The sequence below is a fragment of the Camelus dromedarius genome, chromosome X (genome assembly GCF_036321535.1).
Source record: "Camelus dromedarius isolate mCamDro1 chromosome X, mCamDro1.pat, whole genome shotgun sequence".
Classification (NCBI taxonomy): Eukaryota; Metazoa; Chordata; class Mammalia; order Artiodactyla; family Camelidae; genus Camelus; species Camelus dromedarius.
Genome location: NC_087472.1, coordinates 59,289,715 through 59,344,479, shown reverse-complemented (window position 1 = coordinate 59,344,479; position 54,765 = coordinate 59,289,715). Strand labels below are relative to the sequence as shown.

General features: G+C 41.9%; 2 protein-coding genes across 2 annotated transcripts; one reads left to right on the top strand and one right to left on the bottom strand.

The window, feature by feature from the left end:
- Window positions 1-13,750: 13,750 nt before the first annotated feature.
- Window positions 13,751-23,197, top strand: PIN4 (peptidylprolyl cis/trans isomerase, NIMA-interacting 4). The gene is made up of 4 exons (XM_010991287.3): window positions 13,751-13,907; window positions 16,791-16,855; window positions 21,750-21,869; window positions 22,268-23,197. Exons 1-4 carry the CDS (start codon window positions 13,865-13,867, stop codon window positions 22,424-22,426), a joined length of 387 nt encoding a protein of 128 aa, XP_010989589.1. The 5' UTR covers window positions 13,751-13,864; the 3' UTR covers window positions 22,427-23,197.
- Window positions 23,198-26,322: 3,125 nt separating this feature from the next.
- ERCC6L (ERCC excision repair 6 like, spindle assembly checkpoint helicase) lies at window positions 26,323-47,958 on the bottom strand. Its single transcript, XM_031446407.2, has 2 exons — window positions 47,832-47,958; window positions 26,323-30,401 (listed from the first exon to the last, which is right to left on the bottom strand). Exons 1-2 carry the CDS (start codon window positions 47,897-47,899, stop codon window positions 26,726-26,728), a joined length of 3,744 nt encoding a protein of 1,247 aa, XP_031302267.1. The 5' UTR covers window positions 47,900-47,958; the 3' UTR covers window positions 26,323-26,725.
- Window positions 47,959-54,765: the final 6,807 nt, after the last annotated feature.

The following is a 54,765-nucleotide window of genomic DNA, read 5'->3' as shown; positions in this document are numbered from 1 at the left end:
TGTGTAATGAAAGCCAAAATGGAAGGTTTTATAAAAAGGGAAGGAGTGACCAGCTGCATCAAGTGCTGCTGAGAGATCAAATAATATGAGGGCTGAGAAGTGACCACTGGATTTGTAGGATGGATGATAAGAGCAGTTTCAGGAGAGCTGTAAAACAGAACCTCAGTTGGAGTCAGTTGAAGAGAGGGCACGAGGAGAATGACTACAGACAAGCCTTTCAAGAGATTTGCTGTGAAGGAGAGCCAAGACATAGGAGCATTAACTGGTGGGGGAAACAGGTGAGGGAGTATTTTTAGGATGGGAGACATGGGTGCTCATTTGTATCCAGCTGGAAAGGGCCTGGTAGTGAAGGAATGTTGATGAAGCAGAAGCCCTTGAAAAGGTGAGAGTGAATAATTACCCTGAACACAGGAGGAAGGGTTGGTGGGCTTTTTACTGGAGTGAGGACAGCTCTCCCATAGAAGCAGGACAAAAGGCAGAGTATTTGGGCACAGGCATGGGCTATATGGACTGGTGTGGGTGTAGGAGCCTGAGGAAGTTCATTTCCAGCTGCTTCTGATTTCTCAGTGAAATAGGAAGCAAGGTCATCAGCTGAAATGGTGTGGCCTTCTTGGGGGAGGGGTCCCTCTCTCTGGAAATAATAAGACAATGTGGAGGTCCCCACGGTGACCTGGGCTTCCCTTCTCCTAACTCCTTCTGGTGGGAAAGAAACACAGCCACATCTCTCATCCTAAAAATAACTCTTCCTGGACCTTACATTGTGTTCCAGCTACCATCTTGTGCCTTATGTCCTTCCATTAAAATTAACATCATGATACAAATGATACTTATTTACAAAACAGAAAAAGACTCACAGGCATAGAAAACAAACTTGTGGTTAGCAAAGGGGGAAGGAGGTGGCGGGATAAATTTGGAATTTGAGATTAACAGATACACACCACCATATATAAAATAGATAAATAAGGTCCTACTGTATAGCACAGGAAACTATATTCAGTATCTTGTAATAACCTATAAGAAAAAGAATCTGAGAAAGAATATATGTATCTAAATCACTCTGCTATATACCTGAAACTAACACAACATTGTAAGTCAGCTATACTTCAATTTTTTAAAAAAAAAAAATCAGTTAAGATAGGATAATCTTTAACATTAACTACATTTATGGCTAATTTGTTTCTTTTGAGGGTTGATAATGAAAACAAATTTGGATTTTGATCCTTCATGAATAAAACATCTCACCTGTGCACTGCTGTGTAAAAGAGTATTTCGTGAACACTTACAACTTAGAAGTCATGTTATTTACACATGTAAAAACTCAAATACCTCAGCCAAATTTTCCTAAGGAAAGTTATCTATTCTCCGATTGTGCTTAATCTCAAAACAAGAAATATAAAACCAATCGATACTGAACAAGGAAAAAAATTAACATCATGAAAGAACTGTCGGCACTGACCAGCTCTGTTCCCTGTGTGCTGCCTGCTCACAACTCTATCTGCTCTGCTCTGACTTCCGCTCCCCTCCCTTTACCAAGTCCACCTGCTGTCCTGAGGACCACTCAGGACCTCCATGTCAAAAAAATCCAGTGATGCTTTCAGTCCTATCTTTTACCTTGAAGCACTTGGTACTTACTGTTGGCCACCACTTCCTTCTCAGAAAGCTTCTTCCTTTGGCCTCCTAAACACTGCACTCTCTTGGTTTCCCCACTCACCTATCTGATCATGCCTTCACAATTTCCTTTGCTTCTCCCTCCACTCTGCCTTTAAGTGTTGGAGTCCTCAGCCATGGGTTCCAGGCTTTCTCCACCTTCTCCTTTACAAGGTTTCCCTGTGTTGTCCTCAGCCACATCTACTGCCTCCTCCCTACGGTTCCTCCCTCAGTGAATTGTATCACCATCCACTCATCTGCACAAACTAGAGGCCCAGCCATCTTCCTAGATATTTCTTCTTTTCTCCTACATCCAATAAGCTTTGCTGAGTCTTCCACATAAATATCTCTTGTATCTCTTTATTCTTCATTTTCTTTGTGGCCATAGGGGCTCAATAAATACTGAGATGCCTATCATTCTATTTTCTTTAATTCACTTGATAAAAAATGAGCCTCACATCATACTAAGAAATCAGTTCCAGGTAGGTAAACACCTAAACATGAACAGCAAGAATACAAAGCTGATGGAAGATAATACACGAAAATATCTTCATGACCTCAGAGTTGAGAAGGAGTTCTTAAATAAGACACAAAAGCACTGACTATGAAGGAAAATTGATAAAACTCACCCAGTTTAAAATTAGGATACCATTTAAAGAGTGAAAAGGCAGGCCATGAAAAGGAAGAGATATTTGCAACACATAAAGCCAACAAAAGACTAGCGTTCAGAATACACAAAGAACTCCTACAAATTAGTAATAAAAAGAAAACTCAATAGAAAAAGGGGCAAGGGAATTGTATGGGCTCATGATAAAAGAACTCCATTCAACTAAAAAGTAAAGAAATGAAAATAAGTAAATAAATAAACCTAATTATCCCCCTGAAAATGTTCAAAAAAAAAAAAAAAAGAACTCCAAATATCCAATAGCATGAAAGGATGCTTAACCTCATCTATCATCAGAGAAGTGAAGAGTGAGGGAGGGTGGATCACCTCAAAGGGCAGGGAACCAGGGGTGATGGGTGTGTTCATTAGAATGATTGTGGTTCTAGTTTCACAGATGTTTATTCATCAAATTGTCACTTTAAATATATGCAGTTTAAAACCCCTAGAAGAGAACATAGGCAAAACATTCTCTGATATAAATCGTACCAATGTTTTCTTAGGTCAGTCTCCCAAGGCAATAGACATAAAAGCAAAAGTAAACAAATGGGACATAATCAAACTTATAAGCTTTTGCACAGCAAACGAAACCATTAACAAAATGAAAAGACAACTTATGGACTGGGAGAAAATATTTGCAAACAATATGACTGACAAGGGCTTAACTTCCACAATATACAAACAGCTCATACAACTCAGTAACAAAAAAACAAACAACTCAATCAAAAAGTGGGCAGAAGACCTGAACAGACATTTCTCCAAAGAAGACATACAGATGGCAAGTAGACACATGAAAAAATGCTCAAGATCGCTAATTATCAGAGAAATACAAATAAAAAGCACAGTGAGGTACCAACTTACACCAGTCAGAATGTCCATCATTTAAAAGTCTACAAGTAATAAATGCAGGAGAGGGTGTGGAGAAAAGGAAACCCTCCCACGCTGTTGGTGGGAATGTAAATTAGTGCAGCCACTATGGAAAACAGTATGGAGGTTCCCTAAAAACTAAAAATAGAGTGACCATATAACCCAGCAATACCACTCTTGGGCATATATCCAGAGAAAACTATACTTTGAAAAGATACATGCACCCCAATGTTCACAACAGCACCATGTACAATAGGCCAAGACATGGAAACAACCTAAATGTCCATCGACAGATGACTGGATAAAGAAGATGTGGTACATTTATACAATGGAATACTACTCAGCCATAAAAAGAATAAAATAATGCCATTTGCAGCAGCATGGATGGACCTGGAGATTGTCATTCTAAGTGAAGTAAGCCAGACAGAGAAAGAAAAATACCATATGATATCACTTATATGTGGAATCTAAAATATGACACAAATGAACTTATTTACAAAACGGAAAGAGATTCACAGACATAGAAAACAAACTTACAGTTACCAAAGGGGAAGGGGGGGGTAGATAAATTAGGAGTTCAGAATTAACAGATACAAACTACTACATATGAAACAGATAAACTATAAGGTCCTATTGTATAGCACAGGGAACTATATTCAATATCCTGTAATAAACCATAATGGAAAAGAATATGAAAAAGAATAGGTATATATATATATATGTGTGTGTGTGTGTGTGTGTGTAACTGAATCACTTTGGTGTACAGCAGAAACTAGCACAACATTGTAAACCAACTATATTTCAATAAATAAATAGATAAATATGTACAGTTTGGCATACGTCAACTATACGTCAACAAAGCTGTAAAACACACAAACACACACACAAACACACACACACACATCATTTCACATCCACCAGACTGGCAAAATATTTTTAGGTCCAACAGTAACTAGTGTTGAGGAAGATGTAGAGGAATAGAGACTCTGATACACTGCTGGTGGGGAATCTAAACTGGTTCAACCACTTTGGAAAACAGTTTGTCTTTATCTATTCAAGTTGAAGGTACACAGCCCCCAGGACTTAGCAATTCCACTCCTAGCTATATATCCTAGAGAAACGTGTACCTGTCTTTCCCAAAAGATATACAGAAGATTCACAGCAGCATCGCACAGAACAGCCCAAACTGGAAACTACCTAACAAGTCCATCCAGAGGACAATGAATAGAGGGGAGGGTATAGCTCAGAGGTAGAGCGCATGCTTAGCATGCATGAGGTCCTGGGTTCAATCCCCAGTACCTCCATTAAACAAATAAATAAGTAAATCTAATTATCCCCCCAAACAAAAAATAAATAAATTTTTTTTAAAGTTAAGAGTGTGGCTCCTTGTAAGAGAAGGGCTAAATTGTAATCGGTGAGGACACAGGGGAGGCTTCTAGGGCGCTGGCAAAGTTCTATTTGGGGATCTGGGTGACGGTCACACTAGTGTTCACTTGTAAATATTTTTACAAGTGTACAAAGTGTATATTTGTTTTAAGCACTTCCTGTATGCATTGTGTGTGTTATATTTGACAATAAGAACATTTTTGAAAGACCCAGGATACAATTCTGAGTTCCACCAAATTTAAGGAAAGGGCTGCAGGAAAAGGAGTTTAGGAAAGACGGCAGATTGGCAAACCAGGAGAGAATAAGCTGCCGAATTTCCAAAGAGAGTAGACTACAGTGCTCTGCAGGACACATCAGAGCAGAGCTGAGAGCCACTAGCCTGGGCCCTTGCAGCCGTGACAGGAATACGCTTGCACAAGAGGAAAATGACCGAAGGCACAAACAGAAGAGAATACTATTAGGAGGCAAACATATGTTGAAATGTCTACTCTTCCTTAATGAGCAAAGACATACAAAATTTAAAAAACTGAATGGCCATTTTTTGCCTATTATAGTAGCAAAAATTGAGGGGAGGCGGAAGAAATCACAATATGTCAGGCTGGAAAGAGTACCAAATTGCTGCCTGGAGTTACTGGCTGCTAACGCTAGGAATAAACACCATCCCTTTAAAATAAAATCTGGCAGGATGCACCAGGAAATTGTAAATGCTCATACCATTTCACTCAGTATCCTACTTCTGGAAATCTATTCTAGGAAAATTATGCAAAGGGAGGAAAAGGTTATATGAACGAGTCTGGAAGTGACTCAAGTATCCCTCAACAGAGAAACCATGGAATAAACTTTGTTAAGCACTACTAAGTAAAAATCATTATTACGATAATGGGGAAGGAAGGAAACTAACATTTATTTAGTGATACTTTTTAACATGTACTATACTAAGTGCATTACTTTATCTAGTTTAATGCAGCCACCTCCAAAGTCTTTTATTGTTACTTCCATTTAAATATGTGCAAACTGGGGGTGGGGTGCTCATAGCTCAGTGGTAGAGTGCATGCTTAGCATGGTCCTACATTCAATCCCCAGTGCCTAAATAAACCTAATTACCTGCCCCCCCCAAATAAATACATAAATAAATAAATACAGAGAAACTGAAGCTCAGAGAAGCAAATTAACTTGTCAAAGATCACACAGCTAGTGAGGGACAGAACTCACATTTCAGTACATATCTGTCTGAATATGAAACCTCCTTTATTTTCACTCCATTACACTGCAACATAAAAAATACTTATGCTAGCATTTCTCCAAGTATTTTTTCCCAAAACACATAGGACATTACTAACAGGTCTTTTTAATACCAGATTTAATAACGCCATTTGTAGCAACATGGATGGACCCAGAGATTATCATACTAAGTGCAATAAGTTAGAGAAAGACAAGTATCACATGATACCACTTATATGTGGAATTTTAAAACAATGATACAAAAAAACTAATTTACAAAACAGAAAAGAGACTCACAGACATACGAAACAAACTTACAGTTACCAAAGGGGAAAGGGAGAGGGGGAGGGACAAACTAGGAGTATGGAATTAACTGATACTGACTACTATATATAAAATAGATAAACAACAAAGTCCTACTGTACAGCACGGGGAACTACATTCAATATCTTGTAATCACTCATAATGAAAAAGAATATATATATATATATATATATATATATATATATATACACATATATATATATAGCTGAATCACTATGCTGTACACCAGAAACTAACACAACATTGTAAATCAACTATACTTCAATAAAAATTAAAAAATAAATTTAAAAAATTAAAGAATAACTTAGGTTTGGGGTTTTAGCAGCTGCATGGATGGTGGTGCCATTTACTAGGATGGCAAAGATTTGAGAAAGCGCAGGTTTGGGAGGGGCAGAGGAACAAGTGGTTATGCTTTATATATATTAAGTCTGAGTTGCCTATTAGACATCCAGGTGGTGATGCCAGGAGGACCACTGGATATACAGATCAGCAGTTCAGGGCAGTGGTCAGGGCTGCAGAGAAATTTGAGAGTCCTTGGAACATTGATCGTTTAAAGCCTTGAGACTGGATGACTTTACTTAGGAGCAAAAGTAAACAGAGAAGAGGGGCCCAGGATGAGTCCTGGGGCCGTCCAATGTTTAGGTACCTGATAGAGAAGGAACAACCAAGAAAGGAAATTCAGTTGTGAAATGCTGAGAGAAGGCTCTAAATTGCAGTGTTCCCAAGCCCTTGGAGAAGCTTTCTTTCCTGGAGTAGCTTGTGCTCAGCAAAACACATGAGGGAAATACCGGCTTATGCTACAGTAAGTGGAGAGGCAGGCAACCAAATGGTATGCAAATTCTGATCGCAACCACGTACAACCATGTATGGAACATGCCTGGCACGTGTGCTCGGTAAACATTTGTTGAACGAATTAATGAATGAAAAGTAATATACATATGGACAACCACCACATCACCACCACTACAAGGGAATAAACAAAAATGACAGTAGTTGTTAGTAGTGAGATATGATTAGAAATAGTTTTTCCAAATTTTCTGCAATGTTTTGTGGTCTATTTTTTTCTCACAGAGTTTTGCCAATTCCATGCACCCATCTGTCTCTACAGCATTCAGGGACACTGTTCCCAGACACTCTGTAGGAATCCACTCTGCCTGTTCTCTCCTGCTTGCTTCAGAATCCTTGACACCGTTTCTGGTCTGCTTAATTTTAATTCTATTCAGTGCCATCAATAAATATTTACTGAATCATCTTCAGCCTTGAGAGATGATTAATACATGGGGCCCCTGCTCTCACGTTGCTCACAGTCTAAAGGGAGATAGATGGGTAAACCCTACTCAAAATTCACCTCCCCTCTAGCCCCTCTTATTCAGTCTCCCCCTGAACTTTGACCCACTGTTTGTTTACACTTCATGCTTCTAGTCAATTCCTTCCAGCTTCCAGCTGTGGCCCCAGCCCTGCCCCACCAAATAGCCCATTCAGCTATCTAATTAAAATAAACACTGGCAAATATCTGGATAAAAGTTTACAGTGAAATTTCTACCATGGAGGTGATTTCTGAGTCCCTGCATGAACTGTCTTTAAGGACATTCATAAAGATTCATTGCTGCTAAGTGTATCTCTCTCTGTGTGACTTGTTTCTCTTTGTTTTTGGAATAACTCCTAAGGGTTTTTATAGGTTTTGCTAGGAGAAGGCACCTTACACAGTAAAACATCTCAACGTCCACCAGGATATCATCTCAAAGAGCTTTGATTATGTTAATTGACACATTTTGCCAAGAAAGAAAAAATACTGGCTGATGCAAATGTAATAGTTGTTTATGTTTGTTGAGGGTGTACCATGTGTTAAGCATCATTTTAAATGCTTTATTAAAATTAATTCTTTTAATCCTCCCAATGTCCGATGAGGAAGATACTAGTTTTACTGTTTTGCAGATGAGGCCAGAAATGGTAAGTAATTTACCTGTGATGTTAGAGCTAGTACCCTCACTATATTCAGTATAAACCTACTCACATATACAGATACATCATATATCATTTTTTGTATTGTTTTGAGTCAATTAACATTTATCACTACCTGGTTCATAGTAACCTCTTATGGCAGACCTAGCATACTTTCACATCATTACATTAGAAGGGGGATATGGTATTTTTCTTTCTCTTTCTGACTTACTTCACTTAGTTTGACAATCTCCAGGTCCATCCATGATATGGCTTATATGTGGAATCCAAAAAAAGGATGCAAATGAGCTTATTTCCAAAACAGAGACAGACTCACAGACATAGAAAACAAACTTATGGTTACCAGGGTGGGAAGGGGATGGGGAGGGATAAATTGGGAGTTCAGGTTTTGCAGATATTAACTACTATATATAAAATAGATAAATAACAAGGTCCTACTGTATAGCACAGGGAACTATATTCAATACCTTGTATAGCCTATAATAAAAAAGAATATAAAAATAATATATATACATTTGTATAACTGAATCACTATGCTGTACACCAGAAATTAATACAACATTGCAAACTGACTATATTTCAATTTTTAAATAAATAAATAAAATCATAAATATAAAAGTTAGAAGGGGCAAAACTTTGAGACACCAAAATGACCCACTAGACCATGTGAACTTCATTTCCTTTTTAGAGAAAGCATTTAGTTGAGGTTACAAAAGAGTACCTTGTCTAACTTGACTAAAAACAGTTACTATCTTGAAGTGTTTTAGGTGTAATCCTAGTCCCAAAGGAGCTAAGCCCTCAAAGGCCTGTAATTAATTTACTTTGCTTAAGAAATGTCGTTTCAGCAGAGCAAAGACTACCACGTTGGATCCTTGCCCCGGCACTGTTTCCCATAAAGCCAGTTTAGTACTAGGCCAGAGGGCTTGGATGGGATCCAGAGGGGGTTTATTTCTGAAGTAATCAGAGACCCTTGCTAGATGGTGACTTCCCTTCCTGAGGCAATACTGTGGCCTGAACATGGAGAAAAAGTTTCTTAGGATGATCTTGTTAAACTATTAGCTAACGAAGTTAGTGGAGAAACAGGCACCCTTACAATGGTCAGTGGGAATGCTGGCTGGTCTTATCTCTTTTGAGGAAAGTTTGGCAATTACTATCTAAGTTCAAAACACACAACAAAGCTCTACTGTATAGCACAGGGAACTATATTCAATTTCTTGTAACGAGCTGTAATGGGAAAAAAATCTGAAAAAAAATATGTATGTACATGTGTAACTGAATTGCTTTGCAGTACACCTGAAACTAACATTGTAAATCAATTACACTGGAATAAAAAATAAGAATTATTTAAAAAAAAACCAAAACGCACATATCTTTTGACCCATGTGTCGGAATCTATCCTAAAGACATCTCACATCTGTGCAAAATCTATGTTCAAATGTTCATTGCAGCACTGTTTGTCATAGTAAGAGACCAGAAATTATCTCTAAATGCAAATCAATAGGAAACCAGTTAGATAAATTATGATACATCCATACAATGGAATTCTACGCAGCCATTAAAGAAGAAGAAAATATTCATACAGTGGAACACCACCAGCAATTTAAAAAAGAACTGCTGCTACTCACAAAAAAAAAAAAAGCCAGATACAGAGGAAGACCTCCTATATGGTTCCATTTACATGAAGTTCAGAAATTCTCTTTCTGGCCAAGATGGAGTAACAGGCACCAGATTTATTCTTCTGTCTGAAACAAGAAAAAATAGACTATGTTAAACTATGGATTATGGTTTTCAAGACACTGGACATCAGAAAATGAAGGACATTGATCCCTGAGAGATAGCAAACAAACTAGGTAAGCTCTACAATCACCCAAGCTACTACTATGTGAGAGTTTCCAGGCTCTGGTGCAGGGAGGGGGAACCCAGTTAGAACCCAGTGGACTTTCTGAGTTGAGTCAATGGAGCTGAGAGCCCACGGAGACCAAGGCAGCTAGAGTCAACAGGACAGTATTCCGGATAGGAGGACACCGCATAGAAAGAGAGAATCTCAGAGACCTGCAGAGGGTATTCCTCAAGTGTTCAGGTGGGGACGGATCTGTTTGGAGGAAACTGCCTGAAACTTGCTGGAGCTCACATAGAACTATAAGTAGTTCATGTTCCCACCAAGGTTCTACTGTCTAGCACAGGGAACTATATTCAATATCTCGTAGTAACCTATAATGGAAAAGAATATGAAAAGGAACATATGTATGTATCTATATGACTGAAACATTATGCTGTGCACCAGAAACTGACACATTGTAAACTGACTATTCTAATTAAAAAACAAACAAACAAATAAATAAATATAATGAAAAAGAACATGAAAAGGAAAAAAATGCTGGTGAGTAGGTGAAGAAACTGGATCACCTATACATGGCTGGTAGCAATGTGAAATGGTACAGTCCCTCTGGAAAAGAGCATGGCAGTTTTTTACAACATTAAAACACAATCACCATACAACTCAATAATTACTCTTTTGGAAATCATCCGAGAGAAATGAAAACTCACATTTACACAAAAACTTGTACACAAACGTTTATAGCTACTTCATCTGTAATAGCCCTCAAACTGCAAAAAAGCCAGATGGTTTTCAATGAGTGAATGGTTAAACAAACTATGGTCCACTTCTGTCACAGACTACTACTCCAAAACATCCAAATGGTAGACATAAGCATAGAATGCTTTGGGAGCATAGAGGAGTGCCTAACCCAGCCTGGGAGAAGGTGGAGAAGAGGGTCAGGGAAGGCTTCCAGGAGAAAGTTAACACTTGATCTTGGTCTTGAAAGGTACATAAGACTTAGCTAGATACAAAATGGAGGAATGGCATTCCAGGCAGAGGGAACAGTATATGCAAAGGCATAGTGTCTTAAGAGAGCATTATATACTGTAGACGGTAACCTGACATGGTTGGACTAGTTAGAACCCAGTGGTGACCAGACAGAAAGTTTTTCGGCCACTGACTGTGCTCAGGAGACATCCATCCTGTCAGCCATCTACCTGCATCTATTTGCCTTGACAGGTGGCTACTTTTGCAGATGGCTGTTCTCATCCACCAGGTACTGATTTTTCCTGGTTTCAGTTTCCAAAGGTGACCTTTTTCTACCCTCATCCCTAGCTAGAGTCTGGAGCCCAGAGCTCCCCATATACTGACCACCTTTGAATGGGATTAACTAGATCTCTGTGTTTTGTCCCTTCAAGGTCCCCTTTCAGAATAAGCTCTGCTGGGATCTCAGATGGGAAAGAAACTGAAGCCCTCTGGTTGGGGAGCTGGTGGAGTGGGCCAGTGAACCCGGGTCAAGGTTTGTGAACCTCTGTCCTGGGAAGAGGGCTGCCAGCCCTTCCTGATTTTCCTCGTTGAAGAAATGTGTGGAAGGCTCTGTCTGAGAAGATAATTAATAGAAAATCTAACTGGCAGCCATTCCTGGCTCTGACTCATAGGTGCACACTCCTGCAGTCGTTACCATGGTTACAAGGCTGAAGTTTTCTCCTCTCTGCCCCCACTGCCCGCTCTTCTGTTCATTCGTCACTCTGCTCCCACAGACTCCTCCACAGTCAGCCCCCACAGACCGGTACAGACTTAACCCTGTATAGAGGCTAGCTTTTTGGTTGTTTGTTTTACAAATAATATTCATTGCCTTTTTTTTCTTGAATTAAAAAAAGACGTGCTGATCCACATAAACAGAATATAGTTCCAACAGAAAAAAATGAAAGCCAGAAACTCACATGCCACAATCAACACTTAAGATTTTTGTGACGCATACTTCATAGTTGAGATGGTACATGATTTTATCAGTCTTAAAGTGCTTTTGACCTCCAAACATCTGGACCTATGCCCATCGGTTTCTCCTTTGAACTACTGGCCTTTAGGCATTGCTTTGGGCAAATTCAGCCACTTACCCACGCTCACTTATTGTTGTTGCTGTTATCAGCTGGAATGCGCAGAGCTCTCACTATGTTCCAGGCACTAAGCATTTGCCAGGGACATCAGCCATTTAGGGCTGGTTCTTGACAGGGGGTCTGAAATTTGCTTCATTCCCACTCCAAGGGTGCCACAGCCCACGGTTGCAGGAAAGGCTGCCCCCTACCAAAAACCAGAAATAAAGGTGCCTTCTGGCTGTGGATGAACTGATGAACATGAGGCCATACTGTCATTGTCAACCCGCCCCATCTCCCAGCTGGACTTTGAAAGTCAGTGGGCTCACAGGTGGGCTCACCTCAGAAGTGGGGGAGCAGTGACCCCCTCAGTGCTGGATGTGTTGTTCCTCACAGTTGATCACTCCCAATCCAGAACAAGGAGTGCCTAAGATGTGCTCTGTTCAGAAAAGACAGCAGTACAGCTTGAGGGGGCTGCTTGCAGTGTATGAGTTGAGGGGTGGCACAGTCTCAGAGATACCTGATCCCCGGGTCTGGGCGGGAAGCATCCCATGTCCCACAAGACTGCACCCCAAACTCTGAGCTGGAAGACCTGTATATTCTGGCTATCTCCTGGAGACAGCCATCTCCTGGAGTGGAGGAAAATCTCTGAACTTATATACAAATTGGGGGGAAAAGGGTCGTGCGTAAGAGGAGAAAATTTGGGGGCACAAATTCAAAACTCATTCCCCTTAAATTAACACTCCACAGGTTAGTCATTGTTTTATGTGCTTTACAAATATGAACTTGTTTAACTCTCTCAACACCCTATAAGTAGGTATTATTATCATCAACTCCATTTTACAGATGATGAAACTGAGCCAAAAAAGAGGTGAGGTAACTCCATCAGGTCACAGAGCTAGTAGCCAGATGGTGGAGCAGGGATTTGAAGCCAGACGGTCTGGCTCCAGAATCCATGCTTTTAACTACTATATTATGCTGCACCATTAAAGATATTTCGGAAAATACTCAGAAAGATGCACAATAACCTGCACTACCACCACTGGTCACATTTTGCTGGATAGCCTTCTTGTCTTCTGTATGAACATATTATACAGTACCCTACATAATTTTTCTAAAGAAGAATCATATTCTATAGCTTGGTCTGTACCTTCCTTAAGGCCATTTCTCGTGTCTATACCGACAGCTTTACACTCATTATTTTAAACGGAGCACATCCTTTTGTGTGGTGAAAACATTATTTAAGCAATACCTTACTAAAAGGCATTTAGATTGCTTCCGATTTTTCTCCATCACAGAGTTCTGCAGTAGGCAGAGGGTTTTTAAAAACTACCTTTTGAATCCAATCAGTTACAAGCTGCAAAATACACTTTAAAAACAAAAACTCGCAAGGGAGAGTGGGCCCATGTGTAGGAGGGCGCAGGAGGCGGAGGCGGTAGTTGCTGCTCTTCCGGCTTTGTCTTTGTCTGGTGGCCCCGAGGGATTGGCTGGAGCCAGCGCGGAGGGACTGCAGAGGCCCGCGGCTTCCACTGCGCACGCGTAGACGAGGCGGGTTGGGGAGCGGGGAGCAGGAGAGCGCGCGCAAATAAGGGTGTCAGAAAGAGGTAGCAAAAAGCGCAGAGGCGGGGCTTCCCGCCCCCGCCCAATCTTTGGCTCCGCCCCTCTACCCGGCCTGAGGTTCTTATTGGTCAGACATCTTCGGTCCCATTGGCCCGAGAGCCAAAAGACCGGGTCTGCCCCCAGGTACGCCTGCTTCCTGAGCCGCAGTAAGAATGGCCAATTGCGATGCCGCTTTCAGGCGTATGTGTAGGACATACCCGTGGGGCCTGAAGGGGCTTTATGCGGCAACCGAAGCGGTTGGGCGTTGGACGGTAACTTTCAGAGATGCCGCCAAAAGGAAAAAGCGGTTCTGGAAAAGGGGGGAAAGGTAGAGCAGCCAGAGCAACCAAGGAGAACGGGGTCGGGTGAGGGGCGAGGGGAGGGAGCTGACCGGCGATCCCTGGGGTCTGGGATGGAGGCAGCCGGTGGCCGGTGACTAGAGGGCTGACCGGGAAAAAATAAGTTGGAGACTGGCAATGTGGACTTCTCTGGAAAGTTTTGGCTGAAAAACATGGGGAGCTGGTGCTGAAGCTGAAAACCCTTGATTATGTCCTTGCGCTGGGACGGTGCCAGTGGCAACTGTCACTCAATGGGACAGAGAGACTGTACTGTGACGTGTTATTCAATGTTGTGCCTTTCTCCTGCTGCTCTAACCTTAGACCCTCTACTTTTTCATCCTCTGCAAAAAAAAAAAAAAAGAGCATGGGGATTAGATGGTAGATAGCAGAGGACAAAGGATTAAGTGAAAGTTTGATTTTGTTTGTTTCTTCAGAACAGGCAAAACTTGGGAGTGAGGCTGACATGAAGGATCCAGTAAAGTTACAGAGGTAAAGGTACAGAGGATTGAGGTTTGAGATAAAAGAGGTGGAGCAGTTGACCTTTGAATAGGAGGGGCACCTTATGCTTGAGGTCACAGGGAAGGAGACCAGGATGGATGTGGTTGTAAAAATTGGGGCCGGGGGGAGGGTGGGTGGATTTTGTAGAAGGTCAGGTTTAATGGCCTCGATTTTTCGATAATGTGGAAGACAAAGGTAGTTTTTAAGGCTGAGGGGCAGGGAATGAGTAGGGGTATTGAGGAGAGTGGTAAAAGGTTTGGAATAGCCGTTGGGGTGATAGGAGAGGGGATGAAACACTAATAAAAGGATTGCTGTCAGGGCTGAGAGCCTGACTAAGACTGAAGGCCATGAACTTGTAGAGGACACGATCTGCACAGTCATGATTTACCTAGTACAATACAACTGGCACAATGCAGGATTGAAAAGACCTCGGTGTAGCCTTGAGCCAAGGTTGAGGTTTTGTTGGACAATGATAATAGAAGGAAAGCAATAGAAGGGAATTAAGGGGCCAGGGAATGCAGTTCAGATGATCAAGCATGGGATCCAGACTAGGAAGGGAGGGGGAGGGTGGAGCTCACTGGTAGAATGTGCTCAGCATGCACGAGGTCCGGGGTTCAATCCCCCATACTTCCATTAAATAAGTAAATAAACCTAATTACCGCCCCCCCAAACTAAAACAAAACTGACTGGGAAGGGAAGGAGAAGTCTGATAGTCTAGGGGAACATAGCAAGGTAAAGGGACTGAATGGAGGGGGTGTGGTTTCTGTGATATTAAAGAGCCCATGTTGGAATGAGGCAGGAGAAAGCTGGAAAAACAAAGTTGTAGCCAGAGACTGAGTTCTGAGTGGCACAGTTCCATCATGTGCCCGTGGGAACAGGTGGCCTGGAGTAGAAGGCCTGGGCATTGAGGAGGGAGGTCCAGAAGTGAGGTTAGGCTGTTGGATGATTCCTCTGCATAGATGGTGATGTCATCCAAGATGATGGCAGGAGTGAGGGTGGAAAGGCAGCCTGAAGCTGCTAGAGTCCTCAGTCAATCAGAGGGAGTGAGGTGGCAGTCAGAAGATGACAGTGTCCAGCAGGGGAGAGGATGGGAAAACTGGAAGACATTGTTCTACAGTGAATATACTGCAAGCCCACTTAAGAGTTTGGTGTTGTAAAACTCCTTTGGCAGTAACATTTTCTTAGGCGTTTGGTGGTCAGTATTTTGGATTTTCGCTTGGTTGAACATTTATTGAACAACTGTTGTATGCTAGGCATTGGAGATCCTAAGACAAGTAAGATGAAGTCTCCTGATTAAAACTTTCCAGTGGCTCCCTATTCTAGGATAAATTCCAAATTCCTTAATAGGGCCCAAAGGCCCTCATGCCCTAACCCTCAGCCACCTTCCCTGGACTCATGTCACAGCACTCCCACCTCACATCTGGCTTCATCTAGAGTTTCCTACACATCCCATGCTGTTCCCCCACCCCAAAGTGTCTCCTCCTCTTTGTCCTTTCTTTGCCTAGTCAGCTCCTACTCATCGAGGAAACCTTCCCTGACTGGCTAAAATGTCCCTCTGTGTTTCCATAGCCCCCTGTCTGTAGAGCATAGCTCATTCTCCTGAAATGATCTGTTTGACCTGTTTACATAACCATCTTTCCCAGCAGCATGTATGCTCCCTGAGGGAGGTACCATGGCTTGTTCATCTTTGTATCCTCAGTGCCTAGAACTTAGTTACTTAGGAAATGTTTATTGAACTGAGCACGTAATCTAACAGTAGTTCTTAGGAATATCAGCCTCTTACAGTGAGTATGCTGCCATCAACACAGAAATTGGCACATTAGCAAAATGACACAGTAATAAGATGTCAGATGCTGCCAGCAGTTGTTAATCTGAATATCAATAACTTTTCTTGGGAAGTGTCAATAGGCAATGTAGTAGACTCCAGGAGTTTGGACATGATTGTATTCTTTAGCCAAATAAGGGTGGTGGGAAGTTTGATCTTTACTTAAAGTATATTCTTGGAGATTTTACTTATTGAAATTGTGAGTATTCAAATACATAGTTGCAGTGCTTATTAGAAATCTCACAAGAGTTCAGGGGTTTGGCCTTAAAAGGCAGAAGTTCACCTTGGGTCCAGTTGGCTATTGGTGCTCTCATTCAACTATCAGCATACTCACTTGGGTATCCATTTTCTGTGAAGAGTTTATGAAGGGCACAAATTTCCTGTTTTAAGAGAGGTGAGTCACAGATTAATTTAGCTTGATGTTGTAAAGTGTCTACAGAGTTCCCTTTTGAAGCTTGGTGTTATGATGGAAGTACCAACTCCCACTGTGTTGAACTTTTCTGTAAATAACAAGGTGGAGTTAAATGAATACCTGTCATTTTCTTCTCAGCCTCTGGGAGTGACAGTTCTGACAAGAAGGCTCAGGGTCCCAAAGGTGGTGGAAATGCAGTAAAGGTAAGTTAACTAGTTATTTTTTTAAAGTTAAATATAAATAACATGGGCAGCTGTCATTTTAGTACACACAAAAGGAAAAGACAGTATGCTTGACTCATTCTAAGAGGCTAACCTAATACTTTGATGTAAGATCAAAGTAACACAAAAATGGAAAATATCAATCACTCTCACTTATGAAATGTAATTCTTTTTAAATTTCTTTTTTTGTTTTTTTTCGGGGGAGGAGTTGATTAGGTTGGTTGGTTGGTTGGTTGATTTATTTATTTATTTATTTATTAAATGGAGGTACTGGGGATTGAACCCAGGATCTCATGCATGCTAAGCACATGCTCTACCACTGAGCTATACCCTCTTCTGCCCCTGTAATTCCTTTTAAATATTTTCTCAAATGCTTTCTCAGACATCCAGAATTTCTTCATAATTTAGTATTTTTCCTTAAAAAGTATTGAGTTAGATCTTCCCAAGTAAGTGAATGAATGATTTCTCAGAATGAAATAGTGTTTGATAAGACCAAGAGCTTAGATAAACAGGCAAAGGCACAGGTGAGCTACGAGCTGGAGCCCTGACCATGAAAATGAGGGTGGGGGAAATTGCAACTAACTATTCAAAGTATTTGACCTAATGTCAGTGGGGTGTCTGCCCAAGGAAACTAATCTGCAAACACAGTTACACTGCTTAGTGGTATGTAACAAGGCAGTTTCCCTGTTTCAATCAGGATATGGGATTCCATACTTTGATTCATTCATTCAGTAAGGATTTAGTGACATCTTCCCTGGGCCGGGCAGTGTACTGAATTCTGGGTATTAGACTCTTATCACAGTCTAATTGGGAGCAGTTAGGTAAAGACAGAAATTTCGTTGCTGTATGATGTGGCTTCCGTAGTGGAATTGCATCATATAAAGGCAACCATACACATGGAGCCAAAAGAAGGAGAGAGAATGTAGTGTGCCCGCTTTTCTATGCAATGAACCTATGCCCCAAAGAGACAGTGAGATGGGAGACATGAATTTGCTTTTCCACAGTCGACCACCATTCTTGTATGAGCATCCAACCTGTGAAGTGGGATTCTGGTATCCAAAGATAAACTGTCATAAAACAGGATGCCTAAATACAAGCCAGCTACTTCATTCTGGTGTCCAGCTGAAGAAGTGGTGGTTGTTACAGCACAAGCTGGGGAGACAGGCTGTGTGAGGCTCACAGAGGGCTGATGTGCTGGTCTCCAGTGTGGCATCTTCGGAAGGGATGTTATCGGGTAATTTTGACTGTGTGCAGTTTTCACCATACGTGCTGACTTTCACAAGCACCTAACCTAAGAGACTCCTCCACTGCATATGCCCTTTTTTGGTGGGGGGGGCGGTTTGCAGGGGGTAATTAGCTTGCTTGCTTGCTTGCTTGCTTGCTTGCTTGCTTTATTTATTTATTTATTTATTTATTTATTTATTTATTTATTTATTTATTTATTTATTTATTTATTATTTTTTAATGGAGGTACTGGGGATTGAACCCAGGACCTCGTGCATGCTAAGCAGGCACTCTACCACTGAGCTGTACCCTCCCCTTCATATGGCTTTAAAGAGGCATCTTGCCTTTTCTGGGGAAAAAATACGTTCAGTGTGGCTATACTTGAGATTATAGAAAGGAGTGGTATGTAATTAGGTAGGAAAGTCATGGAGGGTTAAGCTATTTTGTTCAGCTTTTCCTCTTTAGATAATTTGAGACTCACATTCAGTTGTAAGATACATATACATGTACCTCTTATTCTGTTTCCCCAATGGTAACATCCTACAAAACTCTAGTACCATAGCACAACCAGGAGATTGACAATGATGCAGTCAACATCCAGAACATTTCCTTCACCCCAGGGATCCTTCCTGTTGCCCTTTTATAGCTACACCTACTTCCCTCCCGCCCCTACTTCTGCCCCCTCCTTGACTCCATGGCAGCAACTAATCTGTTCTCCATTTCTGTAACTTTATGATTTCAAGAATGTTACATGAATGGGATGATACAGTATGTAACCTTTTGGGATTGACTTTCTTCGCTCAGCATAATTCTCTGGAGATTGCATTCCAGTTGTCGCATGTATCCAGTCTTTTCCTTTGAGCTACTGGGTAGTGCTCCATGGATCGGAAGTGCCATAGTTTGTTTAACTGTTCACCTGCTGGAGCACAGCTGGGTTGTCTCCAGTGTTTGCAGAGGCCCCAACAGGGGAGGGACCTCAAACCCTCCAGCCTTTTTGGGACTAGGCTCTTTCCCCATCCTGCCATTCTGTTTTAAACCCCACTTCTGAACCCACCCCCACCCTGTGTCACTAGAGCTACCCAGATTCTGAAACCCACCTGCCAACCACAGCTTCTCTCCTTCCCCTTCACTTCCCACTGTCCCCAGTCCTGTTGTGTTTTTCTCCACACACAGACCTGCAGGCCCTCAAACCTCCCCTGTTCTCCCCACTTTCTCCCAGACTTCGTGTCTGTTCTCTGAGCCCTGGTTGTGCCTTAAGCCAGCCACCACCCAGCTCCAGTCAGTCAGGAGGTATCTGCATCCATTGGTTCTCAACCCTGGTGTATATCCGATTCACCTGGAGAGCTTCTAAAACTCTCAGCGCAAGGGCCCACCCCAGTCCAGCTGCCTCAGAATCTCTTGGGGGGGGGGCACTGGACCTTGATATATTCTTAGAAGCTCCAGGGGTGATTCTGATGTGTGCCAGGGTTGAGAAACACTGATCCAGTCTCAGGGTTAGTGTAAGGATTTCACATAAAGACCTTCGCACATTGTCTGGCAGGTACTAAGTACTCAATAACTTAAATACTGTTATAATTGTCACAGGAAAATGGAAACCACACCTGTGACGTAGGAACTCATTGGCTTCCCAGCCCCCTACCAACCATGTTCTCTCCACCCACACCTCCCCTTTCTCTCTCTCCTCACCTTCTTCCTTCAAGGCTCACTCGTTTGTCCAGCAGTGCTCTGAACGCCGGTCCTTGCACCTTCATTTATCTCCTCCCTCTTGCTTGACTGTGTCTTCAACCTTTCCCTCTTTACTGCATCATTCCCTTCATTCTGACAATGTGCCCAGGGATCTTTAAAATATATCCATGCCTGTGACCCTTTCCCTCTGACCAGAGCCCTTTCTCCTTTTTTTCTAACTCAGTTCATTGGGGGAGCTCCTCCCGCCCGCATTACTGCCCCAGTCTGCCCGCTGCCACCTGGCTTCTGCACTTACCACCCTTCTGAAACGGCTTTTGTGAAGGTCCTCAGTCAATCATGGCTAATGTGATTGTCCTTCTAACCTGATCACTCTGTAGCATTTAATCCTGTCGACCATTTCCTCCTTGCAGCTTTCTCTTGCCTTGTTTTCTGCTAACACACCTTTCTCCCTCTCTGGCCCTCCCTTTTCATATGCTTATTGAGCTGCTTTCTTTGTTTCTTAAATACTGATATTCTTCAAGGATGTCTTTAGCTGGCTTTCCCCCTCTTCTCATTCTGGGTAGCCTCCCGGGATGATCCATCACTTCCCAGAGCATCAGCTCCTGCCTCCGTGCCCATCACCCCCAAATTCTCTCTGAGCCTGCCTGTCTTCTAAGACGCTGGTCTCACACAGTTGCCAGTTGGTCAGTCATACTCGCATACCCACAGGCGCTACAGACTCGATATGTCCAACCTCTCAAACTGTCTAAGCCAGAATACTTGTTTATTCATATATAAAGTGGTAGATGGGTCCCCTTTCAGTGATCATGAATGCTGTGTGCACTTTCCCAGGAACTGAACCAGAAGGTTGCTTTGTGAGCACAGAAGCAGGAAGAGGGAGGCAGTCAACAAGCTGCTTTAGCCAGGCTGAGCTCAGCTCTGATGAACCATCCTTGTCCCCCAACATGTATCTCTCTAGTGTCCAGATTGTTCATTCCTGTCTCCCCTGGACAGTGCTGGACACATTCTGTAGAAGTTGCCTTGCTGAGGCCTGCTTTTTGACACATTCTTTCCTTTGCTGTGTCTCTATATCCTGTGTAGCTCCTCCAGTCAGGAAGTTACTCCTGTGGGCCCGGGATCCTCTCGCCCCCAATGTCAGTGTTGAACCCTGAGGACAACCTTGGTTGGTTTGTCTCCACATTTATAAGGGAGACGCCTTTAGCCCCCACCCTAGTATATCACTTACAATAAGAAATGAATAACAGATTCTATTTGAATGAGAAATCTTACAAAACATATCTTGACAAAAATCATTTTTAAGGATATAGTGTTTTTTTTTTCAAAACATGGCTTTATGTAAACATAGGTAGGTTACATTTGAATACTTCTCTAGGGTTGAGTATTCTTAATCTTCAGCATGTGATCCTTTTTCAAAGTGTTAACTTGTGGGGAGGCTTTATACATTGAGCCTCTTGGTAAAAAGTACTTCCTGCTGGGGTTGTTTTTTTTTTTCATATCATCCCCACTCTGAGGATAATAGCTAACTTTTATTGAATGCTAGCTGCATTATCTCAATCTTCACAACCCCATGAGAACTCATAGGTACTGTGCACAAATGGGGAAACATTTAGAGGTTTAAAAACATGTCCAAGATCATACAGGAGAGTTGGGAATTTGACTCCAGGACCCAAGCTCTCAACCATTATCGTTTCCTTTCCCTGTCACCATTGAGGAACATGGTAAAAGATGGTAGCTTCCCCCAGCCAGGTGCCCATTTTCCATGTAAATCTGGGTTCTGAGATATTGTCTGGATACAGGAAATGGGTTATGGCCATTGCCCAACTGGGCAGACTTCCTGGATTTTCCATTGCCAGGAGCGAATGTGTTTTTTCACTGGTGGGGGTAAATCCAGACATGACTGCTGTACTGTAAGGAAAGGAATCATTTGGGTCTCCAGGTATTACATGAACATGCCTTTTTCTTATAGGTCAGACACATTCTGTGTGAAAAACATGGAAAGATCTTGGAAGCCATGGAAAAGTTAAAGTCTGGAATGAAATTCAATGAAGTGGCCGCACAGTATAGTGAAGATAAAGCCAGGCAAGGGGTATGGTGCTCTTATTATTTAAAATGCCCCCTCTGGAGGACACCCAGCAATAGGGATTATTTTTATGTTCTGCCATTAATTTTAGCCATATCTTGGCTCAAAGATCTTAAAAGCAGAAATGTTCAACTTGTGAACTGTGGAATACAGGTCACCTTTGTCTAAACCTAGGCATGACCAAACTTGCACAGCTAACAGACACCAGCTGCCTAGTGAGTGCTTATGTGTTCAGTCTAGGGTTGGACCTCTTCCACCTGTTTGTCCTTGTCGAGGCTGCTTCTTTCCAGCTCAGATAAATAAACCTAGAAACCTTAGCATTCGTGCTGGGAAATTCTCAAGCTGCAGTAGAACTGTTCCCTCTTCAGGGTCACTTAACGTCACATATCTTTTGCATTTTTTAGGGCGACTTGGGTTGGATGACCAGAGGGTCCATGGTGGGACCATTTCAAGAAGCAGCATTTGCCTTGCCTATAAGTGTGCTGGATAAGCCTGTGTTTACTGACCCTCCAGTTAAGACAAAATTTGGGTATCACATTATAATGGTCGAAGGGAGAAAATAAAATTGTATGAAAGGCTGCATGCTTTATACATTGTTTATTTCTTTAAAAGGTGTTTTCTGATCCTTGTATTTTACGAACGCTGTCATTGTGGGTTTGTGGGGGTAGAATCAGGTGGGTTAGGTTGGTGTGCACTGCAGTAGGTATTTAGTCGGTAGTTCTCAAAAGATAAGTCAAGCAGTCTCCTGTTAACCTGTAGTCCCTTTCCTCCCAGGACTACTTTATCTGATTCTCAGTATATACCATAAGTTAATTTAGAAACCATCTCTAGAGGAGCCAGATACCAGCTCATACTATTCACACATTGAACTGGACATCAAATAGATGGATCAGCGTATGAAGAGCGTAAGTTAAGTTCCTAGACCAACACATGTTCTATAAGCTAGCCAATGCTGATCTGCCAAGACAGTTGTTATTAGCTCCACTGTCATAACATAGTACATGACACATAATGGCCATTCAGTGTTAACTCTTTTCTTTTTATATAAATGTTTATTGGAAGAAAAAAGGCACTCAGTTCTTCCACTGGTTGTTTGTACTAGACTAAGCAGCAGCCAGTCATCAAGTGCTGGTTTAATTAAAAGGAGAAATGTCAGCATAAAAACATTCCCTCTTCCTCAGATGTATGGGCTATATTATGACAGTCCCTTCCAAGGCCAATGTTTTGTGTATCTACAATTTTTAATGTATAATGCCATAAATACACCATACAAAAAAGTGTAAAGAATATTATAAATACCATACTGCTTCAAAAATAAAACTTTGCCAACGCAACTGTGTGATTCTTAAGAGTGATTCTTTTAACAGACTGTGTTCTCTCTCAGCTGCATTTGACCTGCCCACATTATGCCTCATAGTGGCAATTTCACCTTAGAGAGTTAAGTTTCCCATTTGAGAAAAAGTTTCCGAGCACCCCAGCAGTTCATGACTCTGAGACTTTCCCCACTGAGCAGACTGAAGGTGGCCCATTCCCTGATATAGATATGGTCATAGGATCCAGAGAGATGTTCAGAACAGTAGGTATCAGATGAAACTCCTTTAAAAACTCCATTCAAAACAATGTCTCTAAATAAAGAGCTACAAATTCTGAAAATCTTATAGAAAATTCTGAAAAGAATGTTGATTTTAAATGAATAAAATCCATAGGATTACAAAGGACACCAATTGTGCTGAAATAGAGTAGTCAAAATAGTTTTTCAATTGCTTTCTATGTACCTCTTTATTAATAGATTGAGATCTAGTGGTAGGTCTGAAAATCAATGATTTTGTAGTGATAAATTTCATTGTTATTTTGAGATAGCTGTAGTAACTATGGAATCACTGTGATTTCTGTTGGTGAGAAAGTCGCAGGTGCTGCTCATATTTCTGCAGTTTGTCGCCTACATTCATCCTGAAAGGAAACATTAAATTCCAGATACAGGGTAGTTGGAAGGAAAGATGTAACTTTTTTTTTCCCATCCAGATTCAGACATCTGAATCCGCTCCATGAACTTCAGTTTAAAAATTCCTGCCTTAGATATTGTTTGAATATTTTACCACGTGCATGTACTTTTCCCCCCAAATTGTCATTATATACATTCGGGAAGCTTTTTTTTCAGTGAGAAATACACCTAGGATTTAAGCCTCACTGTTCAGATCAAATGGATACAGTTTCCTAACGCCTCCTGGCAGGCAAATAAATCATGTGCGGCCTTTCTTTTGGTCATATCAGGGAAGAGGAATTTATCAGTTGTATTTCCACAATTTGTATGCTTGATGGAAGGGACTGAAAAAGATGCAGGGCACAGCCAGTGACATATGTGCATGAGGACAGCCATTCAGTGCACGTAGGTAAACAATGAGCTGGAGTCAGATGCAGACTAGAAATTGATGAATCACAGTGTTTTCACCAGGGTTTTTTTCAATAATGATACATATTCAGTCACATTACCCTCCCTAAAATATGAGTACAGTTAGCCCTCCGTATCCACGGTTCTGCATCCACAGATTTAACCAACTGCAGACCAAAAATATATTTGTTTTACATTCCAGAAAGTCCCCAAAAGCAAAACTTGAATTTACAATGCACTGGCAACTATTTATACAGTATATTCTATTTGCAACTATCCACAATGTACATTTACATTGTAAAAGGTGTTACAAGTAGTCTAGAGATGATTCAAAGTACATGTGAGAATGTGTGTAGATTATTTGTAACTACTACACCATTTTATACAAGGAACATGAACATCTGTGGACGCTGGTATCTGCAGGGGGTTCTGGAAGCAATCCCACTCGGATACCGAGGGATGATTATCGTAATTTCTTTCTGTAAGAGCAAAATTTTGTACTATCAATAAATAACCTATTATTTAAACTTCAGCTCATCTCTTTCAAGGTTCAATCCATGTATTTTGTAATATACATATGAGAATAGTAGCGTGTGTATATTCATATAATTTACAAGTAGCTTTTTTTGGTTGTTTTTAAATGGAGGTACTGGGGTTGAACCCAGGACTTAGTGTATGCTAAGCATACGCTCTACCACTGAGCTATACCCTCCCCGACAAGTAGCTTTTACTATGTGTGTGTGTGTCTGTGTGATATAATAAAAAATAAATATCTAGTCCCTGTCCCTGGTTACTGGCACACAACTCCCTTGGAATCTCTGGAGTGACTGAGTCTTTTACATGCTAACAAGATGACTGGTGGCTGGGGACCCCCGGATAGCTTCAGGATGTTGGCTCATCACCAGAAAGATGGAGACTTAGCTACAGGGTTAGAACTCTTGGCCACACCCCCTGGCTGCTAGAGAGGAGAGGGGCTGGAGATTATCCGCCAATGGCCAGCGACTTAAACAATCATGCCTACATAATGAAACTTCTATTAAAAAAAATCTTTTAAAAAGCTTTGCGTTGGTGGACATATCAAGGTGCCAGGAGTGTGGCTGCGCCCAGAGAGGACATGGAAGCTAAACACACACACACTCCCATACCTTGCCCCATACATTTCTTCCATTTGGCTGTTCCTGAGTTGTAACTAGTCATTAAGTTTTCCAAAATTCTATAAGCCGGTCTGCCAAATTATTGAACCTGAAGAGGCAGTCATGGGAACCCTCGATTAGTAGCCAAACTGGGCAGACGTGTGATGTAGGGACTCAATGCTAGCAACCAGGATCTGAAGTGAGGCCAGCTTTACAGAAGTGAGCCCTTTAATCTGTGTCAGAATTGAGTTGAGTTGAATTGTACGACACCCAGTTGGTGTCTGCAGAGAACTGAACTTCTTGGTGTAGAAAAAACACCATACATTTGGTATCAGAAGTGCTGTGAGTAAAAACAGCTCGGTTATTATAGTGGCTTTTCACTAGGTAACAATGGTTAAAAATCCACTTCACCCTTTACTGTGTGATCTTGGGCAGGTCAGAGCTTCACTGGGCCGTACGTAGTTTCCTCAACTAAAATATGGAAATGCCACCCTTGACTCCAACGGATTATGGTAAGCATTAAACAAGAGCCCGATGTAGAGTGCCTTATATACAGTAGGTACTTGATCATCTCTAGTGACAGAAAACAGAGTGCTAAAATTGCACTTTACGTTTCTGAGAGGGAACCAAACACCTCTTCAGTCTATAACCCAAAGATAATGATGTGCTAGTGTGTGTCAGAAAGTAGTTGGGGGTGAGTGAAGGATGCCTCAGTGGTCAGCCAAGTGACTGCAGGGTTGGTTAACAGTGATACAGTTCAGCACCACGCACCTTATCCCAGCCTTCGGCTATAGTGAGTTGGAAGCCCAAAATAGCATATTAATAAGTGGGCCTTGGGAATAGAATACTAATGACTGACTTCTTTCTGCCTCAATGAATTTCTGTATGCATTTGCCAATAATCAATCATCTCAGTGAAAGAAAGTGAGTGAAAAACATTGAGAAAAATAACTTTAATTTTCTGAACTGTGAGATACAAAATTGATCATTTTCAGAATAAAACTGAAAATGACCAGAATAATTTTACCAAAATTTTTCTAGAAATAACAAAGTTCTATGAAGTTTATTTTATAGAGTATACCTAAAAGAAAAATACACAAATATCTGAGTAAAGAAATATTAACCTAGGGCTCAGAATACCAGAATATATGTATGGGGGCAGGGAGGGGGAACAGGCAGTAAAGGCAGAATTTACCAGAAAGTTGGAAACAAGAACTCTCTTTTTGAGTTCTCCCTCCCGCCTTAAGCCCAAATGCTTCATGCTCCCAAAGAACCCAATTACGGGAACAAAGTACTGCCTACTCAGTTTGGCTTTAAAAATACAATAAACAGGTTATAGTCTCAAGTTTTATTCAGTTGCTTATACAAACTTAAAGTCATGAGCATCACTTCAGGATCTGAGCTTTTGATGTCAAGTGCTTTAACTAAGCAGTTTAAGGCCTCCTGTATTTTTCCACATTCTTTCAGCTCTTTTCCACGCAAGACAAGAGTCTCATAGTCGTTTGCAGCCTCCACCGCCTCATCCTGGGGAGAGTCAACCAACTGTTCTCCAGACAAAGGCTCAGGGTCGCCAGGAGAGGCCTCCTGACCCGGAGCACCGGGCATAGGTGAGCTTAACTGGCTGGACTTATTTTCTGAAGGCAGTGTTTCTCTGGAAGGATCTTCTGTAGCCTCTGGGGCTTCACTGCTGCTTTCCTCTGCTCCTTCCTCCAGATAATCAGCAGCAGCCTTTGCTTCACTGCCACTGTCAAGTCTTTCCTCCATATCCTCCACGTGGTCTAAAACCACATTAATAAGAGACCTCCTAGAAGCTAGGGATCTTCTAGAGTTGATGGACTTATTTATACTATTAGATATTTGATGTGAAAAGAAGCTTCCAGGTAGACTGAGGTCATTTTTGGGAGTTGAAGCATCAAACTGTTTTACAGATAAAGACGGGAAGGGAGGTGTGCTGAATGGATTGGGGCTTGAAGTATCTTTAAAAGTATCACCTTCATCTTCGTCATCTGAATTGATCCGTCTAGCTTTACTTCTGACTTTCACATTAACCACCTCTTCTTCTGGCTCATCATCTTTCTCAGAAAGATCTACACTGAGACGTGCTTTGCTGTGCACAGATTCTGGTCGAGAATTAGCTGCAGAGACATACAAGCTATTTTCTTTCTCCACGTGCTCCAAAGACTGACTGGAAAGATTCTGTCCATTATCTGCAGAGTCTTCCAAGAAAAGATTGAAGTCACATGCATACTGGGGTGAAGATGCTAATGGTTCCTCTTCCAACTTGGCCTCATTCTCTGGAGCATCCTGCAGTGCATGATAGGATGCCGATAAGTCATCATCAGCTATTTTAATAACAGATACATTTGATTCTCTACTTTGATATTCTTTTGTTGTGGGATTAGCAGGCCAGGAAGTACAGTGATGGAAAATCTCATCATCCTGTAGTTGATCTAGGTTTGTCCCAAGATCAGCTCTGACTGACTTGCTCTGTAGATAATTAGAACTTCCCAGAGGGCTCTCTTGTGGTGCCTCCTGCGTAGGGCCCTCTCGCGGTAACTCTTTTTGTAGTGCTGTACCCGATGAAGAGTCAGTCCACATTTCTTCCACATTTCCACACCCCTTGGGTAAAGAAGCTACAAAGTCAGCATCAAATGTACTTTCACGTGGGTGCCTACCATCTCGCGGGATGGTAACATTTGTCTTTATACTGGAGAGATCTTGTTTCTTGCTCTCTTCAGGTAGATCATCAATGATTACACTTGCCATTTGGGAACTGATTTCTTCTTCCTGGGTGTGATGAGTAAGTAGAAAGGGTGAAGGCTGAGGCCGTGGCTTATTGAATTCAGGGCATTTCTTCTTTGTCTGAGAAGGAAATATAGATTCTCTCAGCCAGACCCCCTCATTGCCAGTTCTTTGTCTTTCCATTAAGAGCTCTGTATTTTGAGACTCTGTTTCAACAAGGAATTGAGCTTTCTGAACCCTCTGTTGAATATAGTGAGAGTCCTCTATCACATCAAGCTCCTCCTTAACAGATAGATCATGTGTGTACATCAAATCATGGTCTGAGATTCCAGCTATGCTCAGAGAGTGCAGGTAGGCAATATGTTCATCGAGGCTCTTGTCAGATCTCCTCTGAGCAGCATGCAAAGACTGAAGCTGCAGCTGGGTTGCAGAGTTCTGAAAATCCTCGATTGTAAAGAGCTCTCTCAGTTCCTGTTTACTGAAATAGCGGAAAGGGTTCTTCTTATCACCAGTAGTTTGCCTTATTAGTGAGTCCTTGAAAACTTGTCTTCTGTATATTTTTTCCTCTACAGTTCCACAAGTGATCAGCCTGTAAACCACAACATTTTCCTTTTGTCCAATTCGGTAAACTCTATCCACAGCCTGAGCATCAGTTGCGGGATTCCAGCTAGGGTCAAAGATGACCACTCGACTTGCTGCAGTTAGTGTGAGGCCAACACCACCCACTTGCGTGGTAAGCAGGAAAACAGAGTAATCTTTGTTTTGCTGGAATAGGCTAATCCTTTTCTCTCGTTCTACAAGATGAGTAATTGTTCCATCGATGCGCAGTATCTTAAAGCACCTGTTCTTTAAGAGGCGTTCGATGATGTTGAGAATTCGTCTTGACTGGGAAAACACCAGAGTTTGATGCCCTTCATCTCGCAGCCTTTTAAGCAGGTCCATGAGAAATATCATTTTTCCAGATTCTCCCATCAGTGTATCATCACTTATTTGAGCAATATGGTCCACATCTGAGGTATCTTCCCCTTCATTTTCATCTGCAGCAGAGAAGTTGACAGCCCCTAGATTCAGCAAATGACATGCCCGTGCAGACAGCAGCCTGGGATGATCACACAGCTTCTTTAAGACACCGAGCTCAGCCAGAGGTGAGCGCGTCTCCATTAGCAACTCCTTGATATGATCTAGAGACACGAATTTCCTGTATATTTCTTCTTGTAAAGGTACCAGGCGTATCCAGATAATTAAATCATTTTTCCTGGAAAGGGAAGGCATTTCACAGATGGCGTCAACATCTGGATTCTTTTCACTAAGTCGGATCTCTGGGTTGCTTGACTTTTTCTTCTGTACCTCTTCTTTTGTCCTCCTGAGAAAATAGGGCTTTATGATTGCCATTAAGTTTTCAGATATTTTAAATCCCAAGGCTTTTTCCCCTGGGGTAGCATCCTTCTCTCTTGCTCTAGTAATAGGATTTTCATACTCCATTTTAAAAGTTTTTAATGTTCCCAGCAGGGACCCTTGACAAGCAAAATCAAACAGGGACCATAGTTCTTGTAAATTATTCTGTATTGGGGTTCCTGTGAGGAGGATGCGATTACTGGCGGGGATTGCACGAGCACATATGGCTGACTTAGTAGATGAGGTTTTTATTTTATGTGCTTCATCAAGGATGACATAGTCCCACACAAACTCTCGGCCATTTGAGCTGGAAAGTTGCTGCCAATTATTGATTAACATTTGGTATGTGGTGATAATGACGCCATTCCTCTGCTGAATCCGACTGAGGTTTCTGGTACGTTCATCCTTGCTCGGACCATGAAAGGTTTTAACTCTCATTCCTGGAGTCCACTTGACAAATTCTCTTAGCCATGTACTGATCAGACTGGTTGGCATGATCAGCAGCACGTGGTTCACAAGGGAAGCATCAAACATCCCAGAAAGGAAAGCAATGATCTGAACAGTCTTTCCTAATCCCATATCATCTGCCAGGATGCCCCCTCTTCTTCCATCCCTGTACAGGCTATAGAGGAAAGCTACGCCTTCCTTTTGGTACTCAAAGAGCTGGTTGTGCAGCTCTCGATAAAGCAGCAGGCCAGAACTGCACACATCTGTGAATTCATCATCTCCATGTTCCGCCAACTCCTCCAAGGCTTCTTGTATTTTTTGGATTCTGCTCATCACCTTTTCATTGGGAAAAATGTCCTTTGCCAAATTGAAAAGTTTAAGTGCTTCTTCTAGATCTCCATTCTTAGTCGCTTCTTTGGCCTCTTTCACATATCTATAAAAAATAATTTAAAAAATAGGTTAAGAGAGATTGATACAAGATTAGAATGAAAGGAAATTGATTGAACATTCAGTCTAGGAACACTTCAGAGTCCATTTCGGAATTCAAACCACAGTTGAGCTCTTAATATCCTTGATTCAGCATGGGAAAGATTAGAACAGAAGATGCCAATGAAAGCTGGCATCACTTAAAGACACAAATATCCAGCAGACACTGCTAGCAACAACTTCAGGCACTAGTTGTCGGAAATGTATATGCAAAGGTTACTGGTTCCACAGTATTAAAAAAAAAAAACCTGCCACCCATAAGAAGTATGGAGTGATTTTTTTGTAAAACCAACCACCCAACCCATACTGTGGGAGCATGGAAACAGGAAGATACATGAGCACTTCTCAGGTCTTATTTTTCTGGATCCCTGTGACACATTTCACACCACCAATAATCCTCTCCTTACAATTCTTTCCTTCCACTGGATTCCTATAGATGCCTCCTGGTTTCCTCCCCCATCACTGGCCATTTCTTCTGTGTCCTTCTTAAGACTTATTCTTCCTCCCACAGGGCTCAGTCTAGGGTCCTCTTCTCACTCCTTTTACTCTCTCCTCATCCTCCCCCAGGGTTTCCACTCCCCTCTATGTGCTCATGACTCCCAGAGCACTCTCTCTAACCCAGGGCTTGCCCTCAAGCTCTAGTATAGACCCGTATTCCAAATGCCTTCTGGATATCTCCACTTGAAAGTTTCGCAGGCATCTCCAATTCAGTTAATCCCAAATTAAACTTATAATTTTCCTTCTAAAAACATGCTTCTCCATTTGTGTGGTAATAAATGACACTACCATCCACTTAGCCATACAAACTAGAAATCTAAAGATCATCCTTGACTCCATCCCAGATATGAGTCACCCTTGACTTCTCCCTCTTTTTACCACCTTAGCCAATAGTCCCCAAGTCCTACCAACTTTATTTCCCAAATATAACCTGTCTTTCTCTCCCATCTCCATTACCATTACTGTGGTCCAAGTCACCATAATCTCTGGGCTGGATAACTGCAACTTCCTACTCACTGGTCTCCCTACAACCACTCCTGGCCCCTCCAAGAAATCCTCTACATAGCAGCCAGTGATATTGTCTTAAAACATAAAAGAAATCTTGTCACTCCTCTGCTTAAAATTCTTCAGTGGTTTACAGTCGATTGATTTTGAAAGGATCCCAAAACAATTCATTGAGGAAAGAATAGTATTTTCAACTGAATATCCATGTGCAAAAGAATGAAACTGATCCCCTACCTCACACCATACACAGAAATTAATTCAAAATTAATCAGAGACCTGAATATAAGCACTAAAACTACAAAACTCTTAGAAGAAAATATAGGTGTAAATCTCCATGCCCTTGGATTTGGCAATAGTTTCTTAGATATGATGCCAAACACACAAGCAACCAAATGAAAAAATATATTTGGCTTCATCAAAATTAAAAACTTTTTTAAAAAATTAAAAACTTTTGTGCTTTAAAGGATACCACCAAGAAAGTGAAAAGACAACTCAAAGAATGGGAGAATACTTGCAACTCATGTGCCAGACAAAGGATTTGTACCTAGTATAAAGAACTCCTACAACTCAATTAAAAAACAAATAACCCAATTAAAATGGGCAAAGAATCTGACTAGACATTTCTCCAAAGGAGATATATAGATAGCCAATAAGCAAATGAAAAGGTGATCAACATCATTAGTCACCAGGGAAATGCAAACCAAAACCACAATGATACCACTTCATACCAATTAGGATGGCTAGAATCAAAAAGAGAAAATACCAAGTGTTGACAGCAATGTGGAAAAAGTGGAACTCTAATAACACTGTTGGTGGGAAAGTAAAATGGTGTAGCTGCTTTGGAAATAAGTCTGTCAATTCCTCAAAAAGTTACACATAGAGTTACTATGTGATCCAGAAATTCTATTTCCAGGTACATACCCAATAGAAATTAGAACATTTGATCACAGTAAATCTTGTACATGAATGTTCATAATAGTATTACAAAGCCAAAAGGGGAAATAACACAAATGTCCATCAACTGATAAATGGATAAAAAGCGTAGTATACCCATACAGTGAAATATTATGCAGCCATAAAAAAGAAATGAAGTACTGATTCATGATACAGCATGAATGAGTCTTTTTTTTTTAACTCTGGATTCTTTTTTTATTGAAGTATAGTCAGTTTACAATATTGTGTCAATTTCTAGTGTACAACATAATGTTTCAGTCATACATACACATACATATATTCCTTTTAATATTCTTTTTCATTATAGATTACTACAAGATACTGAATATAGTTCCCTGTGCTATACAGTATAAACTTGTTGTTTATCTATTCTATATATAGTAGTTAGTATCTGAAAATCTCAAACTCCCAATTTATCCCTTCCTACCCCCTACACCCGCTGGTAACCATAAGTTTGTTCTCTATGTCACGAATGAGTCTTGAAAGCATTCTGCTACACGAAATAATAAGCCAGTCACAAAAGGCCACACATTTTATGATTCCATTTATATGAAATGTCCAGAATAGGCTAATTCATAGAGAAAGAAAGTAGACTAGTGGTTGCCAGGGGTTGGGGATAGAGGAGATCTGGGGACTGGGTCAGGGGGATGGTGACAAAAGGGTAAGGAATTTCTTTGGAGGAGATGATGAAAATGTTCTAAAAATAATTGTGATGATGGGTGCACAACTCTGAATATACTAAAAAGTTATTAAATTGTACACTTAAAAAAAGGGTGAAATGTATGGTATGTGAATTGTACCTCAATAAAGCTGTTAACAATAACAAGAAAAAAATCTTCAGTGGCTCCCTATGGCCTACAGAATGAAGTTTAAGTTCCTAAGCCCAGCATTCCAAGCCCTCCCTTATATAGCCAGGAAATGCTGACCTCTCTTCCTTAACTTCTGCCACTTCCTGCCTCAGACATTTTATTTTAACCCCTTATGCCTGTCATACTACTTTGTGTCCTCTAACGCTTAGGCTCATGCCACCCTCCTCTTCTGAGCACACTCCTCTCCTTTCACCAAGCTGACCTCACTGACAGTGATTCTCAATGTTCTGTAGAATCTCCTGGAGGGCTTGATAAAACACAGACCACTGGACCCCAACACCAGATCTTCTGATTCTGCAGTGAGGCCCCAAAATTCATAGTTCTACAAAGTTCCCAGATGCTGATAATGCTTGTGGTCCAGAGACCACACTCCAAGAGCTGCTTTAAGATCAGGCCTCACCTGTGGGTCCTCTAGGATGCCTTTCATCCCTACCCTATCCCCCAGCTGGATTAGGTGTTCCACTTCAATACTCCCCTATGTGTTCACCTCTGTCAGTACATTTAACACATTGTATTAAAATCATTACAAAACAATCTATCTGTATTACAAATGAATGAAACAACCTTACTGAAGGGTGAGAAGGAAAAGGTGCTGACCTAAGTAACCTAGGAAATGAAGTCTGTAAGACTAAAACCAAAAGAAATGCTATAAACAACATAAATGTGTACGCTAGTGGATAAAGTTGTTTCCCATAGGGGTACAGGCTAACAGTTCTGATACTGCAATGCATGTATACTAGAAATGAAGAATTAAGTAAATGGATGGCAGATAGTGGGAGCCAGGTTTCTCACTGTTGGAGTGGGAGTTTACAGATTAGCAAGAGGAGGTTAGAATGATCCATGGGGTAATGAATCAGAGTTGGAGACATCAGTAGAAAGCCATGTTCAACACAGATACAGACAGTTACACTTAGAAATATTTGTAGACACATGTACACACATGGGTTAGTATACACACATATTTTCTTGCTCTGTCAGCTGAGAGGGCCTAGAAGCAAAGAAACCTCAGTAGCAACAAGCACACCTAACACCCAGATCTTGGTTTCTAATACCATTCTTCAATAAAAGGAAGTAGGGCTCCTCAGAAAAATGGCTGATTCTAGGATGGACTGTAGCAAGAAATCTATAAGATGAGCGTGGCGTATCTTGTACTGTCAGAAAGTAAGGAAGTGCTTAAAACAAACAAACAAACAATACCCCACAATGATGGGAGTGTGTCAAAGAGATACAGGAGCCAAATGAAAGAGCTCCCAATGGCCAAAGCTGGAACAATTTGAAAAACAAATAAAGTAGTATTGGATTATAACCCAAAGTATAAAATAAATATCTATGGGTCCATATTAATATAAATGAGTGAATAAATAAATATAGGAGATGAGACAAATCTCCTATACAGAATAACTTCAAATAATTTATGTAGATACTCCACCCTCAAGGAGATGGAGCATAATTCCCACTCCCTAAATTTGGAGTGCACATAGTAACATCCTTCCAAAGAGTACAGTATGGAAAGGTGCAGTGGGGGAAAGAGTAACTTTAAAGAGGAGAAACCTGGCAAATAGTACCTCAGCCAGATGATTACAGTCAACATCAACGGTGATAAGTCAGTGGAAAGTATGAACCCTTGATATGATTTGCTGAGAAGTCTGCTCTGTAGTCTTCCCCTCCAAAACCCAAAACCCCAGTCTAATCATGAGAAAAAACATTCACAAATCTCAGCCGGGGGAACACTCTACAAAGTGCCTGACCTTCAAAACTCTTCAAAACTGTCAAGGTCATCAGAAACAGCAAGTCTAAGAAACTGTCACAGGCAAGAATAACCTAAAGAGACAGACTACTAACTGTAATATGGTGACCTAGGTAAGATGCTGGAGCAGGAAAAAGGACATTAGGGAAAACTAAGGAAATCCAAATAAAGTATGGATTTAGTTAATAATAATGTATCACTGTTAGTTCATTAACAGTAATTAACATACCATACTAATGTAAGATGTTAACAATAGGGGAAACTAGGTGGGGGTATATGGGAACTCTCTGTACTATCTTTGCAATATTCCTGTAAATCTAAAACTACTCTAAAATTAAAAGTTTGTTTAAAAAGAAAAAAGAAAAAAAATCATCTGTTTGTGTAGCTGCCTGCTTGTGTGAATTCCTTGATAACTGGGGCTGGGATCAGGTTGTAGAGCAGACACTCAGTAAAAGTCAACTGAATGAAAAGACGAGAAGGAGGAAAAGAGGAAGAAAAGGGCCTGCTAACTACACAACTCTGTTATTCACACCCTGGCAGGTTAGCTACCTACTCCCCCTACTCTGGTGGGCTTTGGAATTAAGTTACATTCCCCATTACTCTGGTCTCGAACATGAAGCCAAAGTGGTGACCGATAGACTCCTCCCACTAAGAGCCAGACCCTGAACCTATTCACTGTTCCCCCTTTCCTCCTGGTCCTTACCACCCCCAGGGTGCCTTCACCTGGTCTTCTGCCTTGGTTTATGTCATTTTTTTATTACTATTAGATTGTCTGTAAGTTCTAAACCAGTAATCTACCCACTATCCTGAACCCATATGAAGCCTGGGCTTCTAACTCCAGCCAGGTCTCCTCCCCAGAGAGTAAAGTGCTGCCCCTGAACCCCAGCTCTGGACCAGGGTCCCCATAAACCATACACCAACCTTTAAAATGGTGACTGTCTGCCTAGACTTCTTACCACCGGCCTAAGACTCATATTGCTGGTTCTTTCTACTCATTAACTGGAACTGCCACATTTGTCAACCTTCTGCCTGAACCACAACTGGAGTTTACAGTATTCCTTGGACGCCACCAATTTTTGGCTAGGTCCAACCCCTGCCCTCAGCCAAACTGCCTTCCCAGTCCCTGAAACACCCTTGTCAGCAGGTCTAATGCTGCTTTGCAGCTCTTACCCTCCACCCTATCTGCTCCAACAATGAAGTGGGATCTAGGACAGCATTCTTTCCCTATAATGGAATCAGGCGGGAAAAGTAAAAACTGCTTTTTATAGCACTGCTCTGGATACCTGGTTATTTACAAGACTACATTGCTTTCTGTAATACAGTTTGAGCCACTTAACTCCTAATCCTGGGCTTAGAAGGAGAACATGTCATTTTTACTACATGCTGCAATCATGTCTCCTAATGATCTGGGGAACTCAGCTAACACTTCATGGGCTCAAATATTTTTCCCAAAATTGCTCCCCTATTCTCCTTGGACCTGGCTGGGGAGAAGCCAGGCCTGCTTGGGAGCCAAGAGAACTAGGGAAGAGTAACTAGTTCAGGAGAAAGAACCTCCTCTCAAGCAGAAGGACAAGAAGAAACACAGTATAGAGTATGAGGGGAAGAATGTCAGTTTTTATTTTCAATTACCAAATAATTTTTAAAAGATACTTATATGTGAAACTCAAACATGTTAAAGAACTATTCAGATGCAAAACTGTTAACCCAAAAGAGAGATTTTAATTCCATAGCAAGGGACAATAAAACAATACTCTTTACATTTTAATGATTGTACCTGAAATTACATGCCTAGCATATGGTTCCCTTTAAGGATCATTTTAAAGAATATGCAGAAAGATTATATACAAATAGCTCCTGGAGGAAGAAGATGCAACCATTAAATACGGGCTACAAGTCCTGTACCTACAAAACTACCCTTTCATTGGCAGAACTGCCCAGCTGCTAATTCCCTGGGTTCTAACTCCACCTAAATGTCTTTGCCTTAAGAAATCCTGTCCAAGTGGCCATTTAAAACCATCTCAGCTCAAAAGCTCTTTCTGTTTCCCTGGATGCAAAATCTTCTTCAACCATAGGCAACTCAATAATCCCATCCCACCTTCCACCCTTCCATTCCTTGGCTGATACCTTGAGAAGACTTTCCTCTCCAGAGGGACTGCCAGACTTAAATGTTACAAAGTTTTCCTACCCAGAGAAACCAATTAGCCATCCTATACCTATACCCAAAAAGGGTAAGCCCAGCTAAACACACCAGTGTTTGCAAATCAGCAGCTGAAAAGACAAAAGCTTAAACTGCAGAGACAAGCACTAGGTTTTCCTTAATCTGGAGGGCCCTTTGGAACAGTCCCTATGATGTTCCTCTGGAATGTGACAGGACAGGAAACTGAATGCAAAGACTCTGACCCAATAAAACTTCATGGGCTTCACATGCAGAGTAACTGGAAGTTGCTCTTTTCTAACCTGAACACCAGACACCAGGCCCCTGGTAGGGGTATAGGAGCCTGGTCCTGTTAATCTCAGTCCACGTGAGTAGAGTTATCACTGTCCTTTCCACAAGAACTCAGTTCCCCTCTCCTGATCCAGCTCCCTGATAAGGAGCTCCCTTGTCAAGGTGCATATGGGTGCATAAGACACAATTGATTAAGTCTTCTGATTCTCAGTCAGAACCAATAAAACATGTGTGGCTGATGCAAGAACTGCAGATGACCTGAATGTCAAAATTGGAAACTGATCCATCAAAGCCTGGATCGTACAGAAGAAAAAGCCTGGGAGATGGCAGTCTTTGGGCCTCATTTCCAGGGATGGTTATTTTAATCAAAGTGGAAAATAATCATAATCACTTATAAACTTAATATTATTAAATAGCAACTTCTGTAATAAATTAGAGAATATGGCTCACATTTCAGTCAAATAGCAAGTACTATTAATTATTTAATAATTAGCTTTTCCCTGCTTAGCCCCATTTGTGAGATAGACATCTAAGAATAAAAAAACAAACAAAAAAAAACTCCTACATTGCTTTACTCTTAATAGCCAAAATCTGGAAACAATTCAAGTGTCTACCAGCTTGGATTAACAATCTACGGTACATTCAAACAATAGAATACTACTTAATAATAGAAAAGAAAGAACTAGCATATGTATGAAGACAAACATGAATTCATACATGTAGGAATCCCAAAAACATGCTGAGCCAAAGAAGCCAGGCATTAAAGTAGAAGCAGTGTGAGTTTTACTTATGTGAAGCTCTGTAATAGGCAAAACTAATCTGTGGTGGAAGGCATCAGAGCAGTGGTTGTCTCTGGAGGTAGAAGGTGGGAGTGGGAATTGCCCGGGAAGGGGCATAAGGGAACTTTCTGGAGTGATGATAATGTTCTATACCTTGACGGGGGTTTGGGTTACATAGGTGTATGCATTTGTCAAAACTCTCTAAATGTACACTTAAAGTGTGTGCATTTCTTGTTATGCAAATTTTACTTCAAAAGAAAAGAAACCTAAAATATTGAAATCTAGTTAATGCTATGTATGTTGAAGTAGGAGGAAATACCCTGATGTCTGCAATTTACTTTGAAATGCATCCAAAAAAGAAGATTGATTGGTAGAATAGATATGTGATAAAACAAGCAGAGTGAAATGTTAATAGTAGAATCTGGGTGATGGGTCAAAAAAAGGCGGGGGTCCTGCTTTGCCCATAGATTGCTGCTTCTCAGTTCAAAGGCACACATGACTGGGAGTCATAACTCAACATACTGCAATTTGGCTTCTTACCCAAGCACCAACCACCCTAATGGAACTGTTTTCACCAAGGGCACCAGCAACCTCCATACTGCTAAACCCAATGGCCACTTCTTGTATTTATCTTTCTTGATCTTTCTGCAGCATTTAAAACCACTGACCAGTATCTCCCTCATTAAGTTTTCCCTCCTCCTTGGGTACAGTGTCACACAACACTATCTCCAGGATTTCTTCCTGCCTCTCTAACCATTCCTTCACGGTCTCCATCTTGAATCCCTCCCCCTCTGCCTGCCCCATATAAATGTTGGTATTTCCAAGGATCTTCCTGTTGTCATTGCCTTTCTGACTCTATATATTTTCCCCGAGAAGATTTTATCCACAGCAGTGGCTTCGTACTAGCTTGAATAGCATCCCCCAAAATTTCATGTTGACCTGGAATCTGTGAATGTGACCTTATTTGGAAAACAGGGTATTTGCAGGTAGAATCAAGTTAAGATGAGGTCATACTGGATTAGCGTGGGCCTTAATCCAACGACTGGTGTCCTTATAAGAAGTACATCTGGACACAGAGACAGAGAATGCCATGTGAAGACAGAGGCAGAGACTGGAGTGATGCATCTACATGCCAGGGAACTCCAAGGATTGCCAGCACAACCAGAAGCTAACTGAGAGGCAGGGAATGGATTCTCTCTCACAGCTTCCGAAAAGAAACTAACCCTGTTGACACCTTGATTTCAGACTTCTGGCCTCCAGAATGATGAGAGAACGAATTTCTGGGGATTTTTTTCTTATTGTGGTGAATTTGATACAAGATAAAAGTTGCCATTTTAACCATTTTAACTGTACTTCAATGGCATTAGTTATATTCATGTTGTAAAATCATCACCACTATCTATTTCTAAAACTTTTTCATCACCCCAAACAAAAACTATGTACCCATTAAGCCATAACTCTTCATTCCCCTCTGCACCCAGCCCCTGATAACTTCTACTTCCTGTCTCTGTGAATTTGCCTATTCTAGGTATCTTATACAAGTGGAATCGTATAATATTTGTCCTTTTGTATCTGGCTTATTTCACTTAGCATAATGTTTCCCAGGTTCATTCATATTGTAGCATGTGTCACAATTTTACTCCTGTTTAAGTCTGAAAAATTAATCCATTGCATGTAAATACATTTTGTTTTTCCATTCATCTGTTGATGGACACTTGGGCTGTTTCCACGTTTTGGCGCTTATAAATACTGCTGCAATGAACACTGGTGTATGAGTACCTGTTTGGGTCCCTGTTTTCAATTCTACTGAGAACATACTTAGGAGTGGAACTGCTGGGTCATACAGAAATTCTATGTTTAGGTTTTTGAGGAGCTGCCGCTTGTTTAAGGGGATGGGTGTGGGTAGGTGGGAAGTGGAGTGATCTGGAAGAGATACAATAATTGATTAAGAGAAGGAACAGAACAACTGATCAGATGGGGCCATTTTCTAATATGAGGAAACTGAGACTCAGCATGGTCACAAAAATTGTCCAAAGTCACACAGCTGGCAAAGCTAGTGGCAGAGCTAGAATTGCAACTGAAGCCTGAAAACTCCAAAGGCGCTGCTCTATCCGTCATTCCACCCTGCCTCCATATTATATTTTTCCCAGGCCTACCATCAAGGTCCAAAGATCTGCTTTCACTCCCTCCACCTCCACAGTGTTCCAGCAATACTAAACTCCTACACTGCTCTGAAGGGGCCATGCTTCCCCTTGCCTCTGAATCCTTACACAGAAATCTATTGTCTAGAATGCCATGTACATCACCTTCTTCCCCACAGCTTAGCTAATTCCCATTCATCCCTTAAAAGTTAGTAAAGGGCAGGGGGAGATGACAACGTACGGAATGGGAGAAAATGTTTGCAAATGAAACTGACAAAGGCTTGATCTCCAGAATATATAAGCAGCTCATACGACTTAATGAGAAAAAAACAAACAACCCAATCCAAAAATGGGCAGAAGACCTAAACAAGCAATTCCCCAAGGAAGACATACAAATGATCAATAGGCACATGAAAAAATGCTCAATATCACTAATTATCAGAGAAATGCAAATCAAAACTACAATGAGGTATCACCTCACACCAGCCAGAATGGCCATCATCCAAAAGTCCACAAATGACAAATGTTGGAGAGCCTGTGGAGAAAGGGGAACCCTCCTACACTGCTGGTGGGAATGCAGTTTGGTGCAGCCTCTGTGGAAAACAGTATGGAGATTCCTCATAAGACTAGGAATAGACTTACCATATGATCCAGTAATCCTGCTCCTGGGCATATATCCAGAGGGGACCCTAATTCAGGATGACACCTGCACCCCAATGTTCATAGCAGCACTATTTACAATAGCCAAGACATGGAGACAGCCTAAATGTCCATCAATGGATGACTGGATAAAGAAGAGGTGGTATATTTATACAATGGAATACTACTCAGCCACAAAAACCGACAACATAACGCCATTTGCAGCAACATGGATGCTCCTGGAGAATGTCATTCTAAGTGAAGTAAGCCAGAAAGAGAAAGAAAAATACCATATGAGATCACTCATATGTGGAATCTGAAAAAAAAACACGAACAAAGCATAAATACAAAACAGAAACAGACTCATAGACATAGAATACAAACTTGTGGTTGCCAAGGGGGAGGGGGGTGGGAAGGGATAGACAGGGATTTCAAAATTGTAGAATAGATAAACAAGATTATACTGTATAGCACAGGGAAATATATACAAGTTCTTGAGGTAGCTCACAGCGAAAAAAATATGACAATGAATATATGTATGTTCATGTATAACTGAAAAATTGTGCTCTACACTGGAATTTGACACAACATTGTAAAATGACTATAAATCAATTAAAAAATGTTAAAAAAAAGGGCAGGGGGAGGATATAGCTCAAGTGGTAGAGCACATGCTTAGCATGCACAAGGTCCTGGGTTCAATCCCCAGTATCTGCTCTAAAAATAAATAAATAAATAGACCTAATTACCTGATTTTTGTGTGAATTCTCCTGATCTTTAAATGGTAACTGAGGCATGCATTTGTTGGGTATGCCCATCATCATGGGTTTTTATTCCTTTTAAAATTATTACATTATTTTTTAAAATTGTGATAAGAACACTTAACGTGAGATCTACCCTCTTAAAATTTGAATTATACAGTATAATATTGTTAACTCTAGGCACTGTTGTAGAGCAGATCTCTAGAATGTATTCATCTTGCATTCATGTTATTCACTAGAAATTGAAACGTTATACCTGAACAGCAACTCCCCATTTCCCTCTACTCCCAGTCCCTGGTAACCACCATTCTACTCTCTGTTTGCATTACTGTGACTATTATAGGTACCTCATGTGAATGTAATCATGTAGTATTTGTGCTGTAACTGGCTTATTTCACTTAGCATAATGTCCTCCAGGTTGATCCATGTTGCCAATGCATACATTATTAAAACACTTGGCAGGGCAAACAAAACTTATCTGTGAACATATCTCATGGGCTGCCAGTTCGTGACCTCTGGTTTATCTCAGAAAAAGTACCATCAACTTTGGCTGCATCTCCTCTCCAAATGTTTTCTCCTCCACCCCCCACCCCCCCAAAAATGGTAGGCCTAGGGCTCTCAGGATAGGAGCCTACACAAGGTTTGGTTTGAGGCTTAACACTGTCCATCTATGTATTCTGGTTCACCTCAAACAATTAAGACTTTCTGTAGTATTTATTATCTGTGTCACTGGCTTTGGATCCCACAGACAAGAACTATCTGGACCAAACCATACGGCCCAAAAGAGATCCAAGGTACTCAGTGCTCATTTAGGTCCTTTATACACTGTTACAAAGAGAATATAAGCAGGCAGGAAGAGCAAGGCTTATTCCAAAGTGGGTAGAGGCAGACAGGGATCTAGTTCCCCTCCTTTGTGACTTAAGACTTGAAAAATTTGGTTGAACTGGGCAAATACCCTTCTACCAGAATAAACAGAAGATAGCATCCTATTACATGTTAACAACATGACCTCAGAAAGCAGCTGAACTTGCTAGCCAATTACTCCGGAAGAAGCAGCTAATTAATAATTATGCCAAAATCAAAATTATCTTTTTTTCTGGCGCAGCTGATGTGCTTTGGTTTCCAGATGGATCATACCAGCCAATGCTCCTCAGCAGGAAAAAACAGTTTCATTATTTGGGGGAGCATTTGGTGGCTAACATCCTGACTAGCCCTTTGAGATAAAGTCGAACTAAAATTGAAAAATTCTCCAGGAACAATATTAGGTTCTTTTATGGTAGGTATAGATCTTTGGTACCTCCAGCCCCTGATCTTCCAGCCCAAGATTAGCTGGTTAACCACTGCACTGGAGTGCAAAACTCTGGGGCTTCAAGCAAGCATTTAATCCCAAATTGGCACATACCTCGGGATGTTTAGAAATTCTGAACACTCAAGTTTGCTTTCAGTTCACCTTCAGGACACCTCAGTGGGGACGTAGATAAGCCCTTCTATTAAGACAGGAATATAAATACTATGACCTAGGTGGTGTTTACAATAATAACCATTAAATTGAATATTTACATTTTACACATTTTCCTATATGTCTTATATTCCAGAACAAAAACGTTAAAAAAGGTTACTTGCCCATCCTAGTGGGCAGATGATAAGCTCCATCACCAGAAGAAGGTGAATGTGAAAGCCTGCTGAGCAGACCAAAAAAAAACCAAGACAACAAAACACAATAGCAACCATAATCCTCTTCACCTAGCAAATGCCTGAAGCATGGGTGTCTTATGTTACAGGAAAGAAGAATTTAGACTCAGTTCTATTCCACTGATCTGTGTCTAACTTATATAAGCACCACACTGTCTTGACTACTATAGCTTTGTAGGAAGTTTTGAAATCAGGTACAGTGAGTCCTCCAACTTTGTTATCTTTCAAGATTGTTTTGGATATTCTGGGTCCTCTGCATTTCCTTAAGACTTTTATAATAGCCTGTCAGTTTCTGCAAAACAAAAACAAAAACAAAAACAAAAACAAAAACAAAAACAAAAAACAAAAACAAAAAACCCAGCTAGGATTTTATAAGATATTGCATTGGAATTTGTCTATCGCTCTGGGGAGTACTGCCATCTTAACAAGATTAGATCTCCCAACCGGTGAACACTATCTTTCCGTTTAATTAGGCTTTCTTGAACCTCTTCCAACAATGTTTTACAGTTTTCAGTATGTAAGTCTTGCACTTCCTTGGTTAAATTTATTCCTAAGCATTTTATTCTTTGTGGTGCTCTTGTAAATGGAATTATTTTCTCAATTTCTTTCACTGTTATGTCTAGAAATACAGTTAAATTTTGAATATTGATCTTGTATCCTGCAACTTTGCTGAACTCATTTATTAGCTATTACAGGTTTCTTTTTTTTTTTTTGTGGATTCACCAGGGTTTTCTACATAAAAGATCCTGTCACTTGCAAATACAGATAGTTTGCCTTTCTTTCCAATCTGCATGCCTTTTATTTCTTTTTCTTGCTAATTGCCCTGACTAGAACCTCTATTATATTGAATCATAAGGAATTATAATATTGAATAGAAATGGTGAAAGAACCCAATCAAAAATGGGCAGAAGACCTGAATAGACATTTTTTCAAAGACATAAAGATGGCCAACAGGCACATGAAAAGATGCTCAACATGACTAATTATTACAGAAATGCAAATCAAAACCACAGTGAGGTATTACCTCACTCCTGTGACAGACAGAAAGAGCAAGTGGGTGAGAGAGAATGGACAAGTGGGAGCAGGTATTTGACAGTGTGAACAGGTGGGTGACAGAGAGAAGGGGGTGGTAGTGACAGAGACAATGGGAGAGAGGGAGAGAACAAGAGAGAATGAGTGTCAGAGAGAGTGAGTGGGTGACAGAGGTGGGTGACACAGAGAAAGAGATAATGGGCAACAGGAAGAAACAGAGGTGGGGAGGGAGGGAGGGAAGGAGGGAGAGAATGCCAGACAGAGAGAAAGAGGGGGCAACAGGGGGAGAGGGACAACAGAGAGTGGAAGCAAGCAGGGGATACTGAGAGCACAAGGGATGGTGGGTACCAGAGGAGAGGGTGGGCAAGGGAGGAGCTGGTGGGCGGGCATCGCCAAGGGGGAGGATGGATGACATAGAGTGTGTGACAGAGTCACTGTATGTGACAGAAGATGAAGGTGTGTGACAAGAAAAACACATATACAGAGACCCTGTGACAGCAAATTTCAGTTTTCTTTCATCTCTTAGGCAGGAGAGGCAAAGAAACAGGGAAGGAGAGGGACAGAAAGGGGAGAGGAGAGAGGGAGGGAGAGAGAGACAGAGAAACTGTGAGAGGAGGATGGTGCCAAGGAGTAGAATGACGAGCAACTGAGAAGACAGAGAAAGCAATGCTTTGTGTGAGGGGGTTTTGGGGCGGAGGAGGGGTTGGAAGAGGGTGGGAGAGACTGAGAAAGATCAGGAGAAATCAAAGAGGGATTGTTAGAGTTGAACGGCTCATGGGAAATGGGATGTCAGGAGAGACAGGGAAATGTGACAGAAAGGTGGGGACTGTGAGGGTACAAGATGATGACTGTGAGAAGAGGGGCTTTTTGAGGGGGTTGGGTAAGAGACCATTTGCTCATGCTCAGAAGAAAGTACAAGGGAGCAGTGAGACAGATGCCAGTGTGAGAGGCAGGGTTGGGGAATCAGGGCAAGATAAGAGGCCCATTTGCTTGCGCAGGGAAAGGAGGGGGTTGGGGACTAAAGGTCTTAAGCCTTATCCCCATTTTCCAGATGAGAAAACTGAGGCTCAGTAGAGTCAGGGGACTTACTTCAGGTCTCCCAGCTATCAGGTGGCAGAGCCAGAATTTGAACCCTAAATGGCCCAGCTCTGAAGCCAGCACTCTACCACTACCACGGTGCCTCCCTGTTTTCCCCAAGTCTTCCTTAAGGAAGTCATGTAACTTAGTCCAAAGGTGTGCTTTTACTCCTCTGTAAGGAGACCTTCTTTTAACAGCCTTAAAACATTCTTTCTTTTTTTTGAAAAGAAGATGGAACTATTCCACTGCTCCAATTTATTTCTTTGTATTACAACAAAATTTAAAACTTCTGCGCATCAAAGGACACAATGAACAGAGTGAAAAGGCAACCTACAGAATGGGAGAAAATATTTGCAGATCATACACCTGATAAGAAGTTAATATCCAGAATATATAAGGAATTACACTTCAACAACAACAAAACAAACAACCCAATGAAAAAAAATGGGCAAAGACTTGAAAAGATTATTTCTCAAAAGAAAATATACAAGTAAATGGTCAATAAACACATGAAAAGATGCTTAATATCACTAATCATTAGAGAAATGCAAATCAAAACCCCAATGAGTCAGAGGGGCAGTATAGCTCAATGGTTGAGTGTGTGCTTAGCACGCACGAGGTCCTGGGTTCAGTACCTCCGTTAAAAAAAACAAGTTACCACTTCACTATCATTAGGATGGCTAGTAACAACAAAAACACAAAACTAGTGTTGATGAGGATGTGAAGACATTGGAACTCTTGTGCACTGTTGGTGGGAATGTAAAATGGTGCAGCTGCTAAAGAAGACAGTATGGCAGTTCCTCAAAAAAGTAAAAATAGAATTACCAAATGATCCAGCAATCCCACTTCTGGATATATACCCAAAATAATTGAAAGCAGGATCTCTCCACACCCATGTCCACAGCAGCACTATTCACAGTGGTCAAGAGATGGGAGCAAACCAAGTATCCACCAAGAGATAAATAAATAAACAAAACATGATATTATGCATACAATGGAATATTATTCAGTCTTAAAAAGTAAGGAAATCCTGTCACATGACACAACATGGATAAATCTTGAGGACACTATGCTAAGTGAAATAAACTCGTCACACACACACACACAAAAAACAAATTCTGTATGATTACACTTATATATAAGGTCCCAAGAGGAGTCAAATTCACAGAGAAAGTAGAATGGTGGTTGCCAGGGGCTGAGGGAGAGATGAATAAGGAGTTGTTGTCTAAAAGGTACAGTTTTAGGTTTGCAAGATGAAAAGAGTTCTCGAGATGGATGGTGGTGATGGTTGAACAACACTGTTTATGTATTTAACACCACTGAACTGTACACTCAAGAATGGTTAAGATGGTAAGTTTTATGTTGTATTTTATCACAATTAAAAAAAATTAAATGCTCATTTTTCAACACAAATGTCTTCTCACGTGAGCTCACTGACCCTTGTAGTTGGCTATTCCCTCCTGTAGTATGCCTTGCCCATTATACCTCTTAGAGCACTTATCAACCAACATAGCAATTATGGTTTACCTATCTCTTTTCACAACTATATCATAAACAACCTGGGGGCAAGGACAGTGTTTTACCCTCTCTGTATCCCTACCAAGGCTGGAAAGACCCAAGAAAGGCTTTTGGGGGACGATCTTAAAATTAATGTACATTTCTGTATATACAAAAATCATTGAGAGACTATAAAAGGAAATATCTTACCATATATAAAGTGAATTTTATATCTTTAATATACCAACATATATTTTATATGAAAAAGAAAACTATCTCCAAACGGAAAACTATCTCCAAACTATCTCCAAACGGAAAAAGAAAACTATCTCCAAAGGTTGAACCTTGACCGAAAATGTATACGTTAAATTATAAAATCAAAATATAATAGAAAATAATATTTAAATTTAGTAATAATAATATAACGCATCACCAATTTTTACATATTAAAAGGAAATGGATTTCGAGATGGTAATTTTGAACGCTGTAGACCCAAGAAAGGCCTGGTCGATTGAAGTTCTGGCTCTTCAGGAGTTCATACCGGAGAGTTATTTGACCCAGCATCGGGGCTCCCCAGGCTTTAGAAATCTGGGGAGATTTCCACGCCTCCCTCTGAGAACATCCACGCGCGTCTCACAAAGCTCCACCTCAGCAGTTTGGGTCCCTGGAAGAGGACTCCCCCACACACACCCCCAATGCCGGCCAGGGCCCGTGAGCTAGACCCGCCCAGCGGCCCAGACATACCTCAGGTAACGGGCAGCCTGCTCTGGGCTTAAGGCCCCGGCTTCCGCAAACCCTCGGGACGCCTCCATGACCCTCAGATCGTGTTCCGTTTATCTCGGCTGGAGATTGAATGTCCCTCGCTCCCGCCCTGCGCATGCGTCCTGCGCATGGAGGCGGGGCAGGGCCAACCGTCAGCGTAGCGGCCGGCCAATCCGCCGCACCGCTCCCTGGGGCCACCGCCCGAGCCCCGCCCACGAAGGTCGCGCGCCTGCGCCTACTCGCGCTGGAGTTCAGAGGCGGTCGCCGCGCGGGTGGCGCGGGTGTATTGCGTCATCTCATTGTGTGTTGTGTTTTTCAATCCAATCCAAACCTCGCTGTGGCGAATTTGTATATGTGCGTGTGCGTGTGCGTGTGCTATCCTCGCGAGTGGAGTAGACTGCTTGATAGGACCTCAGTCGTTTTAGTGGCCCCTAGAAACCACCTCCGCAGCCTGCGTCCCCAAATATCCTCTCTTCCCTGCTCGTCAACGCCTGGCACTGAGCATGCTTTGAATTCAGACTCCCTGGGAAGCGTAGTCCCCGTGACTTAAACTCACAGTGAAAAAGGGTCTAAAAGAACCAAGTCGAAAGTCTCATTTAAGAAATAAGTAGTGCTGCGGTGTATGGTCACCACCATTTCTTCAGAAGCGCCAACTGAGATGCAGTCCTATTTTCAAAGGCAGAGCTCAGAGCTTCAGGAAATGTGGTGATTAAGTTTAAATTGCTTCCTTGGGGGATGCTACATGGCAGGTTTGTAGGCCAACAAAAATTGTCCTTGTTCATTGATAATAACATTGTAAACCGACTATACTTAAATTAAAAAAAAATTGCCCTTGTTCATATACTGGTAAGAACATGGACATTACAATTCTTTGAGGCACTACTTAACAATCAGTATTTGAAAATTCACCCATTGGCCCAGTCACATGGCTACCATATGTCCGGAGGATTTGAAGCCTTTTGTAAATTTCATAGATCCTTAGGAGCAAAAAGGAGATCTTAGAGAAGATGGGCTATTTTCCCAGTTTATATGACTTTAAGTCATTTGTTCATATGGCTTTAGGTCCTCTGTTAAGAGGACTTTTAGTATACCATGATTATCATTTTTCAGATGTGAAAACTGAGGCTCAGAGAAATAAGTGACTTTGCCTAGGGTTCCAAAGCTGGGAAATGACAGAGCCAGAATTCCATACCAGGTCTGTATGGGCACAAATCTGTGCTCAGTCACTGTATCACACTGCTTATTGCTGGAAAGAGGGGAGTGGTGGGAAATAAGGTTGCTGGGGTAGTTGGAAGCCAGTTTGTGAAGGAGCTTGCTTCTGCTCCCTGCTGAAGTGTTTGAATCACTTCTTTTCCTGGTGGCAAGTTTGGAGGGGCGGTGGGGCACAGTCAAGTGTACAGGTGCCCTGAGTGCCCAGAGGATGAGTGTGGGGAGAAGAAGGGATGGCGGAAAGAATGCCACAGAAAAGAAAAGAAAGATGGAAGCACAAAAATCTTCATCTGGTATCTGGGGAAGGCCATCTCTAGTGCTTTGGCTCAGTATCTGCCATCATCGCTCATACCCTTGGAACTGCTGAGAACTCAAGATGAAGCAAAGCAGAACCCTGATTGCTGCCTTAGGCAGCTGCCACTATGTCAGCTTTGGAGAAAAGCTAAAAGGAACTCTCTCAGGAGCCGAGCTACTCCCTCCAGGTTTCCCAGCTGACAGTGATCTCCAAAGGGCCCAATCACTAGATGAAAGGACCAACCCTCCCTAGGCTGCTGGATTTTTCTCAGCACCATTTTCACACCGTCCTAAGACTCACCTTTCTTTAAACCCACTAAGTCCTCGAGCTCTCCTTTCCCTCCCCCTCATTCCTGTGGTGGCTGCTTCCTTTGGGCCCTTCTCAGTGCCTTCTAGAGTCCCAGCTCCCTCCCCAGGGGGCCAATGACCCAGGAACCCCAAAACCCAGCGCCACCCTGGACTCCTAGTCCTCCTCTGTAAATGGTCACACACATTCACAGACCAAAAATAAGAGAGAAGTTGGGGAGGATTTAGAGTGGATAAATGGAGAGAACAAAAGAGGATCAAAATATGAGTTAACTCCAATATCCCATTTATGTGTCAGGCCCTGTTCAAAGCACTTTACTTATATTAACTCTCTTGGCTGTTCCTCATTTCACATCTACCCCCAAAGCAAGGGCTGGAATGCGCTTCTCTCAAGGAAATGGAGTTTTTAAAATCTTCCCTAATTATTGTTAATTTTTAAAATGTGGTCATGGGGGAGGGTATAGGTCAGTGGTAGAGTGCAGGCCTAGAATGCAGAAGGTCCTGGGTTCAATCCCCAGTACCTCCACCAAAAAAATAAGTAAGTAAACTGATTACCTTCCCCTGCAAAAAAAAAAAAAAAAATTGAAGTGTGGTGATGGTCTTGTATTTTTTAAATATCTGCTAGAAATACATAATGGAGTATTCACAGATAAGATGATATGACATCTGGGATTTACATTCAAGTACTCCAGGACAGAGAAAAGTGAGAGAGAGAGAGATGAATATAGATTGGCAAAATGTTGATAACTGTTGAAGCTTGTTTCAGAGATTCATTATCCTCTTCTCTCCACGTCTCTGCATGTTTGAAATTTTCCATGATAAAAATTAAAAAAAAAACCCTTTGCTTTCTAATCTGCAAATTACACTGAGTCACCTGCACTCACAGACCGGAAATAAGATAATGAGGCCTTGTGGGAGAGTTCAAGAGTGGGTAAATGGAGAGATGGATGAGGCAGAATAAGAACAATAGCCATGACTAACATGGCACTTGAGTCTACACACTTTACACATGTTAAGTCTTTTCATCCTCACAACAACCTTATTAGGTAAAGTATGCTATTATTATTGTCCCTTTATAAATAAGGAAACTGAGGCACAAAAAGGTTGAATACCCCGTAACACAGAGCTTACACAGCTCGTGGGCCATAAAGCTGAGTTCCAAGCAGCCTGGCTTTTTTTCAAGGGGGAAGGTAATTGGGTCTATTTGGTTTTGGGAGTGGTACTGGGGATTGAACCCAGGACCTTGTGCCTGCTAAGGGTGCATGCTACCACTTGAACTATACCCTCCCCTCAGCTTGGCTTTTGACTTTTTGCTCTTAAACATTACGCTAGTTAGATACAGAAATCTGATAGGTGAAGAGAAGGATTCATTCATCTATTTACTTATTCATTTATTTAATAAACATGTGTTAAGCCTTTACAAGATGGCCAGGCAAGGATCTGAGTGCTGGGGTACAGTGATGAGCAAAACAGACAGACAGGTTCTTGCTATCAAGGAACTTTAAGTTTGATCAGGGGAGGGCAGGAGGGGGCTAGACTTGAAACAGTGAAACAGTGATCATGCAAATATGTGGAAAATTACAAACCAGGGGTGGGTAGGAGTGGTGAGGTGGGTAAAGCTCAGTGGTAGAGCACATGTGTAGCATGCATGAGGTCCTGGGATTGTTCAATCCACATACCTGCATCAAAAAAAAAAAAAGAGGAAGGAGGGTAATAGCTCAGTGGTAGAGCACATGCATGGAGGTCCCGGGTTCAATTCCCCAGTACCTCCATTTAAAAAAAAAAAAAAGAAAATTACAAACCATGATGAAGTTTGTAGGAAGGAAAACTCCAGGGAGTTCTGAGAACATATGATGAGGTACTGGAAGGGCTGGGAAAGGTTTCTCTGAGAAAATAGCATTTGCGCTGAGAGCTGAAGGGTAAAGAGGGGTTAATTCAACAAAGCATAAAATGGTTGGGGGTGGAGGGAAGAGCATTTCAGGCAGAGGGAAGAGCATGACCCTAAACCCTGAGACAGGAGAGAGCTTGATGCCTGGAAAGAACAGAGAAAGCTAAGGTAGTTGGAGCAAAGCCTAGGATGCTAGGGTTGGAACGGTTTTCTGAAGTCCAGTTCAATGTCACAGGTGAAGGAACTGCCACTGGGAAAGAAAGGAAATGACTTGTCCAAGGTTACACCCTGAATCAGTGGCAGAACTGGGATTCAAACCTAAGTTCCCTTACTCCCAGCTGGATGCTCTTTCCAGCACAGACCATGGCTTCCCTGCGTATGAGGAGAAAGGAAGCCAACTGGGTGTCAGTAAAATGCAGCTCTCAGGGACTGAGAATGGGGGTGTTTTTAGAGATAAGTAGCAATAACCAAACGAAGCCTTCATGGGCAAGGAGATCAAGAGTGGTTTTGTCGGGGGAGGGTATAGCTCAGTGGTAGAGGTGCACAAGGTCCTGGGTTCAATTCGCAGTAACTTCATTAAAAAATAAATAAATAAAAACTTAATTACTTGCCCCCCGACAAAACAAACAAACAAACAAAAAGAGTGGGTTTGGGGCAGATAAAAAGAGGGATTTGGAAACAGGAAGAATTTAACTTGTGATTCCTAGATACCTTAGGCTTTTCTCTCCCTATTTCTAGATAGGGTTCTAAAGTGGGTGGAGGCGTTTTTTGGGGGTGGAGAAGGGGACTGGTACTGATGCCTTCCTCTCCTCTTTTGGGGTGAGAGGGGTCTGACCCAGGGGAAGCAGGAGGGAGGGTGCTCTCCTGCTTCGCAGCCCGCGATGAGTCATCTCCAGCTCCGCCAGCAGGGGGAGCCGGAAACCAAATTTCTTAATGGCAGCTGGCTTGGCCCCAGGGCTGGACACATTCTTATTGGAATCTAGTCAGGTCAGCCCAAGATGCTGTGGAAATGACAGGAACTGAGAGGAAAGAGGGAGCCAAAAGTTAGGATTATCCACAGGGTCTTTGCACTAAATTTCAAGGTCTAATGAATGCCTTCTAAACCTGCCTCCTAGGGTTTGGGCTGAAGCAAGCACCAAAGGGGAGGGAATCCTTTGACAGGAAAGACAGTGCTGCTGCAAAAAACATGGCATCCTCCACTCTCTTTTGGCTACCTCATCCACTCCCGGGACCTCACAGTCTGTCTCTAGCCTCATCTTCTCTCCTGAGTTTCAGACTTAGACGGCCAGCTGGCTAAAAGGCATGTCTCCCTGGAAGCTGGAACTCAAAACGGCGCTGAACTCATTTCCCACCCACCCCTAGACCTGTTTGTTCCCTCAGTCCTCCCATGAACAGCACTCCATGAACAGTCTCCATGAACAGCATTACCAACCCCCCCAATTGTTTGATTCAGAAACTGGGAGGCAGCTTTCCAATCTACCAGTAAGTCCTGTTGGCTCCACCTTTAAAATCGAGCTCAAATCCAAACAACTTCTTTCCATCTCCACTGTGTCCATTCTGGTCCACACCACCATCTCTCACCTGGCTCAGTAACCTCCTGGCTTTCTTCCTGCTTTTATATATGTGCCTTCTCTCCACTGTCTCTACACCCAGAAACCAGAGTGATCTTTCAAAAACAACAATCTGGGGTTGGGGGGAAGGGTATAGCTCAGTGGTAGCGCACATGCTTAGCATGCACAAGGTCCTGGGTTCAATCCCCAGTACCTCCATTAAGATAGATAAATAAATAAACGAACCTAATTACCTCCCTCCTGAAAAAAAAAAAGTCTTAGAGGTTAAGGTTAAAACAAAATAATAAATAAATAAATCTTAGAGGTTAAGGTTAAAAAAAAAACCAAACCAATCTGATCATGTCATGGGCCAGTCTAAACACTTCAAAATCAAATCCTGCCTCCTCACCATGGCTTGCAAGACCTCCCCGAGGTGGCCCCTGACTGCTTCTCCCACCTTATTCACTGCCCGTACACACTGCCCATACATACACACATACATCACAATCTTCTCCACTTTCTCAAATCGTGCCTCTAAGCCCTCTCATGTGCTGTTTCCTCTGTTTGGACTTTCTTCCCTTCCTTTTTCTCTCACTATTTCTCCATTTGCTCCTTGCTTTTCAGGCCTCCCTCCTTCCAGGGACCTTCCATGATCCTTCCCAGCAGAGGTTCTCTGTGATGCAATGGAACACACCCTGCCTTTATCTTTGGATTTAATCCATGGAATGTGGCTGGCTGATTACCTCTCTGGCTCCCCCATGATCATGTGAACTCTGTGAAGGACAGATCTCTCCTTTTCACCCTGACAGCTTCACAGAGCTTAGCAAGTGCCTACATGTAGGAGCTGATAGGTAAATATTTGTTGAAGGGGTGGATGGGTGGATGAATTTGTCAATGCACTATACTAAAGGAGAGCCATAGGCACCATGTTGGAGAGCTAGAATGAGGCTGTGGGTGGGATGGATACATCTAAAGAGATGATGTGGACCAGGAACATGGGAAGGAGGTGATCCCAGAATGTCCAGGCCAACCACTCCTCTGGCCAGCATTGCCCCTGTCTCCATCTTGAACCTGCCTCAAGACGGACCTGGAAATAGTGTGGAGGAATCTGAGTTACACCCAGGAACCAGATATTTCTTTTCTATTCCCTTTGTAAATCTTGTGCTGGGACAAAGCCACCCAAGCTTGGCTGTGAGATGGATGGGCTCCAGCCAGTGCCGAGTATTGGTGGACTCTCTTGATGCCCTGTACCCACTTGTTGCCCAGGTCAAGGGCATTTCTGACAGCTCACTGTGAGTTCCCCTTCAGCTTCCTCCCCTCCTGAAGCAGCAGAGAAACCCTCCCTCCACGGATGGGTGCCTCTCCCAAAATCTGGAATCAAAGTTCCTCCTTGGTGCCAGCCAAAGAAGGGACTCCCAAGGGGGAACTGATCTTAACCTCTGTGGTCCTTTCGCCTTCCTTTTGGCACTAAAAGATCCAGACAGTAAAACCTACAAGCTCTTGAATGGGGGATGAGGGTTACGTTTTTCTCCAGCCCTTCGAAGGCCCTGGCCCCCTGCCCAGATCTGAGTCAGGAACTGTATGTCCCAGAGAATTGGCTTCCCAGCCATCTGCTCTGAGCTTAAAGAGCCTACGGGCCCTCGTGGGATGCTGTGTTCAAAGTAGCCAA

Coding starts and splice junctions, on each gene's coding strand:
- PIN4 (XM_010991287.3), top strand. CDS start 13,865: ATGCCGCCAAAAGGAAAAAGCGGTTCTGGAAAAGGGGGGAAAG. Junction 13,908..16,790: donor TTCTGGAAAAGGGGGGAAAG/GTAGAGCAGCCA, acceptor TTTTCTTCTCAG/CCTCTGGGAGTGACAGTTCT. Junction 16,856..21,749: donor GTGGTGGAAATGCAGTAAAG/GTAAGTTAACTA, acceptor TTTTTCTTATAG/GTCAGACACATTCTGTGTGA.
- ERCC6L (XM_031446407.2), bottom strand. CDS start 47,899: ATGGAGGCGTCCCGAGGGTTTGCGGAAGCCGGGGCCTTAAGCCCAGAG. Junction 30,402..47,831: donor CAGGCTGCCCGTTACCTGAG/GTATGTCTGGGC, acceptor TATTTTTTATAG/ATATGTGAAAGAGGCCAAAG.